The following is a 72,089-nucleotide window of genomic DNA, read 5'->3' as shown; positions in this document are numbered from 1 at the left end:
TTAAAATTACACCTTAAAGATCTATAAAAAGAAAAAAAAAAGAATAAATGAAATCCAAAGTCAGTAGAAAGAAGAAAATAATAAAAATCAGAATGGAAATAAATGGAATAGAGATTAAAAGAAAAAGACAATAGAAAAAAATAATGAAACAAAGAGCAGGTTCTTTGGAAAGGTAAACAAAATCGGCAAACCTCTAGGTAGACTCACTAAGGAAAAAAAAGATAAAAGACTCAAATAAAATCAGAATTGAAAAAGGAAAAGTTACAGTGGATGCCACAGAAATATGAAGATTATGCAAGAATACTATGAAAGGTTATGCACTACCAAATTGGATAACTTAGAAGAAATGAACAAATTCTTAGAGGACTACAACCTTCCTAGACTAAATCATAAGGAATTGGAAAACCTAAATAGGCCCATCACTAGTAAGGAAGTTGAAACAGTAATCAAAAAACAAAACTCCAGGAGCCAATGGCTTCACTGGTAGATTCTACCAATCATTCAATGAAGATTAATATCAATACTTCTTAACCTCTTCCAAAAAATTGAATAGGGAATACTTCCTAACTCATTTTACAAGGGCAACATTACCCTGATACCAAAACTAGGCAAGGACATTTTGAAAAAAGGAAATTACAATCTGGCTAGTGTGGCTCAGTGGTTGAGTATCAACCTATGAACCAGAAGGTCATGGTTTGATTTCTGGTCAGTGTACATGCCTGGATTGTGGGCTCAATCCCTAGTAGGGGGGCGTGCAGGAGGCAGCTGATCAATGATTCTCTCTCATCATTGATATTTGTATCTCTCCCTCTCCTATCCTCTCTGAAATCAATAATATATATTTGTTGTTGTTGTTAATGTTCACCCGAGGATATTTTTCCATTGATTGTTAGGGAGAGTGGAAAAGAGAGGGAAAGACAGAGAGAAACATTGATGTGAGAGAAACAGATCGATTGGTTGCCTCCTGCACGTGACCAACCAGGGCCTGGGCTGGGGAGGAACCTGCAACCAAAGTATGTGCCCTTGACCAGAATCAAACCTGGGATCCTTTGGTCCACAGGCCGATGCTCTATCCACAGAGCCAAACCGGCTAGGCCAGCCGTGGGCAAACTACAGCCCGCGGGCCGGATCCGGCCCGTTTGAAATGAATAAAACTACTGAAATAAAAGACCGTACCCTTTTATGTAATGATGTTTACTTTGAATTTATATTAATTCACACAAACACTCCATCCATGCTTTTGTTCCGGCCCTCCGGTCCAGTTTAAGAACCCACTGTGGCCCTCGAGTCAAAAAGTTTGCCCACCCCTGGGCTAGGCCAATGGTCGGCAAACTCATTAGTCAACAGAGCCAAATATCAACACTACTTCTTCAAAATAGACTTGCCCAGGCCAAAAATCGACTTCTGCACATGGGCCATGAAGTTTCAATCTCACTGTAAATGCGCGCCTGCATGTGGTATTTTGTGGAAGAGCCACACTCAAGGGACCAAAGAGCCGCATGTGGCTCACGAGCCACAGCTTCTGACCAGAGGGCTAGGGCAATACAAATATATTCTTAAAAAAGGAAATTACAGAACTTTATCTTTGATTAACAGAGATGCAAAAATCCTAAAGGAAATACTACTAGAAAATAAAATACAATAATAGATTTAAAATATCAACCATCACAATAAAGTGGGATTCATTCCAGGGATACAGGGATGGTTCAACATCCATAAATCAATACATGTGATATACCATATTAACAAAATAAAACATATAAATCAGACTTCCTGTCAAGAAGTAGGTAAATGCTGTGCTCCTCTACTCACAACCATATCAAAATTACAAATTATAGAATAGTCACCCTTGAAAGCCACTTATTAGTAATATTAGCTGAACAGATCGAAGAAACTAAGATGGCGGCATAGATAAACACCGGGAAATAGTCGCCTCACACAACAATTGAAAAATATCCCAAAGGACGGAGCAAACATCGTCCAGAACAACAGGAAGGCTGGCTGAGTGTAATTTCTACAACTAGAAGAAAAGAAAAGCACGCTGAGAGCCAGAGGAGCTGCGGAGGCTGAGTGCAGAGGTACGGCGGCGGCTCGCGCGTGCGGAAAGGGGGTGGCACCTGAGGACGTGGCTGTCTTTTTGAATCACAAGCTCCCGACTGCTCTGAACTCCGGTTCTGGGAAGTCTCTGGGGACCCAGGACTCATAGGAAAGAGGCTGGTCTGTCAGGCAGCAGCGGGCGAACTTGAGGGCGGATTTCCCTCAGACGTGCTTGCAGCCGTTACCGGGACACTGAGACGCTCGACTCCGGGCGCAGAGAATCAGCCATAGCTTCTTTCTCCGCCCTTTTGACTCCCTGAGACCCCGCCCCGCCCAGGCTGCGGCAGAGGCTTTTGCATGTGAATGTACCTAACTACAGCCCAGCCAAGCAGACCCGGAACTTCCAAGAGAAGGCCCAAGGCCCCGCAGTGGCTTGCATTGTTTCACAGCTGAGCCTCTTCGTGGCTCCGGCTGTGTGGCCTCAGGTAGGGGCTGAATTAGCACCTCCTTAGATCCAGGAGCCACTGTACCCAGTGGTCAGAGGGGGACCATTCTCCCACTTCAGACACAGCTGCTTCCCACAGCCAATTGGCCTGGAGGTCAATTCCTCCCAGTGATCCTACAACAACCAAGGCACCAAGAGTGCACCAAGAGTGTCCACCCCAGGTAACTGGGGAGGCTGAGCCACTGGGCCCTACAGGACACCTGGCGCGCAGGGCCACTCTATCAACACAGGGAAGCAGCCAAAATGCGGAGACAAAGAAACAGGTCACAATTGGCAGAAACGGAGGAGGGCAGACGACTGGATATAGAGTTAAAGGCCACGTTTATAAGGTTTGTCAAGAATTTTATGGAAACTGCCGATAAATTTAATGAATCCCTCAAGGAGTATAGTGAGACCATGGAGGACATAAAAAAGGACCAACTAGAAATTAAGCATACACTGACTGAAATAAAGAATAATTTACAGAGATCCAACAGCAGACAAGAGGATCCCAAGAATCAAGTCAAAGATTTGAAATACAAAGAAACAAGAAATACCCAACCGAAAAAGAAAAAAGAAAAGAGATTCAAAAAATATGAAGATAGTGTAAGGAACCTCTGGGACAACTTCAAGCGTACCAACATCAGAATTATAGGGGTACCAGAAGGAGGGAGAGGGCAAGATATTGAAAACCTTTTTGAAGAAATAATGACAGAAAACTTCCCCCACCTGGTGAAAGAAATGGACTTACAAGTCCAGGAAGCGCAGAGAACCCCAAACAAAAGGAATCCAAAGAGGACCACACCAAGACACATCATAATTAAAATGCCAAGAGCAAAAGATAAAGAGAGAATCTTAAAAGCAGCAAGAGAAAGACAGTCAGTTACCTACAAGGGAGTACCCATCCGACTGTCAGCTGATTTCTCAACAGAAACCATGCAGGCCAGAAGAGAGTGGCAAGAGATATTCAAAGAGATGAATAGCAAGAACCTGCAACCAAGATTACTTTATCCAGCAAAGCTATCATTCAGAATTGAAGGTCAGATAAAGAGCTTCACGGATAAGAAAAAGCTAAAGGAGTTCATCTCCACCAAACCAGCATTATATGAAATGCTGAAAGGTATTCTTTAAGAAGAGGAAGAAGAAAAAGGAACTCTTACCATTTGCCACAGCATGGATGGAACTGGAGAGCGGATAAATACCACAAGATCTCACTTATTTGTGGAATATAATGAACAACATAAACTGATGAACAAGGACTGATCCAGAGACGGAGAGGCTTTGATTGGACTGTCGGGCCTTGGAGGGAAGGTAGGGGAGGGTGGGGGCAAGGGGGAAAGATCAACCAAAGGACTTATATGCAAGCATATAGGCCTAACCAATGGACACGGACAACGGGGGGGGGGGGGCGGGGGTGAGGGGATGAGCGGGGGGGGGGGGGTAGAGGGTACACATATGTAATATCTTAATCAATAAAAAATATTAAAAAAAAATATTAGCTGAACAGAAGTCCTATAGCTAAGGATATAAAGAAGAAGCCATGTTGAGACTGGTCGGAGGGGCAGAGCCGTGAAATGGGTTGATCTGACACCCACTTGGAGCAGTTAAGAATCAGGAGTTATCTCAGCTGTGGAGGTCCCAGTGGGTGTGAGGTGGGATCCCAACCTCATATTAGGCTCCACAGCCTAGAGCACCAGTGCCAGGAAGAGGACTCCCTACTATATCTATCTGTGAAAATCATCAGGGATTCCCTCCAGATGAAATGAGGGGCTGCTGTAGATCCAGGCATCCTCTGAAATCAATGGGCCCTACCACAGACTCACTCCCTCACAAATACTTGCCCTAAGTTCCAGTGAGGGAACAGCAGCTCAAAAATACCAGTGACATACCGAGAAAATTGAACTGTTTGGTTTCAGGGCAAAGGTTGGAGGGGCAGCTCTCCCTGGGGCAAAGTGCTGGCAGGTGTCATTGTTTCCTTGTTGAGTCCACCTCCCACAGAGCTGGCAGACACAGGTGGAGTGCTGGCAGGCTCCATTATTTCTTTTTGAGTCCTCCTCTCACCCAGCCGGTAGGCTCAGTCCCAAGCCTGAGTTTCCATCAACCTGGTTAACACTGCTCACTCACCCTAGTGATTCCCCAAGACCTCACCCCACCCAACGCATGCACCAGCCCAGTTTTGAGGCTGTTTCTCATAAACAGCCACCCTTGGGCCATGCTGCAGACTGGCCTAAACAAGCAGCAGCTGGCCTCGGTGTACCCTGTGCCTCTAGCTAAGTGGCCCCAAGCTAACTCTAGTGGCAGAAAACCTTAGTTTGCAACATAATCTTTTCCAGGAACCTCCAAGCCCAGAATAGGCAACTACTACCTGCAGGTTGAAGGCCCTATCAGGTAGCCCCAGCCCAGGCACAGGCAGTGGCTAGTGTTGGCCTGCACCAGAGTCACTCCCAAGAGACCCCGAAACTTACACTCCTGGTGGACAACTTCAGACCAAACCAGAGCACCACTGTGTGGTCTCCACAAACAACATACCAAAAGGTTGGACTCAGTAGACTACAGCCTCCCTGAAGAGAATCCCCCTGCATGGAGTCAGCTCTGGACCAATAGCTCAACTGCTCTAGTTATGGCCAGTACTGACAGCCAGTCAGCATGAGGCAATCCTACCAACTGATGTGCCAACAGCAATTAAGTGTCAACTACAACAGGAGGGCACACATAACACAGAAAAGGAACACCCCTGAAGCACCCAGCTCAGGTGATCAGGGATACTGTGCCACAAGGCCTCACAAGACATCTACTCCACAAGGCCAAATTGAGTAGACAAAGAAACATGTCCCAAATGAAAGAACAGGACAAGATTCCAGAAAAAAACTACACAAAATGGAGGCATGAAATCTACAGATATATAGTTCAAAACATTGTTTATAAGGATGCTCAATGAACTTAGGGGAAGAATAGATTAACCCAGTAAGAACTCACACAAATTGATAGAAACCATATAAAGAACCAGGCAGAAATAAAGAATATATTCGATGGAATTAAGAGCAGATTAGATGGGCAGAGGATGGAATCAGTAATTAGGAAGACAAGGTAATGGAAAACACCCAATTGGAACACAAAAGAAAAAAGAATTTTAAAAAATGAGGATAATTTAAGGAACCTGTGGGACAACATTGAGTGCAACAACATTTGTATCATAGGGGTTCCAGAAGGAGAAGAGGGAGATCAAGTAATTGAAAACCTATTTGACCTGCTGAAGGATATAGACATTCAAGTCCAGGATGCAGAGACAACCCCAAACAAGATGAACCCAAAGAGGCCCCCACCAAGACACATCATAATTAAAATGGCAAAAGTTAAAGACAAAGAGAGGATCTTAAAAGCAGCAAGAGAAAAGCAGGTAGTTGCCTATTAAGGGAATTCCCCTAAGATTGTTAGCCAACTTCTCAAAAAAAAAAAAAAATCATAGGCCAAGGCAGTAAAAATCTCAGACATCTCTCATAGCAATATTTTTGCTGATACATCTAGGGTAAGGGAAACAAATAAAAAAATAAAAAATGGGACTACATCAGCAAGTCAAATAGGTTTTCAATTACTTGATCTCCCTCTTCTTTGTTTTGCTGATGGTTTCTTCTGCATGGCAAAAAAGAACATATTTGGCAATGATACACCTGATAAGGGGTTAATTTCCAAAATATATTTAAAAACTTATGTAACTCAACACCAGAAAGGCATACAATCCAATTAAAGAATGGGCAAAATACCTGAATAGACACTTCTCCAAAGAAGATATACAGATGGCCAATAGACACATGAAAAAATGCTCAACATCCCTAATCATCAGAGAGATGTAAATTAAAAACACAGTGAAGCCCTAACCGGTTTGGCTCAGTGGATAGAGCATCGGCCTGTGGACTCAAGGGTCCCAGGTTTGACTCCGGTCAAGGGCATGCACCTTGGTTGCAGGCACATCCCCAGTAGGTGGTGTGCACAGGCAGCTGATCGATGTTTCTCTCTCATCAATGTTTCTAACTCTCTATCCCTCTCCCTTCCTCTCTGTAAAAAAAATCAATAAAATATAAAAAAAAATTTAAAAAGCCACAATGAATTATCACCTCATATCTGTCAGAATGGCTACCATCAATAAATCAACAAACAAAAATTGCTGGCAAGGAGGTGGAGAAAAGTGAACCCTCGTACACTGTTGGTGAAATTGTAAATTGGTACAACCACTATGAAGAGCAGTATAAAAGTTTCTCAAAACATTACAAGTAAAATTACCACATGACCCAGAAATCCCAGCTTGGGGTATTTATACAAGCAAATACAATTTTAACACTAATTTGAAAAGACATATGCACTCCCATGTTTATTGCAACAATATGGAGTGCGTGTGAGAGGTAGCCCTTTGATATTTGCAACAGTCAAGATACGGAAGCAACCTAAGTGTCCACTGATAGGCAAATGGATAGAGAAGATGTGGTACATACATACAGTGGAATATTACTTGGCCATAAAAAGTAATGAAATTTGCAATGTGTAACAGCATGGATGGACCTATAGCACATTATGCTAAGTGACATACGTCAGACAGAGAAACAAATACCATATGATTTTTTAATATGTGGAATATAAAAATAAATAAACAAAACAGAAACAAACTCATCATAGATATGGAGAATATTTTTAAAATATGTTTTTATGGATTCTAGAAAGACAGGAAGAAAGAGGAAGAGAGAAGCATTCACGCGAAAGAGAAATATCAAAGGGCTACCTCCCGCACGCACCACAACCGGAGATTGAGCCCACAGCCTGGGCAAGTGTGCTGTCGGGGAACCAAGCCAGCAGGCTTTCGATGCACAGGGTGATGCTCAGCCAGCTGAGCCACTCCAGCCAGGACCTGAGAATATTTTGATGGCTTCCAAGTGGGTGGGGTTTCGGTGGTGTGGGTTAAAACAAGTAAGGGATTAATAAGTACAAATTGACATTTATGAAAACAGTCATCGGGAAGTAACGTACAGCACAGGGAATATAGTCAGTAATCTATAATAATAAAAGCATAATATGCTAATTAGACTGGATGACCTTCTGGACGAAGCCAAGGTAGTGGGGGCTGAGGCAGCCGCGGTGGTGGCGGGACCCCGCCGAGTTCCTTGCATTGGCCACTAATATATATATATATATTATTGTTTAAAGTATTACATGTTTCCTTTTTTCCCCAATTAACCCCCCCCTGGCCACTCCCACCCCGGAGGCAAGCCCCCACCACCCCAGTGTCCATTGATCATACTAATACATATGCATACAAGTCCTTTGGTTGATCTCTGAACCCCCCTCCCTGGCCTTCTCCCCAGGGTTGGATGGTCTGCTAATAATATTTAAATAACTATGTATGATGTCAGATGGGTGATACCAATAGTTATTGGGGTGATCATTTGGTAAGTTACATAAATATCTAACCACTAGGTTGTACAATGAAAACTAATATAATATTGTAGGTTAACTCTAAGAAAACATAAATTAAAATAAAGTCACAAATCATATACTCATCTTAATAGATGCAGAATAAGTATTTGACAAGATACAACATTAATGTTTGACAAAAAATGCTCAATAAAATGGGTATGGAAAAAAGTACCTCAACATAACAAAGGCCATAGGCAACAGTCCCTCAGCTAACATCATATGCAACAGAGAAAAACTGAAAGCTTTTTCTCTAAGATCAGGAACAGTACAAGGATGCACACTGTCACCACTGTTACTCAACATAATATTGGAAGATCTAGCCAGAGAAATCAGGTAAGAAAATAAAATGCATTCAAATTGGGAAGGAAGAAGTGAAAAATTGTCACTATTTATAGATGAGATGATTCTACATACAGAAAACCCAAAAGACTCTACCAAAAAATGTTAGAAATAGTTAAGAAATGCAGTAGAGTTTCGGGATATAAAATCAATATATAAAAATCTGTTGCATTTCTATATACTAACAACAAATTATCAGAAAGAGAAACAAGGAAAACAATCCCACTTATAATACAAGAAAAATAATAAAATACCTAAGAATAACCTTTACAAGGACATAAGTGATATGTACACTAAAAACTACAAGACGTTGTTGAAAGAAATGGAAGAAGATACAAGAAATGGAAAGATATTCCATGTTCATGGACTGAAAAGAATTAAAATTGTTTGAATGTCCATATTAACTAAAGCAAGCTATATACTTAATGCAATTCCTATCACAATCCCAGTGGCAAATAGAACAAATGTTCCTAAATTTGTATGGAACCACAAAAGACCATAAAGAGCCAAAGCAATCCTCCAAAAGAAGAACAAACCTAGAGGTATCATACTCCTTGACTTCAAAATATACTACAAAGCTACAATAATCAAAACAGTATGTTATTGGCAGCAAAATAGACACACAGACCAATGGAACAGAACTGATAGCACAGAAATAAACCCACACATATATGGACAACAAATTTTTGACAAGCAAGTCAAGAATATTCAGCAGAGAAAGGAAAGTCTCAGAAATAGATGAAGTTGGGAAAATTAAAAGCCACATGCAAAAGAATAAACCATACAAAAATGAACTCCAAATGGATTAAAGACAAGACCTGAAACAATAAAATACAAAGAAGAAAACATAGGTACTAAACTTATGGACCTTGGTCTCAGAGGGGTTTTTGCAAACTTCACTCCAAAAGCAAGGGAAATAAAAGCAAAAATAAATGAATAGGGCTACAAAAAGAAAAAAGAAAAAAAAAAGCTACTACACAGCAAAAGAAACCATCAACAAAACAGAAAGGCAACCATCTGAATGGGAAAAGATATTTGTGAGACATATCTACAATAAATGGCTAATATCCAAAACGTATCTTACACATCTCAACAACAAGAAAACAAACAACTCGATTTAAACAATGGGCAGAGGACCTGACTAGATACTTTTCCAAGGAAAGCATACAGGTGATCCAACAGATATATGAGAAGATTTATAAAGGTTTCTCAAAAAATTAAGCATTTTTATCATATGATCCAACAATTCCTTTTCTGGGTATTTACCCACAAAATGTGAAAACACTTACTTGTAGAGATGAATGTTCCCCCTACTAACTGCAATATTATTTCCCAAGCCAAGACATGGAAACAACCTAACTATCCATTAATGGAAAATCAAAAAAGTAAGTAGTGGTACATATATACAATGGATTACTACTCAGCCATAAGGAAGATAAAGTATTGTCATTTGTGACAATGTGAATGGACCTGGAAGGGCATATGCTAAGTGAAACAAGTTAGATGGAAAAGGACAAAAGCCATAAAGTTTTATTTACATGTGAGACATAAAACAAAAAGCAACAAAATGTCAAAACAGTCCAAACCAGACTCATAGCATGGTGGTTAAAAGAGGGGAAAGAGTGAGGGTAGAGGATTTCAAATATTTGGCAATGGAATGAAACTAGACTTCAGGTACAAAGTATGCAACAGTGTGCACAGATGTTCAATTATAATCTTGTACACATGAATATTATGCAATGTTATCAATCAATTTTACCCCCAATAAATTTAACTTGAAAAATAAATAAAGTGAATGGCTCTTTTTAATAAATAAAGTGAATGGCTCCTGTGTGAGGAGCCACTGAACTCATAAATGTTTAGAGCCTTAACTTCCTGGATTTCTTATTAGGGCTGGTGGAGTCTGCCCAGCTGTGACAGCACAGGACCCGGAGCAGGCCCACCACACCCACCTTTCCCCATCCTGGTGGGATCTTAAAACCCCCATTGGTTGAAATCCCTTTCACCCTGCTCCTCAGGTGGGGCAGAATTTGTCTCTAAACAGTTCCCCAAACCCAAAGGAACCAAAAAGGAGCAGGGAGAGCTCATTCTCTTCTCACCAGCACAAGGTATTTATAAAGTTCAGTGGAACTTCAAGGCAGGCTGAGAATGAGAGGGAGGAGAAGGAGAGGCTACTTCAGTTCAAATTTGTCAAATATCACAGTAATACTTGTACATCCTAATGCAATATGTAAAAAATCAATAGTGATGCCAAAAAATGAGAAACAGAATATCAAATTTTAAAATAAAGGCTGAGTCAGTAGGTTAATTTTATTTACACACCAAGATTCATTTAGTTCATTACATACCTGCTGCAGGGACCAAGTGTTCTCATTCGGCAACTTACCCTGAAAAGCATCAAAAAATGAAATGAGTTAATGGGTGAGTAGAGAGATGGATAAATAGGTGTTAAACCAAATTAAGAAATTCTAATCATATGCCTGGCCAGTGTGGCTCAGTGGTTGAACAACGACCTATGTACCAGGAGATTATGGTTTGATTCCTGGTCAGGGCACATACATGGGTTGCAGGCTCGATCCCTAGTAGGGGGCTTGTAGGAGGAAGCCAACCAATGAATCTCTCTCATCATTGATGTTTCTATCTCTCTCCCACTTCCTTCCTCTCTGAAATCAATAAAAATATATTTTAAAAAAGAGTTTAAACGTCTTTCAAACTTGCCCTCTCTCAGGTCCAACACCCTTACCCTAACCAGATTCTCATAATCTCTGACCCAGATTAGAACCAGAGGCTCCTGGCTGATGTTCTTTCAGAGGGCAACCTTTGCACATCTAATCAGGCTGTGCCCAGGATTGACTCTCTCAAATGGGGCACTGCCAGTGCCTCATCCGGGTGAGAGGTGACCATCCCAGTTGTGTTCCCAGTGCCTCTCCTCAGACCTCACACTGCCTCAGACTGGAGTATTTGCAGGTCCATGAGCAACCCCTCTACCCAACCCCTTCCCATGGGTTTTTTGCTCATGCTGCTTTTCCTGTCTTATTCTCTCCCAATTGCCTCATCTGTAAGATTCCTCTCAGAAACTTGAACATGGTGGTTGAACACATGCATTTACTTCTGAAGCCTCCAGAAACCCCATAATATGCAAGAAAGGGTTTTTCTTAAAAGCCACAAGTCCATGGGGACAAAGGAAACCAGAAGTAAATGTTGGAACCTAGAAGTAGAGTAGGAAAGAGTCATCACAAGCTCTTCATGCCAGACACCATTCTAAGCACTCCCCTTACTCCTCAAAATAGCTGTATGCAGTGGCTACTCTTATTAAAATCAGCCCACGTTACAAATGAGCAAACAAACGCACAGAAAGTTTAAGTCACCTGTGCAAGGTACCATTGTTACTGGAAAGGGACTGGCCCTGAGGGGGTTTGCCTCAGCCTGTGCAGTGTGTGGGTTCTTGATTTTGTGTTAGAAAGATTTCACAACACAAGTCCCGGTGGGTTTGAGAGTATGTTTATTAATGCTGGGGACAGTGAAATGAAGGAAGAAATGAGGGTAGAAGAAACATCGGGGGGGGGGGGACTGGGATGGTTGGGGGGGAGGGGATGGTTGGGGGGGAGGGGATGGTGTGGGGCGGGGGAGGCTAGGCAGTGATCTACTTGGCCCTCTAGAAAAGTCACAGGGAAAGAAGTGAGCCAAGGCAGGGCTGCTGTCAGCTCACTGGGAAGAGAAGGTCACAGTGATGGAAGTGAGCTAAGGTGGGTCCCCTGTAGCTCACTGGGAAGTCAGAGAAAAAGGAGGCTTTAGAGACAGATCAGGGGGTGAGTCCGGTTGATGCTGCCCATTGCTCCCCTGATTGTAAGTCTCATGGGGACCCTTAGAAATAAAAAGTTCATGCCCAGAAGGGGCATGGGTGTGATCCAGAGCAAGCCACATTGAGAGTTTGTCCTGAGAGCTTTTTATTCGTGTGTGTGTGTGTGTGTGTTTGTGTGTGTCTGTGTGTGTGTGTGTGTGTGTGTTTTGCAGGTGAGAATCTTAGGGGAGGGTTTCAGTTAAATAGTCATCATTTTTCCAGGTGCATTTTCAATATACTGATGCATTAAAATGAGTGTATAGGGGAGTGAGTTTCTTCATAATTCGTTGGTCTGTTTACTGTTCTACTCTTAAATCAGGTCTGGCTGGCTTTAATGAGGGTTTTGTTATTTGTTCCCCAACTTCACCTGTTTAGCTGGCACACATGGCATTAATTGGGTCTCTGTTCTCTTTTCCCACTCCAGGGTGATTTAAGCTACGTATTTTCTGGTTAGGGAGGAGGGTGTGAATCATTTGCTCTCCAGTGCCCTTGGTTGGGGAAGGGAAGGGAAGGTCTTGAGACTGACAAGCTGGCTGTAAATTGTCCAAACTCTTTGGCCTTGCCTAATTTTCTTGTCTCCGTTTCCCCATTCTACTTGCCCAGTAATTTTCCTAGTTTTTTACTATCCTGCTATATTCCCTCCTCAGAGACTTCTATCCCTAAAATCTTTTAGGGTTGATGAGGGAAGATGATCTATTTTCAGTAACTGTTTCCTGCTGCCAGTGGCTGTTGCCCCCCTTCGCCCGCCCTGGGTCGGATATGGAAGTCTCCCCCTGCCTGATCTAAGGGAGACAAGGGAAGGGGATCTGAGACTGGAACAGAGAGACCATTGGCTGATTATTGCAAAGTAGGGATGGGCTGGAATTCCAAGTTAAACACGTTTCAGTCATCATTTCTTCAAATAGTTTCTCAGTCCTTTGCTCTCTCTCTCTTTTCCTTCAACACCCCAATGAGGTGGATATTGTTATGGTTAATGTTGTCCCAGAGATGCCTTAAACTATTTCCAATTTTTTTTCTCTTTGCTGTTCTGATTGGGTGTTTTGTGCTACCTTGTCTTCCAACTTGCTGATTTGATCCTCTGCTCCATCTAACCTGCTTTTGATTCCTTCTAGTGTACTTACTCATCATTTCAAATATGATAGTCTTTGTTTCTGACTGCTTCTTTTTTATAGTTTCTTTATGGCATTTTATGCTTACTCTCTCATTTTTAAGTTCTCAGTGAGTTCATCTACTCTTCCCTTAAGTTCCTTCAACATTCTTATAACTGTTGCTTTGGACTCTGTATTTGGTGGACTGCTTGTCTCAGTTTCATTTCATTATTTTTCCTGGAGATTTCTCTTGTTCTTTCATTGGGGGCATGTGTCTTTTGCTTCCCATTTTGGCTGCTTCTCTGTGTTTGTTTCTGTGTGTTAGGTAGGCCTGCTATGTTCCCAGTCTTGGCAGAGTGGCCTTATGCTGTAGATCAGTGGTTCTCAACCTTCCTAATGCCGTGACCGTTTAATACAGTTCCTCATGTTGTGCTGACCCCCAATTTCATTGTTACAAATTGAACATAATTAAAGCATAGTGATTAATCACAAAAAATTTGTAATTATATATGTGATTTCCGATGGTCTTAGGCAACCCCTGTGAAAGGGTCGTTCGACCCCCAAATGGGTCACAACCCACAGGTTGAGAACCACTGCTCTAGTCTATATAGAAACGTACACACTTACATAATAATTCAGTTCCAATCTCTGAGTTCACAGGGTACGCTCTGTTTTTTTCTCCTTCTGAATCAGTGACTCTCTTCTCTAACAGTGACAAATGTGGATTTCATTATCTTTAATACTAGTAGCCCGGTGCATGAAATTCATGCACATTAAAAGGGAATTAATTGCCTAACTGGTTTGGCTCAGTGGATAGAGCATTGGCCTGTGGACTCAAGGGTCCCAGGTTCGATTCCAGTCAAGGGCATGTACCTTGGTTGCAGGCACATCCCCAGTGAGGAGTGTGCAGGAGGCAGCTGATCGATGTTTCTCTCTCATCGATGTTTCTAACTCTCTATCCCTCTCCCTTCCTCTCTGTAAAAATCAATAAAATATATTTTAAAAAAACATTAAATCAAAACTAATAATAAAATAGGAAGTGCCTCAGCTGAGTCTTACAAAAAATATGTGCTCCAAAAAAGGTGGAATTAAATTTTGAATGTACTTTCTAAATAATGGGGGAAATCACAATGGATTTATTCTTATCTATCTTTTTTTTATCGTTAAATACTTTATTAGTTAAGGAATTACAAATGGGTCCTCATTCTCCCCTATTAACCTCCATCCCTCCCCCCCCACTCATGCTCTCATCCCCCTGTTGTCCATGTCCATTGGTTTGTCTGATATGTATGCATAGAAGTCCTTTGGTTGATCTCTTCTCCTTACCCCCACCCTCCCTTACTTTCCCTCTGGGGATTAATAGTCTGATTGCTGTTTCTCTGTCTTTGGATCTGTCCCTGTTCATCAGTCTATGTTGTTCTCTATAGTCCACAAATGAGTGAGATCATGTGGTATTTATCTTTCTCTGACTGGCTTATTTCGCTTAGTATAATGCTCTCCAGTTCCATCCAAGGTGTTGCAAAAGACAAGAGTTCCTTCTTTTTTACCACAGTGTAGTATTCCATTGAGTAGATGTACCACAGTTTTTTAAGCCACTCGTCTGCTGATGGGCACTTAGGCTATTTCCAAATCTTAGCTATGGTGGATTGTGCTGCTATGAACATAGGGGTGCATATATGCTTTCTGATTGGTGTTTCTGGCTTTTTGGGATATATTCCTAGAAGTGGGATCACTGGGTCAAATGGGAGTTCCATTTTTAGTTTTTTGAGGAAACTCTATACTGTTCTCCACAGTGGCTGCACCAGTCTGCATTCCCACCAGCACTGCAGAAGGGTTCCTTTTTCTCCACATCCTCTCCAACACTTGTTGTTTGTTGATTTGTTGATGATAGCCATTCTGACAGGTGTGAGGTGATACCGCATAGTCGTTTTGATTTGCATCTCTCATATAATTAGTGACTTTGAGCATGTTTTCATATGTCTTTTGGCCCTCTGTATGTCCTCTTTCGAAAAGTGTCTATCTAGGTCCATTGCCCATTTGTTGAATGGATTGTTTATGTTCCTATTATTAAGTTTCATGTGTTCCTTGTAAATGTTGGAGATTAAACCCTTATCAGTGATATCATTGGCAAATATGTTCTCCCATGCAGTGGGTCTTCTTATTGTTTTGTTGATGGTTTCCTTTGCTGTGCAAAAGCTTTTTATTTTAATGTAGTCCCATTTGTTTATTTTCTCTTTAGTTTCCATTGCCCTAGGAGCATTATCAGAGAAGAAATTCCTCCAACATGTTTGCTATTTCGCTGCCTATGGATTCCTCTAGTATTTCTATGGTTTCCTGTCTTACGTTTAAGCCTTTTATCCATTTTCAGTTTATTTTTGTGTATGGTGTGAGTTGATGGTCTAGTTTCATCTTTTTGCAAGTATCTGTCCAATTTTCCCAACACCATTTATTGAAGAGACTGTCTTGACTCCATTGTATGCTCTTTCCTCCTTTGTCGAATATTAATTGTGCATAGTGCTTTGGGTCAATTTCTGGGTTCTCTATTCTATTCCATTGATCTATATGTCTGTTCTTGTGCCAGGACCAAGCTGTTTTAAGAACAGTGGCTTTGTAATACAGTTTGATATCTGATATTGAGATCCCACCTACTTTGTTCTTCTTTCTCAGGATTGCTGCAGCTATTCGAGGTCTTTTTTTTATTCCAGATGAATTTTTGGAATGTTCTTTCTAGATCTGTGAAATATGCCGTTGGTATTTTAATGGGGATTGCATTGAATCTATAGATTGCTTTGGGTAATATGGACATTTTGATGATGTTGATTATACCAATCCGTGAACACAGTATGTTCTTCCATCTGTTTATGTCTTCCTCTATCTCTTTTTTCAGTGTCCTGTAGTTTTTCGCATATAAGTCTTTTACCTCCTTAGTTAAGTTTATTCCTAGGTATCTTAATTTTTTTGGTGCGATGGTAAATGGGATTGCTTTTTTAGTCTCCCTTTCTGTAAGTTCACTATTGGTGTAAAGAGATGCCTTAGATTTCTTTGCCTTAATTTTGTATCCTGCTACATTGACAAATTCATTTATTAACTCTAATAATTTTTTGATGGAGTCTTTAGGGTTTTCTATGTACAGTATCATGTCATCCGCAAATAAGGACAGTTTTACTTCTTCTTTTCCAATTTGGATGCCTTTTATTTCTTCTTCTTGTCTGATCGCAATGGCTAGTACTTCCAGTACTATGTTGAACAGGAGTGGTGAGAGGGGGCATCTCTGTCTTGTTCCTGTCCTCAAGGGAAATGGTTTTAGTTTTTGCCCATTGAGTGTGATGTTGGCTGTGGGTTTGTCATATATGGCTTTTATTATGTTGAGGTATGATCCTTCTATTCCTACCTTGCTGAGAGTTTTTATCAAGAACGGGTGTTGAATTTTGTCAAAAGCTTTTTCTGCATCAATTGATATGACTATGTGGTTTTTATCTCTCAATTTGTTTATGTGATGAATCACATTTCTTGATTTGCAGATATTGTACCACCCTTGCATCCCTGGGATGAATCCTACTTGGTCATGGTGTATGATCTTTCTGATGTATTGCTGGATCCGATTTGCTAGAATTTTGTTGAGTATTTTGGCATCTATGTTCATGAGGAATATTGGCCTATAATTCTCTTTCATTGTGTTGTCTTTACCTGGTTTTGGTATTAGGGTGATGCTGGCTTCATAGAATGAATTTGGAAGTGTTCCTTCCTCTTGAATTTTTTGGAATAATCTGAGGAGGATATGTTTTAGTTCTTCCTTGAATGTTTGGTAAAACTCCCCTGCAAAGCCATCTGGCCCTGGGCTTTTGTTTGCTGGGAGCTTTTTGATGACTGCTTCAATTTCTTCCGTTGTTATTGGCCTGTTGAGATTTTTAGAATCCTCTGGATTGAGTTTTGGAAGATTGTATTTTTCTAGGAATATGTCCATTTCCTCCAGGTTGTCTAGTTTGTTAGAGTTGTTCATAGTATTTTTTAACAATTCTTTGAATTTCTGAGGGGTCTGTTGTTATTTCGCCTCTTTCATTTCTGATTTTGTTTATTTTAGTCCTCTCTCTTTGCTTCTTGGTGAGCCTGGCTAGAGGCTCATCAATCTTGTTTATCCTTTCAAAGAACCAGCTCTTGCTTTCATTGATCTTTTGTATTGTTTTTTTGGTCTCTATGTCATTTATTTCTGCTCTGATCTTTATTACTTCTTTCTTCTGCTCACTCTGGGCTTTTTGTTGTTGTTCTCTTTCTAATTCTTTGAGTTGTAGAGTTAAATGATTTACTATCATTTTTTCTTGTTTTTTTGAGGTAGGCCTGTAGTGCTATAAACTTCCCTCTCAGGACTGCTTTCATTGTGTCCCATAGATTTTGGGTTGTTGTATTGTTATTCTCATTAGTTTCCAGGGTGTTTTTAATTTCTACTTTGATCTCATTGGTAACACAATCATTATTTAGTAACATGCTATTCAGCTTCTAAGTGTTTGAGTTTTTTGGATTGTTTTTATTGTGGTTTATTTCTAATATTATGCCCTTGTGATCTGAGAAGATGCTTGGTATGATTTCAGTCTTCTTATATTTGGGGAGACTTTGCTTGTGACCCAATATGTGGTCTATTTTTGTAGATGTCCCATGTGCACTTGAGAAGAATGTATATTCCATGGCTTTGGGGTGAAATGTTCTGAAGATGTCAATTAAGTCCATCTGATCTAGTGAGTCATTTAAGATTGCTGTTTCTTTGCTGATTTTTTGTCTAGAGGATTTATCCAGTGATGTCAGTGGTGTGTTTAAGTCCCCTACTATGATTGTGTTGTTGTTGATCTCTCCCTTGTTATTTTCCAGGAGGTTTTTTATGTATTTGGGTGCTCCCGCATTGGGTGCATATATGTTTATAAGGGTTGTATCCTCTTGTTGTATCGATCCCTTTAATATTATGAAGTGGCCTTCTTTATCGCTTGTTATGGCCTTCACTTTGAGGTCTATTTTGTCAGATATAAGTATTGCTACCCCAGCTTTTTTTTTCCATTTCCATTTGCCTGAAAGATATGTTTCCATCCCTTCAGTTTCAGTCTGTGTGAGTTCCTTTTTCTGAGGTTGGTCTCTTGTAGACAGCATATATATGGGTCATGTCTTTTTATCCATTCAGCCACTCGATGTCTTTTGATTGGAGCGTTTAGTCCATTTACATTTAAATTTATTATTGCAAGGTACATTCTTGGATTCATTTCTATTTTCGTGCCTGTGTTCTTTCTTACCTTTATATTTCTTCTTTTTACCGCAGTCTTTTTAGCATTTCTTGCAGTGCTGGCTTGGTAGTGATAAACTCCCTTAGCCTTTTTTTGTCTGCAAAGCTCCTGATTTCCCCTTCAATTTTGATTGATAGTCTTGCTGGATATTAGTATTCTTGGATTCAGACCATTGCTTTGCAACACTTTGTATACCTCCTTCCATTCCCTTCTAGCTTGATGTGTTTCTGTTGAGAAGTCATTTGATAATCTGATGGGGGTTCCTTTGTAGGTAACTCTCTGTTTCTCTCTTGCAGCCTTTAAGATTCTCTCTTTGTCTTGTACATTTGCCATCATTATTATGACATGTCTTGGTGTGGGTCTTTTGGAGTTCATCTTGCTTGGGACTCTCTGGACTTGTGTAACTTTTTTCTTCCCCATATCTGGGGAGTTTTCTGTCATTATTTCTTCAAATAGATTTTCTAATCCTTGCTGCTCTTCCTGTCCTTCTTGTATCCCTATTATGCATATGTTACTTCGTTTCATGTTGTCCCAAAGCTCCCTTAGGCTCTCCTCCTGCTTTTTAATTTTTTTCTCCAGTTGCTGTTCAGATTGAGCTTATTTCTCTGCGTTATCTTCTAACTCACTAATTCGGTCCTCTGCTTCTTCTAGTCTGCTGTTGAAAGTTTCCATGGTGTTTTTGATTGTAGCTATATCACTTTTCATTTCTTCCTGATTCTTGCATAGGTTTTTGATTTTCTCATCCATCTGGTGAATGAATTGTACAACCATTATTCTGAATTCTTTTTCTGTCATGTTGCATGCTTCAACTTCATTAATTTCCTTTCTTGGTGACTCCTCATTGTCTTTCCTCTGGGTGTTGTGTTGTCTCTTCATTCTGATTATCTCCCGATGGTTCAAACGTCAAGTTGCGTGGGCCTGGGCCGTGTGCAGTGGGAGCCTCCCACTACCCTAGTGTCACTGAAGAGCTCTGACACTAAGATATGTTGTTGTTGTGGGTTGGTGGGAACTAGGCTCACTCAGAATCAGTGTTGCCAGCGCCCTTAGAATCAGGGACCCTGCCTGCACCATGCTGAAACAGAGATCCCCCTGGAGCGTGTTGAAAATCAGCGCCCCCTAGCATGAGCCAGGAGTCAGAGTTCCCCAAGAATCCAGTATCAGAGTCTCTGTTGCTTTGCTCGACCTCGCATTGAGAATCAGGGTCCCTGTGTGCCCTTGCACCAAGAATTGGAGTCACTGGCTCATAGTATGAATGCACAGGGATTCAGGGATCTCAGGTGCAGGTGAAAAGAAACACAGTCAAGTCACTGGTGCTTGGTGCTGCCCCCTGCCCAGAGAATCGGGGTCCCTGGGCCACATGCTACACGGGACAAATTCCCAGTGTTCGCACGATTGCTCCCAGCCCAGGGCTCCTGGAGCAGCAGTGCAAGCAGGACCCGTTCCCGGTGTTGGCGCCTTTGCTCCAAGCCCAGGACTCCTGAAGCTGGCACTACCTGGGGCCAGTTCCAAGGTGCCCGTGCACTTACAGGCTAAAGTTCCTGTGGCAGCACTGAGGCCCAGGCAAGGGGTGGGTCTATCAGTTATTATAGCACTGCCTGCATGCCTGCAGGGAGGGGGATGGGCTCTGATACTCAGGGATCTGCCCTGGGGATTTCTGAACTTTTGGTGTCTGCAGGTCTGGAGCTGTGGTCACAGGTCTCTGTCCCCAGTGGCTGCAGGGTCCTGGTATGCGTCTGAGATCAGACTGGGTGGTGCTGAGGCCAGGATCCTAGCCTCAAGCAGCTCTGTTTCTGAAGATGGCGTGGTCGCTGTGCCCATGCTGGCCACCCAGGAGTGTCCCCACAGGGAGCTGAGCTCCGCCGCCTAAGACTGCCTGCTTTAGCAGCCCCTTAGAAGAACTGCAGAATCTAACTGTTCCTAGCTCATACACACACACCACACACGTCCACACACTCCTCTATCACTTCCTTGTGCTCTCACACTCTCTCCCTCCCGACCTTCCTGCCAGTCACCATTTTTTTCCTCTCATCTATCTTAATATATCAAATTCGAATTCTGAAAAGGTCCCACCAAACCAGTGATGGTTAAAAACATTTAGTCACTGGCTGTGCATGAAAGCATTAGATAATACTATTATGAAAAGATGTTTATTGAGTTGCTCAATATAATATACAATATAGAATATTCAAAATAAAACGTGATATAAATGTCACTATTGCCATTTCCACAATGATCCTTGTTTTCATTAAAGTTTGTCGATAAAATTATAGAGAAATTTGTATACATGATTAGTACTAAGTAAGTAGATGATACTAAGTGGGATTAGATAGAGATAGTATTATAAGAACCCAATAAGCTTGGTCTACTTATTTAGTCATCTCTCTTATAATAACACAATATGTCATACTCTATATAGACACTGAGAAAATAAGTGAATGTACAGACTCCCTAGTCATCCATCAAGTGCAGTAAGTTAAGCCCATCTTCATTTCTGTTTTTTTTTTTTAATTCACAAAGTACACTGAGATCTCTAGTGTCAGGGGATATGACTTCCTTGAAGAACAAAGTGTAAGTCCTTAGGGAAAGTCAGGCTCCACTTACAGTCCCGTCTCTCAACTCAGCCTTTAAAATAATGGGGTTTTTTGGTTGAATAATTCCTTGAAAATCTAGTTCCACAGGAATCTGCAAATGTTAACCAGCATAGGAGAAACAGTTAATGAAGCACTATCAACACCAAAAGCAAAGCAGATGAGATACATTGAGGATAATAACGCTTTACAATATATAGAAATTACTTTTAGCATAATATATCTTTGTTTCTTTATTCAGTAAGCTGTCCGAGACTGGTCAGTGAAAGCATTCATCAATACATTCATTCAAGAAAATATCAATTACAGCATCTAAATAGGAAGGTTTTACATTAATAGGAAGATCTGGAATCTCTCCTCTGAAGAACATAAGCAATAGTAGTCATTGGGTGATAGCAAGCAAGGCCCTATAATAAGGCTTATTTCTAGGACTTGTATATTTATTATGCAGCTCCTTTCCTTAAGTAGGCTTTCTCAGAGAAGAGGAGGAGGATGAAGATGGTTTCCATCTTATTTGTGGCTTTAGGCAGCTATGTAGCAGTCCTGTAAGTGCATACAAAGGGGGTCTTAGCCCTGAGAGGAAGTGGGCCTCTGTACACCTGGGGGTGGGTGCAGACACTCCCTGAGAGCTCCCAGTCATCTCTGACCAGAGACAAACTCATATTGGTTTGTGTTTCTTTTTCGTTTGAATTTTAAGCAAATGAATGAATTTTTGAAATTTAAACCAGATTCTTAGGCATTATGAAAAACTATTTAGAAACGCCACACAGAATTCATTTTGTGCATATTGGAACTTGCAAGGTAACCTGAGTACATATTATACATTTTAATTATTTGAATTATCCATCACTTCTAAGGAGTCCAGTCACTTCTCCCAGTGGAAGCCTTCTAGTTTCATGATGGGAAAAGGTATTTGTCAAGCATTGTGCCTATTTTCTAACATCTCCTGGTTCCCAGTGTAAATAGTGAACTTCTGAATAGCGTTTTGACTTAAATAGTGTTTTGAATAATTTTTTAGCTCTATTCCCACCCAGTCACTCCCTCAGTGTTGGGGGAGCCACCAACACAGTAACCTTCATAACTCAGTTGACTGAAGGGCAAGAAAATTGCCATGGAGCGTGAAAAGCACAAGCCAGAGATGACTGGGAGCTTTCAGGGAGTGTCTGCACCACCCCAGGTGTGCAGAGGCCCACTTCCTCTCAGGGCTAAGACCCCCTTTGTATGCACTTAAAGGACTGCTACATAGCTGCCTAAAGCCACAAATAAGATGGAAACCATCTTCATCCTCCTCCTCTTCTCTGAGAAAGCCTACTTAAGGAAAGGAGCTGCATAATAAATATACAAGTCCTAGAAATAAGCCTTATTATAGGGCCTTGCTTGCTATCACTCAATGACAGCTATTGCTTATGTTCTTCAGAGGAGAGATTTCCAGATCTTCCTGTTAATGTAAAACCTTTCTATTTTATCATTTCAAATGGCACTTCTATATTTCCCCTGCACACAGACCAAGACACGTAGAAAACGTACATTGCAAATGTTATTTGTTATTTTTTTCAAATTAAATCATTTAAAATGTGGATTCATGGTCTCCAAATCAACTGCAAAATACTCTTTAAGCATTTCCTGAATGACCACAAGGCACTATTGGGAATTTATGAAAGGAATAAAATGAGGTGCTAGACTTAAGGATATTCTTACATACAAAGAAAACACAGAGTACCGAACTGGATGGTTTAATGATAAAGTTTTCGGTTAGGAAGGATAGTGATGATACCAGCCTGCAGTAGCAATAACATGGCAGAGGAAAAATGGGCGGGAAGCCTCCTGGAAGGGCTTTGGGAGTGAACTAGGACTTGAAAGATGAGAACAGAATGGGGAAGAGAGTGAGAAAAACATCATAGAGTTCATATTAGGATGTAAAGAATCCAACTTGATTGCAGCCTGGCTCCCAGAAGCAGGTTTCAAGTAGCTTGGATGGCCATGGACTGTTGGAGTTCTTATGTGAGGCAGAAATGCTTTATTCAACCTTGGCTGCATATGAAAACCAAACCGGGTGCTTTTAAAGCCACACAAGATGGATTATTTTAGAATCTGAGATGACCTCAGCATAGGATTTTTAAAAGATCCCTGCTGATTTCATTGTATAACCAGTGGTTGAGAACCCTATCACAAGAGCTTCTGTAAGTTCTGGTGGGAAAGAGCAGTGTTCAAAAGTCATGACCCAGTTATCATTGTACTTCAGGACTGTGCACAGTGCTTTCCCTTCCTTCCAGTGGACTTGAAACCAAATTTAAACTTTTCTCAAATGACTCTATAAGATCATGTCACACTAACGATATTGACTCTAGATGGCCTTTATACTTGGATATTTATATAGGATGTCCCAAAATTCACACAAGATTTGCAACTCAATTCAATCACAAATCTTGCGTGAAGTTTGGGGCACCCTATAAAAACACAGGCTTCGCACTCTAGACTACCAGGGTCTTAAAGGTTACATGTGACTCCAGATAGATTATCTGTCCAACAGAACAAAGTATTAAACAATGAATGAGCACACTCATGCATATGTATCTCAGTTTATGAAAAACTCTCAATCTAGCATCATTCACACAGATTGGTAAAAGGTTAAGTATCTGACCTGTGTTTCTTTGCAGGGTTTGAAGGAGAAGTTCTGCAGAACTCTGACGAGAGCAATTTTCATGTTCATGATAGCGAACCTCATTCCGATGCAGTTTCTTGGTCCACTTCCAAAGGGTGTGTATATGTAAGGATTTATCCTCCCCTTGTTCTCCTTGCTAAACCTAGTTATATAACAGTAGATGCAAACAATTAATGAAACATAAACACCACAAGAGCTACATGTTTGGGCTTCTTAGGCTCCCCTACAAGTAGTGTACAGAATACTCCTTTGGGCTAGTCAGTGAGATCCTCCTGTAGTTATGTGGCTGTAAGAATGGTAAGCTACAGAGTCTTTCCATTCCCCATACCCTATACGAGCTAACAGTATCATTGAAGAGATGACATGAATGCTGTTTACAGGAAAATTTATCTTTAAACACTAAATTTCATTCAGGGTATTGAGATGTTCACACTCTGAAAGGCAAGTAGGAAATGAGACTAATTGAAGAAAAAGTAGGTCCCTGCCTCCATCAAACTCATGTTGGTCACATGCTCATGGAGGAAGGAAGTAGGAATCATATCTCTCATTAGTTGCATTGTTATTTTCTCCTTCCCTTCCCTTTCCTTCCTCCCCTCCCCACTTTCCTCTCCTCCCTTCCTCTCACCTCTTCTGTCCCTCTCCCATTGAATAGCTTAAATCAGATGACTCATATGGGCATATGATGCTCCTCTACTCTAATATAATCTGTGGTTGCCTTGTCTATCTGTTCCACTAGGCTATAAATTTCTTGAAGGTTAGACCTATTTTTATTCAAATTTGATTCCTCAATATTTGATTATATTAAGGGAAAATGTGGATTTCGGAAAGTGATCATGGCATTGTGGTTATGTATTTTTAAAAGTTTCTTGAATATTGGAATATTTAGAGATGGTATGCCTTAAAATAATATGGGAATTAGGAGGATGGTAGTAATGGTGTGTGAGTTGGGCAGCAGACATACTTTGATGGCTATAAACATGTGATGGGCTCGCATAGATGAATTAAAAGTAGACTCGTATCTGTAGAAAATGATTTTGTATATTTGTGTGTCAAGTTCTCCATAATAGGCATTTTTTAACATTTGGATTTCTCACTGCCTTGCCCACCTCCTGACATGGTAAGCAGTTACTCTCTGTGGAAGACTTAATGATCAAAAGAGCAGTACAGTCAGTGGTCTCTGGATTCATGTTCATGAAGCTACGGGCTGTGGGGGCGAGGGGGAGAAAAAACGGTTGAGCTTGGAGGAAACACAGAGGCCCCTTGGTCCAGAAAACAGAGGATTTGGTCACGTCTAACTTCTTCTTTCACCAAATACTATGTGCAGACAATAAGCTAGAACTAAGCACACCATGGCAGATGAGAGAAGGTCCCTGCCATTAGGGATCTTATAGTTATGCTAATGAAAGCCTAGATCCCAGCTAGTGCCCTCAATAGTTAATTCCAATTTTGCTCATCAATGCAACAAATGGGAAACATCAGCTCTTTCTAGAGTTCAAGCTGTGCCTCAAGCTAGGCCTTGGCTCTGAATTTCCAGAAGAACATGCTAAAGACCCTCCTAGGGGCCGTGTCTTGGTGTCTGGAGAGCAGGTGACTTTTCTTTGGAAGTCGCCACTTTCCTGGAGAGAAGGAGGAAGCTGACACAGGACTGTAGCCAAACACAGACCAGTGACTTGTGTTCTCCTCTGTCCTCCAGGGGCCACTTAAATCATCAGGGATGAGGACCTCTCAGGTTCCCATAATGCACTCTCCCAATAATGATAAAGATGTGGCCACCAATGTGAAAAAACAAAAACAAACAGAATGTGGGAACGTTGCTGGTAAATTCAGAGAGCTAATGAGAACAACACAGAAAAATTTAAAGAAGTAAAAAGGCCTATATTCCTAAAATCAGATAATGATTAAGTAATTTATGGCATAAGCATATAGTCACATCTGCATCAATATTTATATGTATGCATACCTACATATGATGGTTATATATAAAAGGACACTGTTTATAGTTTACTGGTAAATAAAGTAAGCAGTTCAAAATAAAAAATATATTACTATTTTAATTTTAAATATCTATATATGCTTAGAAAAATGTCTTTAATGACATACATTGCATTACTAATGAGGCCTATCTTAAGATATTAGTACTATGGACAGATACAATTTTCTTTTAGCTAGTCTAGAGTTCGTAAAATTTTGTCAACAAACAATGATTACTCTTGTAATAAGAAAAAACAAACTTGTAAAAACAGAAAAATGTACAATAAATTATTGTACAACCACATGTATATCATCTATACTAAAAGACATCAGATTATGTCCAATCAGCCTGGATGAGGGTGGGTTCCCTTTCCCAGGGGTCCAGTACCTTTCAGGACGGAACTCCTCCGGCTCTGGCCAGTACGTCGGGTCTAGGTGAAGAACAAAGCTTGGCACCATCACGAGTGTTCCTTTGGGAATGAACACCCCATTGATTTCCACATCCTTCTTACAGAACCTCTCAAGTCTACCAGCAATTGGGAATAGTCTGAGGGATTCATTCATCACCATGTCAAGATACTCCATCTGTGCCAGGGCATCATAGGTGGGAGTTGCCTGGGAAGAAAGAAACAGATTTTGATAAACTGAGATTTGAGATCAACTTTCAAGTCAGTCTATGCAGTTCTATAGAAATGTTAGGAGCTCCAAAGAATAACTTATTTGGGTAAAGGACTTTAGGATTTATAGACATTTTAATATCTGTCGTGTCCATTGGCCTGCTTAATGGCCCATTGAGATGTGTGGAGTAGTTATGACTATGGGGGGACGTTGGGGACAATTCCTTAAACAGGACCCCAAATCCCTCACATTACCGTGTAGTGATTTTTTTTTAACTCATGTGAGTAATAGACTATGACCCATATTCTTAACTGAAATACGGTAAGGTCACTGTTTTTTTTTCCCAAAAGAGAGGCCACACTTCTGTACAAAGGAAAGAGAATGTGTAAAAGAGCAAAATTCCAACTTGACAGTGTTCAGTTGAAAAATCCTGCTTACTAAGCCTTTAGATTATATATATAATTCGGAGAGAAACACCATATAAATAGAAACTCTATAAATGACAAAACTCTGTAAGTATAGCAAAAGAAGGGCGTGACTGAAAAGAATGAAAGCAGGGCACACAATTTCATTCTAGCAGAAGCTCTAAAGAGGTGGAACCCTACTCAGCCTCATGCTGCCTTGCTGGGACAGTCTCCTAGTTGTTCAGGGTTTGACTGTAAGCTGTGAAGATCTCATACAAGCCTCGCCAGCCCCAGAGGCCAGTCTCTTCCTACCACAAAGAGTTCCAGTTTTGTCAGATATCTGAAAACAGTGTGTGCAATATGTGGGTATCACTTGGTGTTATATTGAAGAGGTAATACTATAGAGGTTCATGGTTTGGCTAGTGGCTTCTTCACCACTAGCTATATGACTAGTGTATGAAAATTATTTCACCTCTCAGTTTTCTGATATGTTGCATGGAGATATTTAGAGTTGACACTTCATAGGGTTGTTTGGTAGAGACATCACTGCTCACCCAATATCCATGTGGTCTCCACATCTCCCAGCCCACTTAAAGCTAGGGGGAACCAGCTTTGAGAATGGGCTCTGAGCTGTGGTGACATATGTCAGTTCAGAGTCAAAATTCTTGAAAATCCAGTGAGCAACACCCTACTTCTTTATTCCCCAACCAACATGAAGGCCTTGTGCTCCAGAAAGTGCCGCCACAAGAAAATGGATCCTTTTTACCTTTTATTTCCGAGTAACTATGGAGCACGAAGTCCCACTCCCATCTTTCATTAACAATCCATGTTGGACATGTTAATGTGAGTTGGAAATAATCCTTTGCAATGTAAATCCACTGAAAATAGAGGGCTAATCTGTAGTTGTGGCAAATTTAGCCTATTCTGACTAATGTATCACTTTTTAAAAATGAATTTATTGGGGTGACATTGGTTAAGAAAATTCTATAGGTTCAGTTACAATACTTTAATAATCCATCTGTATATTGTTTTGTATGATCACCTCCCCAAGTCAAGTCTCCTTTCATCACCATTTATCCTCCCCCACCCCATACTCTCTTCTACTTCTGCCAACGCCTATTCTCCTCTGGCGATCATCATGCTGTTGTCTGTGTCTATGAGTTTCTTGTTTTTTGTTAATCCTCACCCGAGGATATTTTTCCATTGATTTTTAGAGAGAGTGGAAGGGAGGGGGAAAGACACACAGAGAGAAACATCAATGTGAGAGAGACACATGGATTGGTTGCTTCCACACCATGGCAATGGTCTAGCCTGCAACCAAGGTATGTGCCCTTGACAGGAATCAAACCCAGAAGCCTTTAGTCTGAGGGTCGAAGCTTTATCCACTGAGCCAAAGTGGCTAGGGCTGTGTCAATTAGGTTTTTTGGCTTAACCTCTTTACCTTTTTCACCCAGCCTCCCAAAGCCCCCTTCCCCTCTGATAGTCTGTTCTCTATCTATGAGTCTGTTTCTATTTTTAATACATAATTTTTTTAAAATTCATTTATAAATATAAGGCATTTAGAACAGACAAATATAGTGAGAAGTATATGTTAGCTATTAGTGTTGTTGTTGTCATTGTTACTCTTATTAAGAGGGGAGGACAAAATGCTTTAGCTAGTCTGTTTCTTAGTGACCTTTCCATCTTATTGCAATAAAATGATCTCCAATATAGGCTTACCCAGAGAAGAAAAATAATCTTTAATTTATTTGGACCCTAAAATGTATCTTTATTTTATATTTGAAGGACCTATGACACGGAGAGTTCTTAAGACCTGTCCAAAACCACAGTCTGGACTCAAACTCATGTCTTTTATTTCCTACACTATGTTCTTTTCTGTATACCAGGCTTCTCCTAGATTGCACAGTTTACCCAAGGTGGTAGATTCCAGTAATAGTGCCAGTTTTCCACACCTTCCTGTGTCCATGCCCGTAGTCATCTAACTTTGTGCCCTCCTATTATGATCCTAGGGTTGGCCATGGTGCATGCTTTAAATCAGTGGAATGTTGGTTAAGTGTAATGGAAGCAGAGTTCTGAAAGGCACCCATATGTTTGGGCTTATTGGTCGTTCCCTCTGTCATTGCCTGAGAAGAACATACCCAGGCTAGTTGTCTGGAGTATGGGAGATATGCGGATCCTGTGTGGAGCTGATTCACCCAGCCGCTTAGCCAAGGCCAGCCTAGATCAGCCAAGAGCCAGACTAAAACAAGTCTAGTCAATAGCAGCACAGGTAATTATCTAGACACTTGAGCAATAAATTCCTATTGTTAATTGCCACTGAGGTTTTAAAATTTTTTTTCATTTGACATTATTGTGATAACAGATAACTGACACAACAGGACCAACACTTTTTCAAAGATCTTATATACCTCTAATAACGAAAATTACCTATATTCTTTTATTGTTTTTGTCTTTTTACATCCTTCCTAAATAGCACAAGTAAAATAAGTGATGCTTACATTCTTTGTAAAAATTCTCCTAGGAAGTGGTGAGGAGGCATTCTTGATAAGGCTTTACTTTCTCCCTCGCTCTCCAAGTATCACCCACTCACCTTATTGGGAAACGTTGCATCAATCTCCTTGTGCAATTTCTGCTGCACATCGGGGTGAGTGGCCAGCAAATACATAAGGAAAGAAAGAGAATTGCTAGTGGTCTCATAGCCAGCAAACAGAAAGATAATAGATTGGGCAACAAGCTCCAGATCAGTCAGAGCTAAAAGGAGAAGAAAGATATTTTATAAAGCAGGTCAATGTACAACATCACAATTTAGATTATGAGAAATCCAAATGAAACTCCCAAACCCTTATAGGAAAAATTGAAAAAACAATTCAGCTTAAATTGGGAGTGTTTTGCACTCTGATGTGTATGTTACAGAGCCAGAAAAAGGCAAAAATGTCTTCATCTGCCCCCCCCCGCCCCCCCAAGGTCTATTCTATTCTTCACCATCTGCTTCTGGTTGTGTAACTCTCTCTACAACATAGCTGTGCAATTTTAAGACATAGTGTTTTGTGTTACATGCACAGTGTTATCAGTCTGTCCCTTGGAGAATCCTGAAAGTACTTTAGCTACAAGTAATATGGGATAGATTTCTCCCCCAGGAAAATTTTAAATTATTCTAGATAAAATATACCTGAATAATTTTTAATATATATCTTTTTATTGATTTCTGAGAGGAAGGGAGAGGGAGAGAGAGATAGAAACATTAATGATGAGAGAATCACCAATCCACTGCCTCCTGCATGCCCCACACTGGGGATCAAGCCCGCAACCCAGGCACGCACCCTTTACCAGAATCACACCTGGGACTCTCCCAGTCTACAAGCTGACACTCTACCCACTGAGCCAAACCGGCCAGGGCCCTGGGTAATTTTTAAGAGACTTTGCACTAAGGCTTATGCAGGGAAAATTAAAGGATCTTTCATTCAAAAATGTTTGCAGAAATTTAAGAGAATGATACTGGGCTACAGATAAAATATGGTTACTCTAAGTATTGTCCATAGACCAGCATCATCAGCAGTATCTGGAAGGTTATTAGAAATGCAGAATCTTAAATCCCATACAAAAACTACTGAATCACAGTATGAACTGTCAGCAGATGAGATGATTTTCATAACTAGAACAAAAAAACACAAAATTTATATGAAACCACAAAAGATAGCAATCTTGGGAAAGAACAAAGATGGAGGTATCACACTACCTTATATCAAATTATACTACAGGACTATAGTGATCAAAACAGCATAGTATTGGCATAAAAACAAATATAGATCAGTGGAACAGAATAGGGAACCCATACCGATATGGTCAATTAATATATGACAAAGGAGACAAGAACATACAAGGAAGTAAAAATAGTCTATTCAATAAATGTCTGGAAAATTGGGCAGTTATGAGCCAAAAAAAATGAAACTAGACCATCTTTTAAAAAAATATATATTTTATTGATGTTTTCACAGAGAGGAAGGGAGAGAGATAGAGAGTTAGAAACATTGATGAGAGAGAAACATCGATCAGCTGCCTCCTGCACACTCCCTACTAGGTATGTGCCCACAACCAAGGTACATGCCCTTGGCCGGAATCGAACCTGGGACCTTTGAGTCCGCAGGGAGACACTCTATCCCCTGAGCCAAATCGGTTAGGGCGAGACCATCTTTTTTTAAATCCTCATCCGAGGACATGCTTATTCCGAGGACATGCCGAGAGAGAGAGAGAGAGAGAGAGAGAGAGAGAGAGAGAGAGAGATGAAAAACATTGGTCAATCCCCCCCCCCCCACCCCCGTATATGCCCTGAGTAGGGCCTGTGACTGGGGATCAAACTCGCTGCCCAGACATGTGCCCTACTTGGGGATTGAACCCACAACCTTTCATTGTACGGGAGGATGCTCCAACCAACTGAGCCATACTGGTCAGGGCCTAGACTATCATTTTAAACCTTATATAAGAATAAACTAAAAATGAATTAAAGACTTAAATGTAAGACTTGAACCATAAAAACCCTAGAAGAAAACAGAGGCAGTAAAATCTCTGACATTTTTCTTGGCAATATTTTTTCCTGACATATCTGCTTGGGCAAGGGAAACTATAAATAAATGGGACCACATCAAACTAAAAAGTTTACACAGCAAAGGAAACCATCAACAAAACAAAAAGACAACCTGTGAATGGGAGACAATATTCACCAATGATACATTCCATGAGGTGTTAATACTCCAAATTTACAAAGAACTTATACAACTCAAACCAACCCCAGCCCCCCAATAATCCAATTAAAAAGTGGGCAAAGGTTCTGCATAGACACTTCTCCAAAGAGGACATAAGATAGCCAATAGACAAATGAAAAGATGCTCAACATCACTAATTGTCAGAGAAATGTAAATTAAAATCACAATGAGATATCAGCTCACACTTGTCATAATGGCTAACATCAATAAATCAACAAACAACAAGTGGTGGCAAGGATGTGGAGAAAAGGAAACCCTCTTGCACTGTTGGTGGGAATGCAGATTTGTGCAACCACTGTGGAAAGCAGTATGGAGGGTCCTTAAAAAATTAAAAATGGAACTGCCTTATGACCCCATGTTCCACTTCTGGGTGTATATCCAGAGAATCCCAAAACACTAATTTGAAAGACTATATGCACCCCTATGTTCATTGTAATGTCATTTATGATAGCCAAGGTTTGGAAGCAACCCAAGTGCCTGTCAAATGGATTATTACTTAGCCACTAAAAAAGAATAAAATCTTATAATTTGCAACAGTATGAATGGATAGAAGGTATTATGCTAAGTGAAATAAGTCAGACAGAGAAAGACAATTATTGTATGATTTTACTTATAGGTGGAATCTAAACACCAAAATAAATGAAAAATCAAAATAGAAACAGACTCATAGATACAAATAAAAGACTGATGGTTGCCAGTGGGAGTGGGATAGGGGGACTGGATGAAAAAGGTAAAAGGATTAAGAGGTACAAATTGGTAGTTACAAAATTGTCATGTGGATGTAAAGGACAACATAAGAAATAAAGACAAGCTCTAGCTGGTTTGGCTCAGTGGAAAGTTTTGGCCTGAGGACTAAAGGGTCCCAGGCTGATTCCTGTCAAGGGCACATGCCTGAGTTGTGGGCTGGATCCCCAGTGGGGGGTGTGCAGGAGACAGCTGATCCATGATTCTCTCTTATCATTGATGTTTCTATATCTTTCTCCCTCTCCCTTCCTCTCTGAAATCAATAAAATAATCCTATATAATAAAGAGGTAATATGCAAATTGACCATCACTCCAACACAGAATGGCCACCCCCATGTGATCAAAGATGCCACCCCCATGTGGACACAAGATAGCCATCACAAGATGGCTGGCAGGGGAGGGCAGTTGTGGGTGATCAGGCCAGCAGGGGAGGGTATTTGGGAGGGACCAGGCCTGAAAGGGAGTGCAGTTTGGGGCAATCAGGCCCACAAGGGAGGACAGTTGGGGGGACCCAGGTCTGCAGTGGAGAGCAGATGAGGGGGACCAGGCCTGAAGGGGAGGGCAGTTGGGTGTGACCAGGCCTGCAGGGGAGGGCAGTTAAGGACAATCAAGCTGGCAGGGGAGGGCAGTTAGTGGAAACCAGGCTGGCAAAGGAGGGAAGTTAGGGGTGACTGGGCCAGCAGTGGAGGGCGGTTGGGGGTGACCAGGCTGGCAAGGGAGGGCAGTTAGGGGTGACCAGGCTGGTAGGGGAGGGCAGTTAGGGACAATCGGGCCAGCAGTGGAGCAGTTAGGCGTCAATCAGTCTGGCAGGGGAGTGGTTAGAGGGTGATTAGGCTAGCAGGCAGACATAGTTAGGGGCAATCAGGCAGGCAGGCAAGCGGTTGGGAGCCAGCAGTCCCTGATTGTGAGAGGGATGTCCGACTGCCATTTAGGCGCAATCCCAGTGGGCCTAAACTGGGATCAGGTGGGGATCCAGTGGGATCGGGCCTAAATGGGCTATAGGACATCCATCGAGGGGTCCCAGATTGGAGAGGGTGCAGGCTGGACTGAGGGATACACACCCCGGCCCCTGTGCACCAATTTCGTGCACCAGGCCTCTAGTACATATATAAAAGAAATACAGTCAATAATGTAATAACTCTGTATGGTATCAGATGGGTGCTTGAAATATTAGGAGGATCACTTTGTAAAATATGTGATTGTCTAACCACTAAAATGTACATCTAAAACTAATACAAAATAATATTGAATGCAAACTCTAATTTAAAAATAGTATTTATTTATTTTTATTATTATTTTGGGGGGTTTACAGTCATTGATGAACTTTATTTCAACCCAATGCCTGAATACCCTTTCCAGGATTATCCATTTTATCTAGTGTTGTTTTTTTGTGTGTGTTTTTTAAATAACACCAATGATGGAAAGCTCACTACCTCTTCAGGAAAATCATTCCACTTTTATACAATGTTAATAGTTGTAAATATCTTCCTTATATTGGGCCCAAATAGGCCTTCCTGACCATTATTGCTGCATTAGTTCTGCCTTTGGAAGTCACCTAATATGAAGAAAGCACTCTTTTGTAAGATGGCCCTTGAAAAATGAAAAGACTGCATCATATTATTGCAAAAGAGAGATGTAATTTGTGTGCACAACCCAGCTTGGGAAGCACGGATTAAACCTTTAAGAGATATTAGTGAGCTCTCCCACTGCAGACACAGCGGACTCTCATAGGCAGTTAGCCTGGAGGTCAAATCACCCCCGGTATTGCCGACAACAATCAAGGCTTAACTACAACAAGACTGCACACAAAGACCACTAGGGGGTGCACCAAGAAAGCATAAAAAATGCGGAGACAAAGAAACAGGACAAAACTGTCAATGGAGAGAACCAAGATGGCGGCATAGGTTAACGCCAGAGTTTGCTGCTTTGAACAACTACATCAAAAGTGAAACTAAAAGACGGAAAGGACATCACCCAAAACCACAGGAACGCTGGCTGAGTGGAAGTCCTACAACTAGGAGGAAAGAGAAACGCATACGGACACTCAGAGGAGGCGCAGTGCTGAAGTCAAATTCTGAGGTGCGGAGTGTGCGGAGCTGGCTGGCGGCGGAGGGCGCGGTTGGCGTTTTCAGTCGGGAGGGAGTCGCAGACTCTCAGCTCCAGATACAGGCGAGTCTTTAGGGACCCTGACTCAAACGGGAGAAGCGGGACTGTCTGGCTTCAGTCAGAGCGAGTGCAGCTTTCTCTCCGAGCTTTGCAGCGGGTGCTGGGACTCAGAGAGGCAGAGCCCCTGGGGACAGGACTGAGAGCCGCCATAACTGCACTCCCCGGCCCACCCTGTTGATCCTGTGTGACCCACCCCGCCCAAGCGCTGCACAGAGGCATTTGCCGGATAGCCTCAGGCAAATACCAGATTAGCACCTCCCTAGAGGACAGAAGTTCTCTCACTGCTGACACAGCTGATTCTCATAGCCACTTGGCCTGGAGGTCAAACCCTCCCTGGTATTAGCTACAACAATCAAGGTTTAACTATAAGACTGCGAACAAAGACCACTAGGGGGTGCACCAAGGAAGCATAACAAAATGCGGAGACAAAGAAACAGGACAAAATTGTCAATTGAAGATATAGAGTTCAGAACCACACTTCTAAGGTCTCTCAAGAACTGTTTAGAAGCCGCCGATAAACTTAATGAGATCTACAAGAAAACTAATGAGACCCTCGATCTTATATGGGGGAACCAACTAGAAATTAAGCATACATGGACTGAAATAACGAATATTATACAGACTCCCGACAGCAGACCAGAGGAGCACAAGAATCAAGTCAATGATTTGAAATGCGAGGAAGCAAAAAACACCCAACCAGAAAAGCAAAATGAAAAAAGAATCCAAAAATGCGAGGATAGTGTAAGGAGCCTCTGGGACAGCATCAAGCGTACCAACATCAGAATTATAGGGGTGCCAGAAGATGAGAGAGAGCAAGATATTGAAAACCTATTTGAAGAAATAAGGGCAGAAAACTTCCCCTACCTGGTGAAAGAAATAGACTTACAAGTCCAGGAAGCGCAGAGAACCCCAAACAAAAGGAATCCAAAGAGGACCACACCAAGACACATCATAATTAAAATGCCAAGAGCAAAAGACAAAGAGAGAATCTTAAAAGCAGCAAGAGAAAGAAAGGCAGTTACCTACAAGGGAGTACCCATACGACTGTCAGCTGATTTCTCAACAGAATCTTTGCAGGCCAGAAGGGAGTGGCAAGAAATATTCAAAGTGATGAATACCAAGAACCTACAACCAAGATTACTTTATCCAGCAAAGCTATCATTCAGAATTGAAGGTCAGATAAAGAGCCTCACAGATAAGGAAAAGCTAAAGGAGTTCATCACCACCAAACCAGGATTATATGAAATGCTGAAAGGTTTCCTTTAAGAAGAGGAAGAGGAAGAAAAAGGTAAAGATACAAATTATGAACAACAAATATGCATCTATCAACAAGTGAATCTAAGAATCAAGTGAATAAATAATCTGATGAACAGAATGAACTGGTGATTATAATAGAATCAGGGACATAGAAAGGGAATGGACTGACTATTCTTGGGGGGGAAAGGGGTGTGGGAGATGCGGGAAGAGACTGGACAAAAATCGTGCACCTATGGATGAGGACAGTGGGTGGGGAGTGAGGGCGGAGGGTGGGCCGGGAACTGGGAGGAGGGGAGTTATGGGGGGGAAAAAAGAGGAACAAATGTATTAATCTGAACAATAAAGATTTAATTTAAAAAAATAGATATTAGTAATAAAAGACTTGGGACACATGTCTTCAAAATCAATGATTTGAGATATGGACAAAACTGCAGAGATTTAAAAAAAGGTGGAAGATTGGTGATTGATCTTAGTCTAATCAATGGCATTTAAATAGCAGAAAAAAGAATGTGCCAATAGAAGGGCATTGGACAGCATTAAATACAGAAATGTAGGGTCCAGTAAGTGGAATTAGCAATGTTCATTCAATCATGACCTGAATGTCATCTTTCTCAGCACCTGCCCCCTCTCTTTGCTCTATTTTATGCTCAGCAAATAGCCCTTGTGATCAAATTGGTCTCTTTTTATATTTTCTCCTGAGAGAAACTAAGCATGGTCAGGCTCTAATCTATTCGTTTGAAGTATACTATAACTTTTAGATACTTAGAGCATGAAATAAATATGGGCTTACCCCAACCATGTAATTGACAACTAAAAACAATTAAAAAAAGTGTACAAAAGCTCTACAGAGTTCTGACTTTTCAATGAGGATTTGAAAATGACTTTTCAATGAGGATTTTTGTGATGCTTTTGGAGGATAAATTCAGCTATGAAATTCTTTCCCCCAGTTAGCATATACCACATAATATTCAAAGTTTAGAGCTGTGCTGTCCAATATGGTAGTCACAAGCCACAAGTGATAATTTAACTTTAGATCTTAATTAATTAAAATTAAATACAATTTAAGATTGTTTTCAGTTGCACTGGCCACAACAGAAATGTTCAATAGTCACATGTGTCTAGTAATTACTGTATTGAGTAATGAATATCTATAGTAATAATAGGGTAATATGCTAATTAGACCAGGTGGACCAGACATCTTCCAGATGTCTGACTTCCTTCTGGACAAAGCCATGGTGGCGGCGGCTGAGGCAGAGGCGATTAGGGGCGATCAGGCCAGCAGGGGAGGGCAGTTAGGGGTGATCAGGCCAGCGGGGGAGTGGTTAGGCAGTGATCAGGCCAGCAGGCAGGGGAGCAGTTAAGGGCTATCAGGCTGGCAGGCAGAGGCGGTTAGGGGCAATCAGGCCAGCAGGTAGAGGCTGTTAGGGGTGATCAGGCAGGCAAGGGAGCAGTTAGGGGCATCAGGCCAGCAGGTAGAAGCTGTTAGGGGTGATCAGGCAGGCAGGGGAGCAGTTAGGGGCATCAGGCCAGCAGTCAGAGGTGGTTAGGGGCAATCAAGCAGGTGAGCGGTTAGGAGCCAGAGGTCCCAGATTGCCAGAGGGAGGTCTGACTGCCAGCTTAGGATATCCCCCGAGGGGTCCCGGATTGGAAAGGGTGCAGGCCGGGCTGAGGGACCCCCCGCCCCTTACAAGAATTTCATGCACCGGACCTCTAGTGTATTTATAATGGTGTATTAGAGTCATCTCATCCCTGCTCTCTAGAACCAAACATTAAATATTCAGACATTTTGTAAGATGGTTGTCAGACTATTGGTAGTTTAAAATTAACCATAATGGGATTATTTATATTATGGAAATACGTTATTAATCAGATTTTTGAGAGAGAGAGAGATGGGGGAATCATTGGTCTAGTTACGAGTATATATAGAAATACTTATATTTATCAGATCTGTATAAATATATTTGGTATTATTAGGTTTGTCTACTAAGGCGATCTAGAAGAAAAAAGCCCTAGTAGGAATAAGCATTCCCAGATCGTAGATGTTGGTTTCTAAATATCACTTCTTACTAAAATGACCAAAGCTCCTTGAGAAATGACTGATTCAAGGCTTGATCAGGGGAAATAAAGAGAAACCTAGAATTTTCTCACACCAGGAAGCAAGGAAGCGCACACAAAAGCAATGATAGGTAAAGCCCAGCTGGTGTGGCTCAATGGTTGAGCATTGGCCTATGAACCAGGAGATCATGGTTCAATTTTTGGTCAGTACACATGCCTGGGTTGCGACCTTGATCCCCAGTAGGGGTGTGCAGGAAGCAGCCCATAGATGATTCTCATCATTGATGTTTCTATTTATCTCTCCCTCTCCCTTCTCTCTGAAATCAATAAGAACATATTTTTAAAAAATGATAGGTAAAAATGATACTGGACAATCTGTATACTAGTATATACCATTATACATTTGTCAAAACCCTAGAATGTGTAATACCAAGAGTGAACCCTTATGTAAACTATGAACTTTGTGTGATAATCATGTGTTATTATATGTTCACTAATTATAACAAACTAGAGACCCGGTGCACAAAAATTTGTGCACTCGGGGGGGAGGGTGGGTCCCTCAGCCCGGCCTATGCCCTCTCCCAGTCAGGGACCCCTCGGGAGATAACGACCTGCTGGCTTAGGCCTGCTCCCGGGTGGCAGAGGGCAGGCCCAATCCCTAGGTGCAGCCCCTGGTCAGGCTCAGAGCAGGGCCCATCAGGGGGGTTGGGGCTCCGTACCCTGTCACACACAGAGCAGGACAATTGGGAGGTTATGATGCCACCCTCAGTCATGCTCAGGGTAGGGCCGATTGGGGTGTTGGGGCACCGTCCCCTGTCATACTCAAGGCAGGGTCGATGGGGAGGTGGCGGTGCCACCCCCGGTCATGCACAGAGCAGGGCCAATCAGGGGGTTGGGGCTCTGCCCCCTGTCACGCACAGAGCAGGGCCCATCAGGGGGTTGGGGTGCCATCCTCTATCACCCACAGAGCAGGGCCGATCAGGGGGTTGGGGCGCCGCCACTCTCACACTCAGGGCATGGCCGATGGGGAGGTTATGGCTCTACCCCGTCACACACAGAGCAGGGCCTGTGGTGGGGGAGGAGGGGTTGGGGCCCCGCACCCTGTCACACACAGAGCAGGGCCGATCAGGGGGTTGGGGCGCCAGACCCTGTCACACACAGAGCCGCAGGGCGATCAGGGGATTGGGGAGCTCCCCCAATCAGGCACAGAGCAGGGCTGATCAGGGGGTTGGGGCGCCTTCCCCTGTCACGAACAGAGCAGGGTGGATAGGGAGGTTATGGCCCCGCCCCCTGTCACACACAGAGCCGCAGGGCCATCAGGGGGTTTGGGCGCTGCCCCCTGTCATACTGATCCCGGTGCCAGGAGGCCTCGCGGCTCCGCTGATCCCGGTGCTGGGAGGCATATTACCCTTTTACTATATAGGGTAGAGGCCTGGTGCACGGGTGGGTGCCGGCTGGTTTGCCCTGAAGGGTGTCCTGGATCAGGGTGGGGGTCCCCACTGGGGTGCCTGGCCAGCCTGGGTGAGGGAATGATGGCTGTTTTCAGCTGGTCACACACCCTTCAGGGTGGGGGTCCCCACTGGGGTGCCTGGCCAGTCTGGGTGAGGGGTTGAGGGCTGTTTTCAGGCTGGGGGTGACTGAAGCTCCCAACCGCTCCTTTTTTTCTTTTTTTCTTAATTTATTTTGGGCCAGCTTTAGCTTTGAGGCTTGGCTCCAGCTCTTAGGCCTCCGCTGCTGAAAGTAGGTTTCTGGCTTTTGCTTACAATGTTTTGATCCTGCTGGCTGAAGCCCGGTGACTAAAGCGGGTTTCTGGGGTTTTGTTTAGCTTCTATATTTGTTACATAGTTGCTTAGAGTTGCAGCTCAGAGGCCTGCAGCGGCAGGCGGGGAACGTTGGAGTCCTCCGTCACTGAAGCAAGCAAGCCTCATGTTAGTTTCAAGCTACCTGGCTGCCGGCCGCCATCTTGTCTGGCAGTTAATTTGCATATTGCCCTGATTAGCCAATGGGAAGGGTAGTGGTTGAACGCCAATTACCATGTTTCTCTTTTATTAGATAGGATGATCCACACCTGTGAGGGATTTTGATAGTTGAGGAATCTGTGTATAGGTAGAGGGAGGTGGCATATTAAGTCTCTGTACCTTCTGTAGAATTTTGATGTGAATCTAAAATTACCCTAAAAAAGTATATTGGAAAAATAAAATATTAAAATGAAAGAAAGAAGAAACCCAGAGCCCACTTAAAGGAACTCCCGTGAACAAACCTAAAAGAATTTGATCACACAAAAAAAGATGTAAGAGAGTAAATTTATAATATATAAGATCATATTGACATAAATAAATAAATAATAAATGGGAGAGAACAGAATAAACTTTACAATGAAACATCCTATATAATAAAAAGCTACAATGCAGCCGAAACTGGTTTGGATCAGTGGATAGAGCGTCGGCCTGCGGACTGAAGGGTCCCAGGTTCGATTACGGTCAAGGGCATGTACCTGGGTTGCGGGCACATCCCCGGTGGGGGACGTGCAGGAGGCAGCTGGTCGATGTTTCTCTCTCATCGATGTTTCTGACTCTCTACCTCTCTCCCTTCCTCTCTGTAAAAAATCAATAAAATATATTAAAAAAAAAAAAAGCTACAATGCAAATTGTCCCCTCAGTAATTCGACTTACCAGGAGTTAGCCCTCTTGCTATGATATATGCTGACCACCAGGGGGCAGCGTGGAACGAAGGAATGTCCTGGCCAGCAGCCAGGGAAGTAAGGCCCCGATCAGCCCTGATCGCTGACTAGGCCTAGGGACCCTACCCATGCATGAATTTTGTGCACCAGGCCTCTAGTCAATTCATAAATGTAGAAGAAATGATGGAATTAAAATGTCATAATTTTGCAACCATCATAGTAATAATGACTAGTCAAAAATCATCCATAGATGATAAAACTAGTAGGTGAAAGTTTGAAGAGGAACAGAATATTTACTTAGTTTCAAAGGCTTCCCCCCAAGTTACTTATTAATTACAAATGAAAAATAAAGTGAACACAATTTTAACCAAGTGTTCCAGGTTGAGGTCCTCAACTACCTCTGAGCCTCCCATCACTGGCCCTCCGAAGCACGCCTTGTTTACCTTTATGGGAGTCTGTTTCTTTGGAATTCTGAGAGTTAATCATCAGCTGAAGTAAATCCACTCGGTGCTAGAAGCAGAAGGAAAACTTTCAATGTTAGAAATAAATCAAGAGTGCAATACTAGCCCTAGCCGGTTTGGCTCAGTACATAGAGTGTCGGCCTGCAGATCAAAGGGTCCCGAGTTTGATTCTGGCCAAGGGCACAAAACTTAGTTGCAGGCTCCTCCTGGGCCCAGGCCCTGGTCCGGACTTGTGCAAGAGGCAACCAATCAACGTGTTTTTCTCACAGTGACGTTTCTCTGTCTTTCCTTCTCCTTTCCTCTCTCCCTAAAAATCAATGGAAAAATATCCTCAGGTGAGGATTAACAACAACAAAAAAGTGCAATACTAAATTTCTTTCCTGATAAGATGGCCCCTTTAAATCCAGAAGTGTGCCTAGTGTTGCTTGAGTTATCAGTGAATAAGAACATCCAGCTATAAATCTTGGAGAGCAGGATGTTTACCTGAGGAAGATCCAGCCATCATGCCCAGCTGCTTTTTGGTCCTCACTCTCTCTGATCTTCAGCTTCTTTTACTTTGAACATAGCCAAAGAACTACCTGCTCCCTCTCCTGTCATGCCTACATGCTCACAAAAATGTCCCTGACCTCAAACCTTTCTTTCTCTCTAGACTTAATTATTTTTTTAATATATTTTTTTGATTTTCTACACGGAGGAAGGGAGAGGAACAGAGAGCCAGAAACATCGATCAGCTGCCTCCTGCACACCCCCCACTGGGTATGTGCCCGCAACCAAGATACATGCCCTTAACCAGAATTGAACCTGGGACCTCTCAGTCCGCAGGCTGACGCTCTACTCACTGAGCCAAACAAGTCAGGGCTAGACTTAATTCTTAATGAATGGCCACATAGATGAATCTCCTGATATTTGAAGAGTTCATTGGCAGTTTTTCTGTGAGCAGCTTCAAGTGCCACCATCTCAAAACTCTCCACAACATTCAGTGCAATTCCGGGATACCTAATCCTATCCCCATGGCCTGTAGACACATTCTTGTGCTGGCCTCCAGGCCCATGAAGGCAAAGCTGGGTTAGCCAGCTTGCAACCTCAATGCCCAGAGAAGACTACTGCCCTCTCCAGTCTCCAACCAGGCTTCAGTTTAACATAGAGCACTCCGCCAGGGGCCTGCTGGGAACTTCCACTGCAGAATGTGTAAAATAAGAGGCTTGGAATTGATGTGATTCTTTGCCAATTTTAACTCTGGGGAATTATACCAGGAAAACAAATTTTAAACAGCAACTTTTATACTTTGATAATTTACTGAAGGGAAGTGGAAAACTTTTCATCTCAATAATATTCATGCAGTGATATACTGACCTTTGTGCCTATTATTATATTACATTTTAGACAATGTCTCTCTGACTCATTTTTTATTTCCTTTCCTAACCTCCACCTTCTTCATTCCCCACAAAATGTTAGAACTTTCCTCCTGTAAACCTAGAGTTCTCTATCTACCTAAAAGAGAGGTGCACAAATCATAAGTATCCAGCTCAATAAATTATCAAAGCGTGAACACACTCACGTAACCACCACCAGATTTTACCTTTTGTTTATCTTGGAGGCGATTTTCTTTCATTCTTTTTACAGATTTTTTTAAAAAATCAGTTACGCTTTTTGGGAACAGGAAAATATTAAATGCTTCAAACACTGGGCCAAGGAATGGAAAGAGTACTGCAAGAATAAAGAAAGCACAATGAAAATATGAAATGTACCGGGAGCACTTATAATTTTCTCTACCAATGAGGAGAGTAAAAGACACCAGGCTTCTCAACCAGGAGCCAGTCCCTCTCTGCCCTGTGCTCAGACTTCCAAGCCCGTGGCTGCGCAACGGCAAGTCCACACAGACGGGCCATCACTATAGCAGTGAGATCATGGCCCCTTCCCCATCTTCTGGATGACTAAAGAAACAGGATTACATCCCTGAATGGCTTTGCCTTTTATCTAAATCAGAGCAGAGTCTGATTTATTTAATTAATCACCCTGTTCTAGAAATAGTGGTCAGATACACATGCATGGACACAGTGGAACACTAGACACTAAAATGTCAACAATGATTGTATCTGAGAGTTTAATTATCGGCAAGTCTTGTTTCTTCTTTGTCTTTTAAAACAATTCTGAAAATTTTATAGGAAATGTGAATTGTATAATAATATAAATATTAACAAAAGTATATTTTGAAAAAATGAATTTGTAGCTAGGATAGAAATAATACAGAGTATGTCTTGCAACCATAATGGAATGAAATTAGAAATTAATAACAAAGAAAATTGGGAAACTCACTGCTATGTGGAAATTTAAAAATACCCTTCTAAATAATCCATGGGTCCTACAAAAATCTAAAGCGCAATTAGGAAATACTTTGAGATAAATAAAAATTAAGAGAAAGCATGCCAAAATTTATGGATGCAGCAAAAGCAGCACTCAGAGAGAAATTTATGGCTATAAATGTCTACATTTAAAGAGAACAATGATCTCAAATCAATACCCAAACTTTTCTCCTTAACACACTGAAAAAAAGAGCAAACAAAACCAAAAGCAAGCAGGAGGAAGCAATGATACAGATAAGAAAGAAACTAATACAATAAATAATAAAAAACAATAGAGAAGATTAATGAAATCAAAAGATGATTCTTTGAAGGCATTTAGGTAAATTGACCTAGAAAAGAAAAGATCCAAACTTCTGGCATCAGAAATGAAAAAGGGGAGATTATTACTGACATTAAAAAATTAAAAAACTATAAGGAGATATTATAAACAACTGTATGCCAATAAATAAGATAACTTAGATAAAATGGACAAATTTCTAGAAAGACAAAACTATAGAAACTGACTCAAAAAGAAATAGATCTGCCCTGGCCAGTTTTTCTCAGTGGTTAGTGCGTGGGCCCTCGGACCAAAAGCTTATGGGTTTGATTCCTGGTCAAGGGCATGTGTCTTGATTGCAGGTTCAATCCCTGGCCCAAGTGATAACTATTTATTTGATAATGGATCTTTTTTTTTTTTTTTTGACAATGGATCTTATACATGACACCGAAACCTCAGGCAATAAAAGAAAAAATACATAAATTATAGGTCATCAAAATGAAAAATTTTGTGCTTCAAAGGCACAAAGAAAAAGAAAAGACGCCTACAGAATAGGAGAAAAATTCTGAACTTATTTCTAATGAGGAATTTATATCTAGAATATATAAAGAATTCTTACAGCTCAACAACAAAAAGACAAACAACTCAAATGTAAATGGACAAAGCATTTGAATAGAAATTTATCTAAAGAAGATACAAAGATGGCCAACAAATATATCAAAAGTTGCTCAACATCATTAGTCATTAGAGAAATGCAAATAAAAACCACAATGAGATACCACTTCATACCCACTAGAATGGCTATAATAAAAAAGATAGAAAAATGTCAACCAAGTGTTGGTGAGGGTGTGGAGAAATTCAAACCTTCATACATTACTGATGGGAATGTAAAATGGTGTCACTACTGTAGAATAAAGTTTAGCAGGTCTTTGATAAGGTAAACACAGATTAATATAGTATTTAGCAATTCCACCCCTGAATTAAAACCAAATGAAACCCCTCAAAATTGAAATAGGTTATCACCAAAAAAATGTACAGAATGTTTACAGCAGCATTATTCACAAGGGCCAAAAGGTAGAAACAACCAAAATGCTCATTAACTGATGAATGAATAAACATAATGTTCATACAATGGAATATTAATGGGTCATAATAAATATAAAATACTGATACATACTACAACATGGATGAACCTTGAAGACATTATACTAAATTTTTAAAAGCCAGCAACAAAAATACACATATGTGATTCTATTTATATGAAATGTCCAGCATAGGCAAATTTTTTTTTTTAATATATTTTATTGATTTCTACAGAGAAGAAGGGAGAGGGACGGAGAGCCAGAAACATCGATGAGAGAGAAACATCAACCAGCTGCCTCCCGCACACTCCCCACTGGGGACGTGCCCGCAACCAAGGCACATACCCCTGACCGGAATCGAACCTGGGACCCCCCAGTCCGCAGGCCGAGGCTCCATCCACTGAGCCAAACCGGTTTGGCCAGCATAGGCAAATTTACAGAGACAGAAAGTAGATTAGAGGTTGCTTTGAGCTAAGGGGAGTGGAATGTTAATGTTAAAAAGTGCCATATATCTAAGTTGACAAAAATCCTATATAATAAAACCCTAATGCAGACAGTCCTCGGATTATGTTGGACTCGACATATGTTGTTCTGTGGTTACATTTCCATCTCCCATTTATTTATTTAAAAAAAAGTTCCATCATTTCGACATATGTGCTTTATGTTTTTTATTATTTATTTACCACAAGTAAAGGTCAGGAATTGTTATCTTTCTTTTAAATTTTTTTTACTGTTTCACTTCATTACTGCTGGGTATGTGAGTGACATAGGTGCTTATGTAGGTGGGTTCCAACTTAGAGCGAAAATCACATTACTTCACACCATTGGAACGGATCTCCGATGTAACCCAAGGACCTACTGTATGCAAATTGACCGAATGGCAGAACGACCAGTCACTATGACGTGCACTGACCACCAGGGGGCAGACACTCAATGCAGGAGCTGCGCCCCTGGTGGTCAGTGTGCTCCCACAAGGGGAGCACCGCTCAGCCAGAAGCCAGGCTCACGGCTGGCGAGTGCAGCGGTGGTGGTGGGAGTCTCTCCCACCTCCGTGGCAGTCATACATCTCCCTAGGGGTCCCAGACTGTGAGAGGGCACAGGCCGGGCTGACGGCGTCCCGCCAGTGCACAAATGTCGTGCACTGGGCCTCTATTGTTCTAGGTAATATAATGATGGCTGCACATATCTCTGAATGTACTAAAAACAATTTTTCCACTTCATTGAGTTATAATTGACATAGTTTAAGGTATACAGCATAATGACTAGATATACATATATTGTGGAATAATGACCATAATAAGTTTAGTTAACATAAATCACTGTACATAGTTAAAAATATTTTTCTTTCTGTGTGATTAGAACGTTAAGAATCTAGACTCTTGTTTATCTTCTGAGAGTTTGTATCTTTTGAGCACTTTCAACTAAAACTCCCACCCTCAAACTCTGCCTCTGATAACCACAAATCATTTGTTATTTTTCTATGAGTTTGGGTATTTTTTTAGATCCCACATATAAGTGAGGTCCTACAGTATTTGTCTTTCTCATTTCACTTAGCATAAAGCCCTCAAAGTCCATCCATCTTGTTGCAAATGGCAAGATTTTCTTCCTTTTTATGGCTGAATAATATCCATTCTATCTATCTATTATCTATCTATCTATCTATCTATCTATCTATCTATCTATCTATCTATCATTTATCTATATATGCCACATTTTTTATTCATTTATCTGTTGACAGACACTAGGTTGTAAAAATGATAGAATTGTACATTTTAAATGGCTGAATTATATAGTATGTGAATGATATCTCAAATGAGATGAGAGGAAAAGAGAGAGAGACAAAGAGAGAGAGAAGAGGTGGGGAAAGGAGGGAGGACATGCGGGAGAAAGAAAAAAATACAGTAGTCCACATACTTAAGCAGAAAATGAATGGGTCAAGGAAATTAAGTTTTAAGAGCTTCTTGATATTTTCCACCAAGGGATCTTGTGGGTTGTTCAGGGAATCAATGTTCACTCCAAATGATGTGCCAGCAATCACATCTATGCTGTAGGCCCCAAACATGCTGAGTAGAAAAATAAAGACATACAAAATTAAAGTCATCACCTCTTTACTATCCTTATCCAACACATACAATAGGAAGGACATGTAAATTCATATGACCAGGCAAAGACAGGTAAGGAGCCACATAACTGTCAAAACCATCGGCTGGATCATCTAAAGAAGCTATGCTCCTGTCACAGTCAATCATGAGGTGTTTATTAGATGCCAGTCGTGCAACTGGCCCTGTGCTGGGTTATGGGGACACCAAGGCAAGTTAGACCCACCTGTGAGCAATAGAAGGTCAGTCAGAGGGAAGGAGACCCATAATCAGGCAAATTACAGTAGTGTGTTTTGAGCCTGGACAATAGTAGCCATACTGTGCTTGAGCAGGACCAAGGGTAGGTAATGACTCTTCCCAGTGGAGTCAAGAAAGGTGACATTGATCTGGGTCTTGCCTCACCCCAGTGTCTATACTCAGAGCTGATTCTGCTTCAGCACCTGACAGAACAGCAGCACCCTGGTCTGAGTTGCCAGGAATGCCATCGCTCCTTCTCTGCACTCCTGCTAAAGCTCATGGAAGACCCACTGTCCTCAAGTCCAGTATCTCAAGTTGCCTTTAGGGCACATTCATATCTGTAAAATGTCAGAACTAAGAATGTTTCTGGTTTAAGAAATAATTTTAAAAATCACCCCAAAATCAATTTGAGGGAATCCCATAGGTAAGTGATCATATGTCCCCAGTTTCCCCAGATCAGTCCCACTTCACCTGTGCTGTTCCTGCATAGTTAAACATATCTTAATTTAGACAATAAATGACATGCTCACCCTACCCATAGTCTATACAGGACATTCTTTAATTTGAGACTAAAGAAAGGAGAAGTGGTGGGAAGGTTTAATATTTCATATTTTGCTGGTATCCTCACCAAAATCATGAAGTTGTTCCAAGTTCTCCATTGTAACTTCCCTGCTCCACCCACTGCTCACTAATACATACCAGTGCCTTTCCCTGCCAGTATTTCACATCCTCTATACTGAAAACTTTGGTACAATCATGTTTCTACTTTCTAAACTATGTATGTTTGTCTTCAGGAATATCCAACGTGACAAGTAAGCAGACAAATTAATCCTGGTTCATGTACACAGCAGAAGATCTTTCTCTCCTGGCTGCCCTGCTTTATGGAGGAGCTACATCTTCTTGGGTAGCCCATTGGAGTTCTAACACCACACACTTACTTCTTTCTGGTCATTACAGTAATTCAGTGGGAACTGGGCTCTGGCAGGCGGCTGGGGGCTGGGGGCGGGGTGTGTCTTGAGGACGAGCTCCAAATCCCAGCAGCTGGCCTCCTACTTACTCTTTCAAGCTGATGGGTTTTCCTTTCTCTGCTTCCTTCCTCATGTTGCTGACCAACCCATCTGCATACTGGCCAATGATGGGGAACATCTAGACACAAAGTACAACAACACCCGCAGTTAAGTGGGAAGAATCGAGTACTAGAAGACCTGGCTTTCTCAAGCATGGAGCAGTAAGTGATATCTTATAATGAATCTTATATTGTCACTTCTAGGACATAAAGATAAAAGACCATTATTAGGAAGCTCACATTTAGCAGGCTACCCTGGGAAAGAAACGATCTTACTTTCTACCTGTCCCCAGATGCATTCTTTAAATTTCAAATTAAATATCCTCTTATACTCTTACCTCCTTGAGCTTTCCACTGGTGAAGGTTGGAGACAGCAATGTTCGAATTCTCTTCCAAGTTTCATCCTCAGCTATAGAGATGGCACTTTTCATAAATCCCACTGCAATCATAGGCTAGAGTTAAAATAAAAAGACATTTTGCCCAGCATAAGTTTTGGAGTTCTCAACAATTGAAGAAAATTTGTTTGTTAAATGGGCATCAATTATTCAACAAATATTTAGTGACTATCTATTCAGTGCATACTTATCCAAAATGTCTAGCATCTCATGAAGGTGCAGGAGACATCCAGCCACCTGATGTGGTTTCCAGCCTTTATTCTAATCATATTTTTCAGTGCAAATGACCCATGTGTTAGGGAAACTGCTTTTTCAGGGGAATACATAGGAATAAGTCCTAATATATCCTCCAGGGCTGTGCAGAATAGAAAGGGATTCTTGACTGATAGCCAGATAGCTTTGGCAAATCGTATATTGCCTCAGACCAGTTGTTCTTTTACTTATATATACAACATAAGCAACCTGAAAAAAAGAATGTCTTGATATGGTGATATTTTTTTACAAAAAAGTAGTTACTACTTAAAAGATTAGGAATCTATTTGTTATTATTAAAAAATAACAAAATCACGTGGAAATTTGTACATTTTCCCACTAGTGATAGAAAGACAAGGAAGAGATAATTCTATTTCTCAGGCTGGGACTGGCCTATCAAGCCACCCTACTTGAGACTTATTTTCATCTTTTAACACTATGTTTTGTTTTAAAATGTATATCTCCATTATGCATTCATGATTAAAAAAAAAAGTCAACAACTAGGAAGAGAGAGAAAGTTTCTCAACTTGATAAAGAGCATCTACAGCTAACATCACATTTACTAATGAAAGCCTGGAGTAACATCACTAAGATGGCAACGTCAGAGACTCCAGCTTCTGTTGCCCCACAAAGAACAATTAGACAGCTATCCACACACAAAAATAGGTCTAGGAGAGTTCAGTAGTTCATTCAAGAATCTTCAGCCACCGAGTGGAGAAAAAACACACACAAACAACCCTGAGAATAACTGAACAGAATGGGTAGGGAGAATAGTTTCCTTTTGCCTGCATCATGTCACCCCCCAGGCCAGCACCGCTCGGTGCCAGGAGGGACTCCGCAGCCTGAGAGACTTGACCTTGCTGCGGAAGGAACAACAGGGAAGTGCCAATTTTCTCTACCCTTTCAGGGCGCTGTACAAATGGCCTGCTTCCGTTTCACTATGCCCACTCTGCTGGCTTAGATGAACAATCTAGTGACAGCAAAGAACAAAGAAGAAGAGTAGGAACTGCTAGTCATGATTTCCCACGTCCTGCTCTGCAGAAGACCCCACCAGCCCTCAACAGCTGCTGAGGAAACCAAGAGCCAGCACAGCCTCTGTGAACACCCTGCTGGTTTTGCTGCTGATAGTTCCACAGGATTTCACACTTGCAGATTCTAGCATCCTGAGCCCTGCCTTCCCGCCCTCCACGCTCACTAGAGCTGCCCCGAGTTGTGCTACCACCCTGAGTCCTGGGATCCACTCCAGCCGCCAACACTGGCGTACGTGGCTGGGCTTGTGCATAGTACCAGCCCAGTTCCCTGCAGCTGTTCGGTCAGTGCTTAGTATCAGGGTGGCTGCCTGAAGGTCCAAACTATGCACCTTTGGAGAGATGAACAAACCCAAACTCCCTTGTAATCTGCTCCAGCCCAGCGCCTCCTAAATAGGACCTGCCCTTGTTTCCAACAAGTCCTACAGTCCACTTCTTCTCAAGATACATATTCCTAGGGGACTTTGCAGGTCAGAACCTGTCCCTCCCACCTGCTAGCACATGACACCAAGCTCAGACAACAGTCTTTTGGGCCAGTTCAAGCCTCCACCAGACACATTAACTTTGTTTCACAAACAAGCCTCACAAGCATGTGAGGTATGTGCCCAAGGATCTGGGGTCCAGGTGGGTGTGCAGGTGGGGCTGCGTTAGGTCTAACTGTAATGAGACATGCGCAGATATAGTGGTTTAGGAAGACAAAACGAAGGCCATTCAGAGAGGAAGCCTGTATTTTTGTGCTGACCTCCCCTCCCTGCTTTCCTTCCCGCTGCCATTTCCCGCTCTGCAGCCCAAGACAGTCATCTTCTAGGCAAATCTGCCACACACTCTCCCGAGCTGGGCATGAGCTGGTTCCTGGATCCTTCCCTTAGAAGGAGTTGTGTGTGTGTGTGTGTGTGTGTGTGTGTGTGTGTGGGCGGGGGCACAGGTGATGGATGAAGGATAGCCTTTTTACAAATGGTGTTGCAGCAAATAGACATCCATAGGGGAAAAAAGAACCTCGACGTACAGTTCACACCTTATGCAAGAATTAGAACAAGATGGATCATACTTAAATGTACAATATAAACCTATATAATATTTAGAGAAATAAAAGAAAATCTCTGGGGCCTAGGGCTATGAGAAGAGTTTTTGGACTTGGGCACAAAAAGGCACCCATAAAAGGAAAAATTGATAAATTGGCTTCATCAATTAAAAAAAAATGTTTGCACTGCATAGGACTCTCATAAAGGAAAGGGCAAGCTACACACTGTGACGATAAAAGAATAATAAGAGGAAGACTTATGGTGATGGGACAGTTCTGTCTTCATTGTGGTGGTAGTTACACAAATCTATATGTATGATAAAATTTTATAAGCAACACACACACAAATGAGTGCAGATAAAACTATCAAAATCTGAATAAGCTCTGGATAGTACCAATGTGAAATACCTGCTCTGATGTTGTGCTATAGTTATATAGGACATCACTATTGGGAGAAACAGAATGAAGGGTACATGACATGGGACCTACATGGATATATTTTCTGACAGCTTCCTGTTTATTATTTTTTCAATATTAAATATAAATAACAATTTAGTTTTAAAAGGAATGAATACCTACCCGCCGATTTGTGAAGACAGAATAACATTCTTTTACTAGGATTGCTTTGATCATGTCTGGATCCGTGATCGCCAACACAGGCTGCCGACCATCATAGCACCTAAATTGGGAAAAAAGAGCTGATTAAAATGAACAGGACAGCCCAGGTGGTTTGGCTCAGTGGTTGAGCGTCAACCTCTGAATCACCAGGTCACGGTTCAATTCCTGGTTAGAGCACATGCCCGGGTTGCGGACTCAATACCCAGAAGGGTGTGTGCACGAGCCTATGTTCAATGATTCTCATCATTGATATTTCTATCTCTCTCTCCCCCAAACTTTGTTCTTCTTTCTCAGGATTGCTGTGGCTATTCGGGGTCTTTTTTTAGATGAATTTTTGGAGAGTTTGTTCTAGGTCTTTGAAATATACCATTGCTATTTTAATGGGGATTGCATTGAATCTGTAGATTGCTTTGGGTAGTATGAACATTTTAATGATGTTGATTCTACCAATCCATGAACATGGTATGTTCTTCCAGTTGTTTATGTCTTCTATCTCTTTTTTCAATGTCCTGTAGTTTTCCGAGTACAGGTCTTTTACCTACTTAGTTAAGTTTATTCCTAAGTATCTTAATTTTTATGGTGTAATGGTAAATGGGATTGTTTTTTTAGTTTCTCTTTCTGTGAGCTCATTATTGGTGTATAAAAAGGTCATAGATTTCTGGGTGTTAATTTTGTATCATGCTTCATTGCCGAATTCGTTTATTAAGGTGGTGTTTTTGTGGGAATTTCCTATACCAGTCTTTATAAGTTTTTGTATGTTTCAAATATTTCATTATCAAGTTATCAAAAAGAAAGTTAAGTTAGTAAATAGATGAAGGCCAGTAAATTATCTGAGAACAGAAAAAAAGAACATACACACCCAGTTACTTAAAAATATACTTTTGAAGATATATAGAAACATTAAAAATGCATATGACATAGTATTAGATGAAAAGTATAGACATACTGATCACAAATACATGAAAATATGTCTGCAAATACAAAAGACTTGGAATGTAAAAAAAAATAGAGTAGAAAAATGAGTGATTTCTTTGCCCTATTTTCTAAAGTGTGTTTACTGGTTTACAATTGCTTAAAGGAAGTATTTTAACTATTAGAGAGAAGTCCTTGGTTGGTAGAATCAAGTTTAGAAATATTTAAAACAAAGGACAAAGAGAACAAAACATACAAAGGAGCGTGCACTATTCATTTAAAAATCTTTTCTTTTCATTATATCTGTTCTATCTGTGGGTCCTAAGTGGGCCTCGGGCCCCATGTAGGAGACATCAGCCAGCAGCAGGACAAGCCACTTTAAACACACACACCACACAAGCTGACTCTTTCTGAGATATTTCCCAACCTGGCCATCTCCTGGCTGGTTTACTATAAGTTGAATTCCATGAGGTTTGCTATAAGTTTAGTAACACTGTCCTCTAGCATTTTATTTTTTACTATAAATCATTTCATTAACTAGAATATAATGGGAGGTTTTCCACAAGTCTTATCTATTCTTTCTTTGACTCCTCAGAGGACTTTCTAACCGTTTTGTGATCCATATAAAAATGGATGAGGACCCCTGCACTTAATGCTGCCCATTTCCAAAAACTCTTCTGAAGCTCAGAAGGTGTAAGGGGGTGTCAAGTACATTTAGTGTTGAAGCAGTGATATAAGTAATTGTGGTGGCACTTAGATTGGTCAGATTGATTGACTATATTTCTTGGATGATTCCCTTCTCCCCATCGTGTTTTTCAAAAACACCTGGGTGGAGAGACACAAGGTTTTGGGTAACCCTCTGCATTAATGACCTCACACCAGCCTTAGAGTTTGTTACAATATCAGGCAACATTCATATTCTTAGGCCCCAGCCCTGACACTACGGATTCGGTGCTGCTGGGGACTCAACCCCGAGAATCTGCATGTTTAACACACTCTCCAAGCTGGTGCTTATACACACCCAAGCGCAGAACCACTTTCTAAAGAATGAAAGTGACTCCATGCTGAGCTCACAAGTGGTCAATGTTGGGAGGGCAGTTGGAGCTGGGCCAGTGGTGACCCAGTGCTGTGTGTTCCCTCTACTCCATCACGTAGCCTTTCTGGACCCTGCCAGCTCAGTAGAACCTTATGGTTTCTGAGGATTTGAAGAGTATGAGAAAGTACTGAGAAGCAAACCTTTCCCCCTTTGCTTCTAGGACACAACACCACGTTACACCTCTCCTGCGGCTCTCACCACACCTCCAGCAGCTCCGAGTGGGAACAGCCGCTGCAACTGGCCAAGGCCACTTTGCAAAATCCTACATCTCTTCAAAGTCAGTAGAATAGGGTAGGTAACGCAATACTTGTATAAACTAAACCTCTATTGAGAAGTCTTGGCTTAAACATTTTTTAAAACCCAAACTCCACATGTGTGGAGGAGGTAAAAACAAAGCCATGCAGACATGGTTTCCCATTCTGTTTACCTCCTACCCACAGCACTTTTTCAAAAGGATATAACAAATGCAAATTTAAAATGGAGAATTTTGGATTTTAATTAATAGTCAATCATGTGGGTAAGGGATTATGATAGACATTTATGAGGATAGTTTAGAAGGGTCTGCCCTGGCCAGGTGCCTCAGTTGGTTGGAGTGTTGTCCTCTACAACAAAAGGCTGTAGGTTTGACTTCTGGTCAGGACATGTGCAGGAGACCACCAATCAATGTTTCTCTCTAACATCTCTCTCTCTTTCTCTTTCTCTCTCTCTCTGCCTCCCTCTTTCTCTTTCTCCTTTAAAATCAATAAAAACATATCCTCAGGTTAGGATTTTTTTTAAAGTCTGAAAGAAGAAGTTACTGAGATAATGCATTTCATTCAATCAAAAGAGACCTAAGGGAAGGAAAGTGGAGACGAGGAGAATAATGAGACACTGGACAGAAAGTGACGCCAGGAGTCCCTAGGCCATTAAAGTCTTGAGAGAATGATAACCTGCAACTCCCCATCTTCATTCCGAATGCAGCCTGGACACCTGGTGACATCTGGGGTCCTAGAGGACAAGCCTCCAATAGCTATACGGTAGGTGCTTTATCCCAGAGGCTCTGGGCTGAGATTGTCCTGCATGCCATGGGGTCCCCAATCAAAACCGTGTCTATCCAAGGAGAGTTTCCCGAATACTCACCCCCACATGTTTCCATACTTTTTAAAACAGTCCATGTCAAAAGTCCCAAAACCCTGCAAGGAGAAACAAAATTAGATTATTAAACTAAATGTACTGAACTCTACTTCTAACTGGGACCAATATTACTCAAATCCCTGGAAATTAGGCTTACTGTCTTTCACGGGCAGATAGAAGGAAGCTCTTCTGCAGAGGTGTCTTGGGGAACAGAGAGAAAATTGAGATGTTTGAAACACAGAATTTAAAATCACTCTTGAATTTTCTCCAAGTAGTGTTGACACTCGACTTGCCCTTGTCTATGATACTAAGTAACTCCTTGTCTTTTTAAAGGGTTTTTGTTGTGCATGTGTTGTCTCTAGAATCTCATAACCCCAGAATTATTACCTCCATAGACTCCAGAAGTGAAGCTGAGGGAGAGTAAGAGTGACCTGCACACTCTTTGACCTCCTGGTCAAGCATCCTTTTCATTTATCTCATGAGCCCCAGCAGCATTAGGAAGTTTAAGACACCAGGGACCACTTTTAGTCTAGCAGGTTTAAACACGTCTAAGGCATCTTTGTTGAGTGGGAAGTGAGTGAGTGAGTGACTCGCTTTCCAGTTTTCTACCTCAACACAGAAAAGATTGGTAAATGTCACCACTCCAGAAGGACAGAGCAAATTAAAACACTTTCTCTGTGTTTTCACTTCTGTAATTAAAAAAACACATCTTTCTGTTGCCAAGTTTCAGATATTTGATATTTTTTTTATTATTATTAGTTAAGGTATTACAAATGTGTCCTCATCCCCCCCTTTAACCCCCAACAGATATTTGATATTTTAATTATGCAAAGGAAGGTCCCAGAAATGTGGGTCTTGGGGTACATCCATAAGGAGTTGGTCTGGGGAAGGTAGACAGGAAATTACTGTCTTTTCAGTAGGGAAAGTTCTTAGACTAATAAAGGCATTGAGACCTCACCTGGGAGAATGAGCATCTGAGAATCAAGCCTCTCTCTTTCAGGAAGAAAATCTGAGGCAGAGAGCAGCCTGCACCAGAAGACTCTGCCCGCTGGCCTAATAAATATGAGCTCATAGCTTTCCATCTAAGGATCAGGCCCTGGGCGAAGCATTAGGGCAGCATTAATCACAAAGGCTCTGCCAAAATTAACAGTCCATGTGTCACCTAGGACATTCCATTCAGTTAATTTTTTAAAATATATATTTTTATTGATTTCAGAAAGGAAGAGAGAGGGAGAGAGAGAAATATCAATGATGAGAGAGAATCATTGATTAGCTGCCTCCAGCACGCCCCCTACTGGGGATAGAGCTCACAACCCAGGCATGTGCCCTTGACCAGAATCGAACCCGGGACACTTCAGTCCACAGGCCAACGCCCTATCCACTGAGCCAAACCGGCTAGGGCCATTCAGTTAATTTAATTTTAAAATAATTTTGTCAAATCATCTCCTCTCTAGTAATTTCATATAACTCTGCTTTGGGTTTAGGTTTGTTTATTTTTTAAACCCCAACTTGGGCTGCCTAATACGCTGACGTTCCAAAGCTGTCCAAGAGGAGTCAAGAGAAGGCTACCTAGCCGTGGTCGGCACACTGCGGCTCCTGAGCCACATGCGGCTCTTTGGCCCCTTGAGTGTGGCTCTTCCTAAGCCTTAGGAGTACCCTAATTAAGTTAATAGCAATGTACCTACCTATATAGTTTAAGTAAAAAATTTGGCTCTCAAAAGAAATTTCAATCGTTGTACTGTTGATATGAGGCTCTGTTGACTAATGAGTTTGCCGACCACTGAGAGCGTATCCTGTGAGCAGGACAGTCTGACTCTGGCACATCCGACTTCATGGGGCACTCCCAGGCGTCCCTCATGCTTCTCTCCTAATCCTAAGTGTGAGTCTGTCTTCCTGGGAACCTGCACCTCGCAGAAAGAAAACGCTCCTCACGATGCTCACAAATAGGGACAAGGTGCGAGCTGGATCAGCTGAGAGCTCTGCTGCCCCAATGAGCCAACCCCTGAGGCTCCTGACAGCGGACACTGAGCCTGGGGTAAACCTGGCCTGCGCAGGGCGGGGCCTATGGTGCCTTTTCTGGAAAGTGTGAAACCTCAGAACTTCCTCCTGAGCAAGGCCCTTTTACTAGGGAACTCAGCTGCGATTTGGAACCATAAGAAGCAGAAGAAGAAGGCCAAACAGCACTCACCTGGCGGTAGGCCAGGGCAGTGCCCACAAAAGGTAGGGGTGTCGGCCCAGGGATTCCCAGTTTCTTAAAAAGTCCATGTGTATAGGTCCCATATCTATTAAATGAAAGAGAAAGCCTGGTTACAGATTATGGATCAGGTCCTGGGGCTGGCCAGCACTGACTCAGAACTGCAAGAATCAAGCTAGGGAATGAACATGTCAGTGATAAGCAGTAACAACAACTCCCACAGCAATAATTACCATGGCAAGTCAATTAAACCCGATTCTGCTTCTGAACTTTCAACATGTTACATAAACTCCCAAGGGAGGCCAAGCAATTGAGTGAATGTGTCAGCAACATTGATCCCACCTTGTGATCTGGCCTAGTGTCTAAACCACGTAGTTCCATATCAAAGCAGAAGGTGGGCTAAATTAACTTTTCTTTCAAGCTTCCTCTTTTTGGTAAAGAAATGCTGCTTTTGGTGCAAATAAAGGGGCTAACAGGAAAGCCAATCATTTTTATTGCACTTACATTGTGTTGCCAACAGAGGGCATTGTCTACAGCTACTCACTCATGGTGCAGCTACTGTACCAGTGTCTTCTAAGACTACAATGTTGTTTAGTCAGTGGTGCCAGTGTCTAGTGACAGACCCAGACCACACAGTATGACTTTGGTGGTGTCCCTATCCCCAGGCTTCAAGCAGATGAGATGCCTGCACTGTTGCCCTCTTATTGACCTCCTGTGAGACCACGACAAGGAGTATCTGGTGGAAATATTCTCCCAACCCATCCAGACTGCTACCTGGATGCCTCTCTTGTCATCACTGGCTCACAGTCTCGCTTACTCACCTGCACTGTGACATTAAGATAACTGGCTGGGCAGGTATATTTAAAAAAATATGTACAATCTATGTCATAGATGTATATATTTGTACAATGGACTCATATTCCTGATATTATTCTAGAAGTATGAGGTTAATTCAGCCGTGGGCAAATTACGGCCCACGGGCCGCATCTGGCTCGTTTGAAATGAATAAAACTAAAAAAAAAAAAGACCGTATCCTTTTATGTAATGATGTTTACTTTGAATTTATATTAGTTCACACAAGCACTCCATCCATGCTTTTGTTCCGGTCCTCCAGTCCAGTTTAAGAACCCATTGTGGCCCTCGAGTCAAAAAGTTTGCCCACCCCTGGGTTAATTATACACTTTTGCAGCCAAAAATTCTGAACCAACAGCGCTTTTTTTATCCTTCAGAGAGAACATGCTGGAAAGAGTGTTATCTCACTAAAAAAATCTAGGATTACATAGAATGAACTTAAACACTACCAATTAATTTTAAAATGTTGTCAGACAGTATATATGTTGCCACAATAAACAATATTTATAAAATTTCATTCATAGAATTGAAACAAAGTATATGTTTTCTCTATTCATGTCATCATGATCTCCTACTTTTAATGAAAGTGAAGTTGAGATAGAGATCAAATGGCACTTGGAGCGAGCCTTCCCTACCCATATCTACAAAATGACTCCTCCCATAACCTGTTTCATGATGCCAGGAATCTCACGCTTGAAAGGATGCTAGATGGTTTGATTCATCCTCCTGTACTGTAACTTAATGGAAAAATATTTAAATCCAAATTGGCTTTTAAGCTCATGCCTGGTTAGGCAGTTAGCAGATTTCATATTGGGGGGGGGGGGAAATAAATCTCTATAATGATGCCAACCCTCCCCAAAGACTAGAAGAAAAAGGTTAAAGAAAAGAAAACAATATCAAGATTTCTGCTTAGTTTCTTCTGCTCTAATGTTTTCTCACTTAGGGGAAACAGTTCTGCCTTTTAGGGAGTGTGGGAACTAATTCTTAGGAGGAGAGTGTCAGGGGAGAGACAGAATAGAGGAAAGAGCTAGTGTGAAGAGAAGGTGGGACAGTCTCCAGGCCTCCCACCCTGCCCCCTCCCCCGAAGTCTGGGGTGCACCCTCGTACATGCTGCCAATTATGCCAGGCAGTGGGAGGGAGGAAGCAGGAACAAGCCTAGTGACACAAGGGCCATTCCTTGTACACATCTGTAGCAGCAGACACCGAACTGGAAAGTGAAGATAATGAGACAAAACCCCAGGCCACTCCCTCCTGCCTCCAGGATCCCTGGAGCTGCGAAAGGGACAAGGACCCCACTGCACAAAAATGAGCTGATTTTGATCTGCCTCTGCTGAATTCTGGTTGATTAGCCTTGGCCTCCCCAAACTGTCAGTCAATCAGAAAATCACCCCCAGGAGCAAGTAATGTCAGCAAACCCTCCAGACTACAGAAGCTGGGAGTTGGGTGAACATGAGATGTCTCTCCTTCAGTAGGTCAGGGTAAGATCAGTAATACCTCCTTTGGTGTATGTGCACCCAACACTTAAGCAATTACCCCTCTGTTAACTGTTGGGTCTCCAAAATAGTTAAGAGGAAGGGAGGCCCGATGAGCTCCCCAAGTCCAAGATTATAGAGGCCATGAGCCTGGACAGTAACTCACAGATAGAGGAGCACCAGGCTGGTAGCCAGGAGAATCCATGTTCCTGTGGAAAAGCTTGGGATCAGGTCCATGGCCACTTTCCTTCCAAGATTTTCTCCTCTGAGTTTTCCTTGTGTTGGTGTGTGCTCTTCTTAGCAGGTCTGTGTGTTGAGAGTTTCCCTTCCCAATTCCTGGATAGTCTGTGAGACTGGATGTTTATATACTGGAAGAGGGGGTGGGGCTTGAGCTTCAGCCAATAGGGCCATCTGTGCACGAACTGGTATGACTTCTCCAACTTGACAGTTGGCAAAGCATCATGGATACTCCCACTTTTGTTTCTCTTGAGTTCATATTCTATGGGAAATCAATAAACAACTCCATTTTATCGGTAAGCCCAAAGGTTACAGCAACTCAAGTAGAGCCACTGGCATTGTATCTTTCAACTGCCCTTGACTCCATGGCTGCTTGCACTAAAAAAATACTTGAAATCCTTTAAACCAGCTTCAGCGGTTCTTAACCTGTGAGTCGCGACCCCTTTGGTGGTCGAACGACCCTTTCACAGGGTCGCCTAAGACCATCCTGCATATCAGATATTTACATTATGATTCACAACAGTGGCAACATTACAGTTATGAAGTAGCAACGAAAATAACTTTATGGTTGGGTCACAACATGAGGAACTGTATTTAAAGGGCCAGGAGGTTGAGAACCACTGAGTTAGGTCTACAGATCTTTACCCGTGATGTTTCATTTGCTAAGAAATGTCTCTGTGCACCTAGAAGGCTCCTACTCATCCTTCAAAATTCAGCTCAGACAGAACCCCTTCTATTGGAGTCTTTCCTAAGCAACTTCCCTGAACAGATACAACTTCTTCCTCCTCTGGACAATTCTATTCTTTGCAGAGAATTTTTTTATTGTCCTTATAACATACCCCACCATTCTTTTAACATTGTTTCTGGCACAAGTCGGTTTGCCTAAGTGATTAGAGCATCAGCCCGCAGAATAAGGGCCTCCAGTCAATTCTGGGTTGGATTCTGGTCAAGGGCACGTACCTCAGTTTGCAGGCTTGATCCCTGGCCCCAAATGGGGTGTGTGCGGGAGGCAAATAATGGATGTGTCTCTCTCACATTGATGTTTCTCTTTGTATCTCTCCACCTCCCTTTCATTCTCCCTAAAAATCAATGGGAAAAATATCCTCTGGTGAGGATTAGCAATAACAAGACAAACAAACAAACAAACAAAAAACTCATTGTTTCTGTAAATGATTGACTTGTATATTTACATGTAGCTACATAAATAGCCTGTTTGCTTAAAGGATTCTAGGAGGACGGGAAGCCTTGAGGCATTTCAGTTCCAGATTTGCTCACCTTGGACCCTAAAATCAGGATAACAAAAACCAGACCATCACTTGACTGGCTCCAAGATGGTTATTGAGAAGACTGTGTTGACTCCCTCAACAGAGAGCCCACAGCTCACTCCTTCTCTCCCTCTGGTTTCCTTTGATCTGCTTTCCCCTTTCCTGCTCATAGAAACCCCTGCCTGCACTGAGATGTGGAGGTGGTCTTTGTGACATTAGTCCATTGTCTTCGCAGGCTGGCAGCTCTTGAATAAATCAACTTTCCTTGCACCAGCCCTTGTCTCTTCATTCTTGGCTTTCAGGAGGCAGGCAGGTGAACCTGGATTCAATATCCACCTCTCTACTGTCCAGCATCACTGTTAGTCTCTATACAAAGTTCCCTTACCAGACAAGAGCTTCTCAAGGGCACATCCTGGGTACTATTTTTTAAAAAAACATATTTTACTGATTTTTTTACAGAGAGGAAGGGAGATGGATAGAGTTAGAAATATCGATCAGCTACCTCCTGCACACGCCCTACTGGGGATGTGTCTGCAACCAAGGTGCATGCCCTTGACCGGAATCGAACCTGGGACCCTTCAGTCTGCAGGCCGACACTCTATCCACTGAGACAAACCGGTTAGGGCCTGGGTATTATTTACCATTATGTCCCTAGTGCCTAGCAGAGCACTTTATGTATAGTGTGTATTGAGAAATGTTGGCAGAGTTGAGTTGGTGGAAGTAATATTGCTGGGTTCCCTGCATGTTCTTTCCTTGTGGCTCTTTGGTGACCACTCATCTTACTAGATGGTTAATACAACAAGAGGGCCTGGCTATGCCTCAGCCATCATTGCTGCACATTCAGGCTGATCCGTGCCCCCGAAGGAGAGGCAGGACATGGTCAAGATGGTGATGGCTACACCAAGCTTATCAATTCATCCTGCTTCCTGTCCCACCCCTCAGAGGGTCCTGCAGTAGACAGAGGGTTAGACAGATTCATTACCGAAGAATGGCTCCCACCCTCTGGAAAGACTGCAAGTCCAAGACCAATGGGTGTGAAGAGGAGAACAGCAGCTGGATGGCCAAGGGAATCCTGAACACCATAGCCACCACTGACACTGCAAATGTCCCTCCGGGCAGCACGCATTGCACAAGGACTCCAGAAATGGCATGTGTTTTTCTCTGAGGCAAGGGGGGTTAGAGAAGATGGCATACTTGTTTTTTGACTAGTGGGGGGTTTTCTAATGGGCTGTGAAGAGCTGGTAGGTGTAGGCTGCAATATTGTCAGTGTCACCTGTGAACTTTCTGCCACATTCCTGATGCAAGAAATCCAAATACTGAGGGTCTGGAAATTCTACCAGCTCACTGTCATCCCTGAGACCCATGTTCTGTGTCTGCTTGGCTGGAGAAACCATGGATTATGTACAAAGGAAACCTTAAATGTTCTTAAAACTCAAAGAAACAGGAGACATTTAAGCTGTTTGTGTACTTCCTTCTGAAATGCAGAAAGTCCAACTAACTCACCCACTTCCCTTTATTATATGGAAGCTTGTTATGAAGTTTGAAATTTCTACCATCATAGTTTGTCATCTCTGGTTAAGGTTTTCTCCCAGAGGTACCTGTTAAATTCCATAGCTCCACTGGAAAATGCAGTGTAGGAATGCATTTACTCATCTGTGCATTGACTTAAGGCCAAGTGCATGAATGTTATGTGGAGTTGTCATGCCAGGCTATGGGCTACAAACCATACAGTCCCCATCCTCAAGGGTAAGGATCCTGAGTCTTATATTCCGTGTTGGCACATAGACTGAACACAGCAGGCATAGAAACTAATCCTAATTGACTGAGCCCAATCAATTTGCCCACCTCCTCCACATCTTTTTGCCACATCTCCACCAACCACAAGCCCAGCCACCAATACTTAGATACCAACTTGTTGCTGGGAATTGGCAAGATCAAGTTTTACTTTACTGCGAGTTGAGTTACAGACACATCATCTTGCTTTCATTTGTATCCTGTGAAATTTGAATCTAATGCAAAAATAATTTCAGAATAACTCTGCCTCCTCATGCTCTGAGCAATTCTCTCGGCCAGTGGATGTCAGGACGGGCTTCCCAGAAGAGGTGCCACTGGAGCTAACATTATAAAAGGACAGGAGTATCAGCCTAATGGTGCTCCTCACATCCCTGGGTCCCTGACAGCCTGTCCTATTATACTGATATCTGAGCCTCATGCTTCCTTGAATGTTATTTGAGATTCAACTTTGACCATTTGCTAAGGAGACCAAGAAAGCAGATAAGCCATTCTCTGTTGATGAGGACATTATGTTTCTCAGACCTGTATAATTACTTTAACTTTGTTATACTAAAATTATCTGTTAATTATTCAACTTGAATAATATCTGGGTCTTAGTCATATTTGTACTGTAAGCATTTAGAGCAGAGTTCTGAAAGAAGGTGATGAGCTCATAAGTACATGCACGAGTAGATGAGAGGCATGGGTTATGTGGGTGTGCTTCCAACACATAGCACATTTTTTCACACTTTAATGGAACTCTTAGTACGTAAGTCCTTTCTTGTTAGATGTTTACTTCTGTGGGATGTATCCCCTTAAGAAGCAAGACCATTTGCATTGCTTAGGACATTGTGCTAGCTACATTTTAGTCCTAAGAAATGACTAGCCTGGTTGGGAAAATGGCGGAGGTATAAACGGACGTGTCCGGTGCCTTGTCCTGGAGCAGATAAGGGTGAGCAGCTGAAACGGGTAACATGCAGCCCGAATAGGTAGAGGATTTTCAGCTGAGAGACTGTCTGCAGCTAGGAAAGACCGAGAACCCCCAGGAAAAAAAAAGAGCGTTTGGAGACTGCGGCTGTAGCCTCTCGTGGTGCGCCAGCTAAGCAGCGGAGACTGCGCCATCTTGGGTGGTTGTTGCCGGCATCCAGAGACCAGCTACTAACCTGGAAACAAGGGATCGCAAGCAGCATGACTGCGTGAACTCAGAGGAGCACTGCTTCTTCTCACGGAAAGGTTGGACATCCCCTAAAGGTGCGGTTTGCAGTTCGGGTTGGAGGGAGGACCGAGCTCGCGCGTGCGGGGTGGAATCTGCACCCCACAGAGTCCGCAGCCGTTGGGACCAGCGTGACCTGCGAGTGGGGAAGGGGCCCCACAGGGCTGCTGGCAGAAGGGAAGGCGAAAAATGAGCCCATAGCTGGACTGGATGTAAAGGAGCAGCCTTGGATTTTGCCAATCTGCTGGCTGCTTGGTGCCAGGGGCGAGTGGGCGCGCGGAGACTGCGCAGACCTGGAAGGTGGAGGCTTGCGAATTCGCACAACTATCAGGCTCTTGTTACAGTTCCCCTTAGATCCGTGCATTTGATTATTAAACCCAGCGCATGGGATTCCCCAGTTGGGGTCATTCGCAGAGCCTGTAGGGGAAAGTTCTTTTTGGGGAGCCTGGGAAACAGCGGACAGTGGCAAGGAACCAGCTCTGGGCAGTGGTCTTTCCCGAATCAGTTCCAAATACCATAGAGGACAAAACCCTACTGATAGAGAGGACTTAGAGCCTCGGAGGTAAATCCAGACACACTGCCACCCAGAGGCAGAGCCACGAACTGTCTCTTTTGCGATCACAAATAAACGCAGTCTGGTAAACAAATACAACCTGCCTTAAAATCAGGTCTGTGGTTTACTGCATGAGGGACAGTGTATCGCAGGGAAGTTCAACACTCCCCTGAATGCCTGGCAGGACTAAGGCGTGCCAAAAAGAAGAGTGGAAGATCTGAAGCACCTTCACTTCCGAATATTTTTATATATATATTTTTTAATTCTTTTTTCACCATTTCATTAAGAACCTATTTTATTATTTTTTTATTTTTTATTTTTTTCATCACTTGATTTTACCTTTTTAATTACTACATTTTTTTAACCAGTATTATTGCTATCCTTTTACCATTTTTTCAAGTGTCATTTTATTTTTTATTTTTTATTATTTTTTTATTTTTCTTTATTTTATTTTGGGATTAGTGTTCTACACTCTATTTTCATTATTCCTTTAGCATCATTTTTCTCTATCTCACATTTACCCTTAAGCCAAAACTCTCTTCCTCACTTTTCCCCTTTTGTTGTCCTGTTTCTCTTACCCTATTCCTGCTTTGGATTTTCCCTATTCCTTCTTTCTACCCACGTCTAAATTTCACCCTACTTATATCTCTCTTATCTTTCTTCACTATCTAATTTTTTTTTCTCTCTCTCTCTGTCGTTTTCCTAGTGTTTGCTTGATTTTGAGTACGTTGGGGTTTTTTATGCTTGTGTGGGAAATTGTTTTGTTTTTCATTTTCATTTTTTTGTTTTGCTTACTTTTTCTTTATCTGGTTATTTTTGTGCTTCTGTTTTCCCTTGCCTCGTTTGATATTGGTGGTTGTTTGTAGTTTGCATTAGTCTCCAGGGATCTGCTCCTGGAGTTCATTGAGATTGGTTGCGGTTCTCTTGGAGTTTTCTCCCCATACAAATAGCCTCTTCCCCACCTCTATTTCATTCTCTTAATTTTTTTTTTCTGTCTTTTTGTTTTTTTCTTCTCTCCCTTTTCCCAATCTCATTTTGGTACTCATTTTTGTTTTTTATTTTTCTCTTTAATCTTTTTCTCTTTTTTCTTCTTTATCCCCTAATTCTCTTCGCTCGGGGGGTCACCTTTATTTGGGGTTATTAATATCATGAATGCATTTAGTTTGGTGCCTTATACGTTGTGCCTTGTTGTGTTGTATTTTGTGCCTTTGAGTCAGCACAACAGAGAGAGAACTACATAACCAAACACCTTGAGAAGAGAAATCATGGTGAAACAAAGAACCAACCCAAATATGAAAGAAAAACAGGCATCATCAGAAAAGGAAGTAAACGAAATGGAGGCAATGGAGGCAAGCAACCTGTCAGAGAAAGAATTCAGAGTAATGGCCATAAAGTGGATGAAAAGAATGGAAGACCAATTCAACAATATGTGTAGGAACCAAGAGGAAATGAAGAAGAACCAAGAGGAAATGAAGAGAAACCAAGAAAAAATGAAAAATGACATCACTGCCATAAAGAACTCAATAGAAAGCATCAACAGTAGACTAGAAGAAGCAGAGGACTGCATCAGCGAGCTAGAAGACAAGGTAGAAAAAAATACCCAAACAGAACAGCTTCTAGAAAAAAAAATTAAAAAGCAGGAGGAGAGCCTAAGAGAACTCTGGGACAATGCTAAACGAAACAACATCCGAATAATAGGGGTGCCAGAAGGAGAGGAAACTGAGCAAGGAATAGAAAACCTGTTTGAAAAAATAGTAACAGAAAATTTCCCTGATATAGGGAGGAAAAAACTCACACAAATCCAAGAAGCTCACAGAGTCCCAAACAAAATGAACCCGAAAAGACCGACACCAAGGCACATAATAATTAAATTGGCAAACACCAACGACAAAGCAAGAATCTTAAAAGCAGCCAGAGAGAGACAGAAAGTTACCTACAAAGGATCCCCCATCAGACTAGCGACCGATTTCTCAACAGAAACACATCAGGCAAGAAGGGAATGGAATGAAATATACAAAGTCATGCAAAGGAAGGGTCTGAATCCAAGAATACTATACCCAGCGAGGCTATCAATCAAAATTGAGAGTCAAATCAGGAGCTTCACAGACAAAAACGGTCTACAGGAGTTTATTACAACAAAACCAGCAATGCAAGAAATGCTAACGGGTCTGCTGTAAATAGAAAAAACAGGAAACAAAGAAGGAACGCAGCGGTAAAGAACAAAAATGGCGACTAACAAGTTTCTATCAATAATAACTTTAAATGTAAATGGATTAAATTCCCCAGTCAAAAGGCATAGGGTAAATGAGTGGATAAGAAAACATGACCCATATATCTGCTATCTACAGGAAACCCACCTCAGAAAAAAAGACGCACACAGACTGATGGTGAAGGGATGGAAAAAGGTTTTTCAGGCCAATGGAAGTGAAAAAAAAGCCGGGGTAGCAATACTTATATCTGACAAATTAGATCTCAAAGTGAAGGACATAAAAAGAGATCAAGGCCACTTCATAATACTAAAGGGAGCAGTCCAACAAGAAGAAATAACTCTGGTAAATATATATGCACCCAATATAGGAGCACCCAAATACGTAAGAAATCTTCTGGAGGAGATCAAGGGAGAGATTGACAGCAATACAATCATAGTAGGGGACCTTAACACCCCATTATCTCCACTGGACAAATCCTCTAAACAGAAACTCAGCAAAGAAACATCAATCCTAAATGACTCACTAGATCAGATGGAATTAATTGACATCTTCAGAACATTTCACCCCAAAGCCACAGAATATACATTCTCCTCAGGTGCACATTTGTCATCTTCAAAGATAGACCATATATTGGGTCACAGACAAAGTGACCCAATCTCTTCAAAATCAAGAAAATTGAAATCATATCAAGCATCTTCTCAGACCACAAAGGCATAAAACTGGAAATCAACTACAACAAAAACAATACAAAAAAATCAAACACATGGAGACTAAATAGCATGCTATTAAACAACGACTGGGTTACCAGTGAGATCAAAGAAGAAATAAAAAACATCATGGCAACAAATGACAATGAAAACTCAACAATCCAACAACTATGGGACACAGCAAAAGCGGTCTTGAGAGGGAAGTTCATAGCTCTACAAGCCTACTGCAAGAAACAAGAAACAATGAGAATAAATGACCTAACTCTACAACTCGAAGAGTTAGAAAGAGAGCAACAAAAAAGGCCCACTGTAAGCAGAAGGAAGGAAATAACAAAGATCAGAGCAGAGATAAACGACATAGAGACCAAAAAAACAATACAAAAGATCAACAAAACCAAGAGCTGGTTCTTTGAAAGGATAAACAAGATTGATACACCTGTAGCCAGGCTCACCAAGAAACAAAGAGAGAGGACCCAAGTAAACAAAATCAGAAATGAAAGAGGAGAAATAACAACTGACCCCATAGAAATACAAAGAATTGTTAGAAAATACTATGAACAACTCTACTCCAACACACTAGACAACCTGGAGGAAATGGACATATTCCTAGATAAATACAACCTTCCAAAACTTAACCAGGAAGAATCTAAAAATCTCAATAGGCCAATAACAATGGAAGAAATTGAAGCAGTCATCAAAAAGCTCCCAGCAAACAAAAGCCCGGGGCCAGATGGCTTCACAGGGGAGTTTTACCAAACATTCAAGGAAGACCTAAAACCTATCCTCCTCAGACTATGTCAAAAGATCCAAGAGGAAGGAACACTTCCCAGCTCATTCTATGAAGCCAACATCACCCTAATCCCAAAACCAGATAAAGACAACACAATGAAAGAGAATTATAGGCCAATATTCCTCATGAACATAGATGCCAAAATCCTCAACAAAATCCTAGCAAATCGGATCCAGCAGTACATCAAAAAGATCATACACCATGACCAAGTAGGATTTATCCCAGGGATGCAAGGATGGTACAATATCCGCAAATCAATAAACATGATACATCACATAAACAAATTGAGAGAAAAAAAAACCACATAGTCATATCAATTGATGCAGAAAAAGCATTTGACAAAATCCAACACCCTTTCTTGATAAAAACGCTCAGCAAGATAGGAATTGAGGGATCATACCTCAACATAATAAAAGCCATATATGACAAACCCACAGCCAACATCATAATCAATGGGCAAAAACTAAAACCATGCCCCCTAAAAACAGGAACAAGACAGGGATGCCCCCTCTCACCACTCCTGTTCAACATAGTACTGGAAGTACTAGCCGTTGCGATCAGACATGAAGAAGAAATAAAAGGCATCCAGATTGGAAAAGAAGAAGTAAAACTGTCCTTATTTGCAGATGACATGAAACTGTACATAGAAAACCCTAAATACTCCATCAAAAAATTATTAGACTTAATAAATGAATTCAGCAATGTAGCAGGATACAAAATTAATGCTAAGAAATCCATGGCATTTCTTTACACCAATAGTGAACTTACAGAAAGTGAAACTACAGAAGCAATCCCATTTACCATTGCACCAAAAAAATTAAAATACCTAGGAATAAACTTAACTAAGGAGGTAAAAGACTTATTTGCTAAAAACTACAGGACACTGAAAAAAGAGATAGAGGAAGACATAACAGATGGAAGAATATACCGTGTTCACGGATTGGTAGAATCAACATCATCAAAATGTCCATACTTCCCAAAGCAATTTATAGATTCAATGCAATCCCCATTAAATTACCAACGGCATATTTCACAAATCTAGAACGAACATTCCAAAAATTCATCTGGAATAAAAAAAAGACCCCGAATACCTGCAGCAATCCTGAGAATGAACAAAGTAGGTGGGATCTCAATACCAGATATCAAACTGTATTACAAAGCCATTGTTCTCAAAACAGCTTGGTACTGGCACAAGAACAGACATATAGATCAATGGAATAGAATAGAGACCCCAGAAATCGACCCAAACCACTATGCCCAATTAATATTCGACAAAGGAGGCAAGAGCATACAATGGAGTCAAGACAGTCTTTTCAATAAATGGTGTTGGGAAAATTGGACAGATACATGCAAAAGGATGAAACTAGATCACCAACTCACACCATACACAAAAATAAACTCAAAATGGATAAAAGACTTAAACGTAAGACGGGAAACCATAAAAATACTAGAGGAATCCACAGGCAGTGAAATCGCAAACATATGCCGAAGAAATTTCTTCTCTGATAATGCTCCTAGGGCAATGGAAACTAAAGAGAAAATAAACAAATGGGACTACATCAAAATAAAAAGCTTTTGCACGGCAAAAGAAACCATCAACAAAACAACAAGAAGACCCACTACATGGGAGAACATATTTGCCAATGATACCACCAGTAAGGGTTTAATTTCCAACATTTACAGGGATCTCATGAAACTTAACAAAAGGAAGATAAACGATCCAATTAAAAAAATGGGCAACGGACCTAGATAGCCTTTTTTCGAAAGAGGACATACAGAAGTTTGAAAGACATATGAAAACCTGCTCAAAGTCACTAATTATATGAGAGATGCAAATCAAAACGACAATGCGTTATCATTTCACACCTGTCAGAATGGCTATCATCAACAAATCAACAAACAACAAGTGTTGGAGAGGATGTGGAGAAAAAGGAACCCTTCTGCAGTGCTGGTGGGAATGCAGACTGGTGCAGCCACTGTGGAGAACAGTATGGAGCTACCTCAGAAGACTAAAAATGGAACTCCCATTTGACCCAGTGATCCCACTACTAGGAATATATCCCAAGAAACCAGAAACGCCAATCAGAAAGGATATATGCACCCCTATGTTCATAGCATCACAATTCACCATAGCTAAGATTTGGAAACAGCCTAAGTGCCCATCAGCAGATGAGTGGATTAGAAAACTGTGGTACATCTACACAATGGAATACTACGCTGCGGTAAAAAAAAAAAAGGAACTCTTGCCTTTTGCAACAGCATGGATGGAACTGGAGAGTATTATGCTAAGTGAAATAAGCCAGTCAGAGAAAGAAAAATACCACATGATCTCACTCATTTGTGGGTTATAGAGACCACCAAAGACTGAGAAACAGCGATCAGGCTATCAATCCCCAGAAGGAAAGTAGGGGAGGACGGGGGTAAGGGGAAGAGATCAACCAAAGGACTTGTATACATATATATAAGTCAAACCAATGGACATGGACAACAGGGGGATGGGAGCATGAGTTTGTGTGTGGTTGGGAGGTTGGGGGTTAATGGGGGGGGGGATGAGGACACATTTGTAATACCTTAACTAATAATAAAAAAAAAAGAAAAAAGAAATGACTAGCCTATGAGTCTTGGGATATATTCCAACCTGCTGGACCAGTCCCTAAGGTGAATAGGGCCAGAGAGTGGCTATATTAGGCTTAGTTATGAAATCAAGGCAGTTACGTTTGATTTTAGAGAAAGAATAAAGCATATTAGTTTCCAAGAAGTTTTGTTTCCAAAAGAATAATAAAGGCTTTGTGTTTGGGGGAGTGAATTAATAGTCAGTTATTAACAGATGAACCCGACCTTTTCCTTGTTTGGATGTATCCTGCAGTAGTGGCTGAAACCAAACAAGTAGCCAAAGGCCAGGATAGGTACACTAGTTATTAATGCACTGTAACATATTATCCCAAAATGCAACAGCTTAAAACAACAAATAGCCAGATGGGTATGGCTCAGTGGTTGAACATCGGCCCATGAACCAAGAAGTCATGTTTGATTCCCAGTCAGAGTACATGCCTAGGTTGCAGGCCCGATCCCCTAGTAGGGAGCATGCATGAGGCAGCTGATCAATGATTCTGTCTCATCATTGATGATTCTAACTCTCTTTCCCTCTCCCTTCCTCTGTCTGAAATCAATAAAAACATATTTTAAAAAATAAAACAACAAACATTAATTCTGTCAGTTTCTTGGTTAGGAATCCAGGTATGGCTTAGCTAGAAACTTCTGGCTCAAGCTCTCTCATGAGGTTACAGTCCTCCTGTCAGGCTGGGCTGCACTCCCATCCTAAGACTTGAGTGAGGGATGATTTACTTTCAGATCAATCTAGGTGGTTATTCACAGGTGTTAGTTCCTCACACGCTCATGGCCTGAGTTCTTCATTGGCTCTTGGCCATAGGCCTCCCTCAGTTCTTTCATACCTGGGTTTCTTCATAGGGCAGGTCGAAACATGGCAACTGGCTTCTTTCAGAATGAGTGAGTGAGAGCAGGTGCCCAAAACGGAAGCCATAGATGTTTAAAAAAAAATTTTTTTTATGAGTTTATTTGAGCCATACTGACAACTTATGCTGGGGAGCAAGATCTCAAGTGCTTCAATGAATAACGGTTTTGCACTTTCTTTTGTGCATTTGAAATTAAGGAGGAAATGTAAGGAAGATTACATGAAGGTGAGAGAAAACAAGGCAGGGATTGGATTATAGGATAGTTAAAATCATTTGCTCTCTTGAAGGTGGGTAAATCTTAAAAGGGGGGATCTGAAAGGATAGTTCATTCATTAGAAGGAGGGGTCTAAATGGAGGCATTTTAAACAATGGACATGGCTTGCTTAGGAAAAGGATAAACCTCTTACTAAAAAGCTATATGGCATGAGTACTGAACGTGACCTGCATAGTTAGAAATTTATGGTCTGATCATCCTGTGAGTTTACTTCCCATAGAACCTCTTTTTAAATTCACAATTCCGCCTTTTGGTCATAAATCAAACCAAAGGATGCATTAATGACCAACTTTTTAGTCAAAGCCAAAGATTAGACTTTTTGTAACCTTATCTCAGAAGAGGCATACCATATCTTTTGCCATATACTGTGTTTTAGAACCAAGTTGTGTGTTCCAGCCCAAACCAAGGAGATGGGATAACACAGGTGTGTAACTAACAGGAGGCAGGGGCCATTGGTGACCATCTTAGAGGATACTCCCACAGATGTGAAACCAAAAGAATGTAAAGTGTCACATAAAATCAATCCAGAGAATTATAAAAGAATGCTTCACGTCTAGCTCATTCTATGAGGACAGTACCAACTTGACCCAAATCAGATAAGGCAGGACAGGAAATGAATATTGCATGCCAGTTACACTCAGGACTTCAATGTAAAA

General features: G+C 41.6%; 1 protein-coding gene across 1 annotated transcript; it reads right to left on the bottom strand.

Annotated features, from left to right (window-relative positions):
• Nucleotides 1-21,102: 21,102 nt before the first annotated feature.
• On the bottom strand, nucleotides 21,103-59,276 carry LOC308517931 (cytochrome P450 3A12-like; the record flags this gene model as incomplete). The annotated part of the gene is made up of 13 exons (XM_081089480.1): nucleotides 59,105-59,276; nucleotides 56,609-56,702; nucleotides 54,427-54,479; nucleotides 51,261-51,360; nucleotides 48,324-48,437; nucleotides 47,977-48,065; nucleotides 46,498-46,646; nucleotides 42,462-42,589; nucleotides 40,865-40,931; nucleotides 29,350-29,510; nucleotides 26,126-26,352; nucleotides 23,746-23,908; nucleotides 21,103-21,198 (listed from the first exon to the last, which is right to left on the bottom strand). The coding sequence occupies exons 1-13, from the start codon at nucleotides 59,173-59,175 to the stop codon at nucleotides 21,103-21,105; spliced, it is 1,512 nt and encodes a 503-aa protein (XP_080945606.1). The 5' UTR covers nucleotides 59,176-59,276.
• Between the last annotated feature and the right edge of the window lie 12,813 nt (nucleotides 59,277-72,089).

The sequence above is a fragment of the Myotis nattereri genome (genome assembly GCF_964212035.1).
Source record: "Myotis nattereri genome assembly, chromosome: 4".
Taxonomy (NCBI): Eukaryota; Metazoa; Chordata; class Mammalia; order Chiroptera; family Vespertilionidae; genus Myotis; species Myotis nattereri.
Note: the sequence above shows the minus strand (reverse complement) of the source record. Positions and strands in the feature narration are given on the sequence as shown.